Source organism: Sorex araneus, chromosome 2 (assembly GCF_027595985.1).
Source record: "Sorex araneus isolate mSorAra2 chromosome 2, mSorAra2.pri, whole genome shotgun sequence".
NCBI lineage: Eukaryota > Metazoa > Chordata > Mammalia > Eulipotyphla > Soricidae > Sorex > Sorex araneus.
In genome coordinates, this window is record NC_073303.1 from 262,655,216 (window position 1) to 262,722,665 (window position 67,450).

Below are 67,450 nucleotides of genomic sequence, written 5' to 3' on the forward strand. Positions count from 1 at the left end.
CAGGGCGCGGTGGCGGCTGGGACCCTCGTGGCTCCCCACACTCCCGATGGCCACCAGCAAGGCCAGGGGCACGGAGTCGGCTGACGGGGGCTCGGCGCCCCCACCACGCACCCCCACTGGCACTCCACAGGTGCTCGCCCGGGCCCTGACTCACCCCGAGGAGGGAAACTGCCACCCCGCGCCCACCCCGCCTCCTGCCCCCGTGCTCGTCCTCCGCACAGCACCCAGGTCAGCCCGGCCCGTCTGGCCTGCAGAGCCAGGGCAGGTCAGCACGGGCCCCGCTGCCCACGGAACCCCGACCTCAGCGGCCCACAGCCCCGTGCCACCTGCTCGGAACCCAGCCAGCGGCACAGAGGGCGCCTGCGGTGCAGACCCCAGTGACAGGGGGACCCCCACCGTGGGTCACAGGAACGTCCAGGGCAGCGGGAGGGGACCCCAGCGCAGTGGGACCCCACCGGGGTGGGGAAGGGACCACCTGTGATCCCGCCGGCATGCTCGGGCTCAGGGACGCTGCCCTGCCAGGTGGGTCCGAGATCCCGACCGCCACACCGGGGCTCTCGGGGACCGCCCCCCCCCCAGCCCCCAGCCCTGACGTCCCCAGCCTCCGCAGCCTGATTTCTCCCCCTTCCTTCACGGGGCTCGCACTGAGCTGTTACTTGAGCCAAAAAAAAGCAGCAGCCGCTGAAGTCTCCGGCGCGTCCTTCCCGGGTCCAGAAGATAAATTATGTGGGTTTTGCAGTGAGTGAATTGGGGCAGGACGAGGCAGAGCGGGAAGAGAATGTTCCGGCCGAGGGGACGCAAGGCAGCGCTGCCGCACCCTCCCCCGCTCGCCGCAGGACGCCCCCGCGCGCCCTAGGGCGCGGCCACCCACCCGCTACGGCCAGGGGGTCCGCCGAGCAGCACTGGCCCCGCACAGGGGCCGGAGCAGCAGCGCAGCGGGGTGGGGGGGGGGCGCTGGCCTCGCACACGGCAACCAGGTTAGGGCCCCGAGCACCGCCAGGAGAGAGCCTGGTGCAGGAGCAGGAGCAGCCCTGGGCACAGTCAGGTGTGACCAAGCTGAAGCCACACAGCAGCCGGCCCCCGGCCCAGCTGGCCCCGGGACAGGCAGCTGTCAGCACCCGGCGGGAGGGGCGTGCAGACCCCCGCCCGTGCCAGACCGTGGGCGCAGGCCCCAACACCCAGCAGGGGCGGCCCAGAGAGCAGCCGGGCAGGCACCCAGGGTCCTGCAGTCACGTGGGGCCCCGGCCGCAGGGAGGCAGGACGAGACGCCAAGGCCTGGCCCCCAGGAGGTGACCCCAGAGTCACAACCGCAGGCGGCCCAGACCGCCCCGCGTCCACCCGCAGCTCTGCCTGCCCAGCCTCCCCCCACGAGCCCGGGGCAGGGACCGAGGCCTTGGGGCTCCCACACGGGACTCAGGCGCGGAAAGGTCCATGAGCAAGGCCTGGGGTCAGCGTATGCAGCAGAAAGGCGAGTCGCATAGCCCCAGGGCCCTCTGTCCCCAGGCCATGTCCCGGGAGACCGGCCCCGAGTGGGCCTCCCCCCGGAAGCCCACCCTGCTGTCCTCCGGAGCCACCTGGCGCAGCTGCGTCCCAGCAGCCCTGAGCCCCCACACGGCTCCCACGCAAGCCCCCCAGAGCCAGGCCCACGGAGACCCCAGAGAGAGGTGCAGAGGGCTAATCCACCGCCCGGGCACCGTGGGGGCACGCAGACCCCCCACACACACACACCTGGGCCAGACCCACCACCTCAGCACTGGGCACCCATCCCAGTGGCAACACACTACAGCCGTCAGCCACCAGCTGCAGCCACAGCCCCGCACAAGGGCACCAACCCACTGTGGCACAACCAACACACTACAATACCACCCACCAACACGCCGCAACCACCACACTACTAGCATCACAACCGACCTGTACCCTACACTGTCACGCAACAAACCACTACCCTGTAACCACGGCGCAGCCACTCCCCACCCTGCCAGCACCACCGCCCTGCCAGCCCGGCGACAACTGTGTCACCAGCACACTACCACCGACGACACTCCACCTGACCGCCGGGCTACCACCAACCAACCACCAGGGACAACCACCAGGCTACAAGCAGTGACCAGTGGTGGCCAGCCACTATCCACATTCTCCACATCAGCCTCTACCACGTTCGAGACCTGAGAGCCCCTGGCTTTGGCCGCCAGGAGGAAACTCCCGGGGAGGGACCCGGGCAGCAGGGCCGCGGCAGAGGGAGGCCCGTGTCCAGCAGCAGGGCTGCGGCAGAGGGAGGCCCGTGGCCGGGCTCAGGGAGGCGGGCCAGGCCTTCTGCCCCACAGGCAGCGAAGGTTACAGTGGACGGTCCGGCAGGTGCCTGCCCCTGCCGAGGAGGGGTCTTGCCAGCCCCTCGGACAGGCTGGGAAACTGAGGCACACTGACGTCAGCAGGTGACCATGCGCCTGTCACGCTGGCCGCCGCCCACTGCGCATCCGGAGCCGCCGGCCCTGCTGTGGTCGTGTCCGGTCTGCAGCGGTGCCAGGGCTGCTGGGGGACGCTGACTCCTACCTGTGACCCTTACCTTTGACCCCCGCCTGCACTGCCACGCTGAGAGGGGCCGCCTGCGAAGGGCCACGGCCCAGCGGGCGCCAGGTGGGGCTCACAGCCAATCAGAACGCAGGCAGCCATTCCTTCCAGTCATGTGTCCACGCGGGGCGGTGGCCAGTTGGAGGGCACGAGACACACGGGCCTCCCCGCGCGTGCACGTGCAGGGGCGGGCCCACGGCGGCCGCCAATCAGGACGCAGGACGCAGCGCTTCCTTCCGGCCTGGCCTGCCAGCACGTGTGGGCTTGTGCTGGGCGGGGCGCCCGGGGGCAGGGGACTGCAGCTGCACCCAGCGGGTGCCCTCTGACCGCTGGGGTTGCAGCGGGACCTGGGCAGGGGCGCTCGGGCTGCGGGCGGTGCAGGGCAGCCCCCGCCAGGGCCCCTGCCCAGGCGCCAGGGCCTCCCCACAGCGGGGCGGGAACCCCCGGCCAGCGTGGTCTCGAGCTCGGAACCGAGGCTGGCTCCGGGTCAGCCAAGGGCTGGCAGGCCACTGGGCAGCGCGGGACCTGTGTTACACACACCTGCACCGGCACGCATGCACAGCGCGAGCCGGGGAGGCTCGGTCCCTGCTCCTGCTCCAGGAGTGATCCCTAAGCACAGAGCCAGGAGTAAGCCCTGAGCACCACCGTGTGGCCCCCAAACACATGCACAGGTCATACATAGGCACATATCTGTACCGCCATCCACAGATGTACACAAGCAAACACCACAAACCACAGCATGTGTGCATATGCCCATGAGCATATGCGTGGGGTTCCTACACACACACGCACACACACACACGCACACACACCCCAAGCTTGGACATGCACTTCCAGGGGGCTCTGTCCGGGTGATCCAGGTGGACTGTCCACAGTGGACCACCAGAAAGACTGGGGGGCCAGAGACACAGTATAAAGGCAGGGAGCTTGCCTTGCATGTGGCCAATCCAGGTCCGATCTCTGGCACCCCCTAGGGTCCCCCGAGCCCACCAGGAGTAGTTCTGAGCACAGAGCCAGTAATAACCCATGAGCACTGCCAGATGTGACCCCCCCCCTCAAAAAAAGAAGATAACAAGCTTTGGAGCCTCTATAGTCTTTCATACACAATACAACTTAAGGTGTTCAATGCAAAAAAAATTTTAAAAAAAAGCCACAAACCAGATTCCACAACCACCAAAACCCAATTTTAAAGTTCCAGGCGGTGGAGACAGAGCAATGGATAACCCACATTTCTTGAGTTCCGAGGCCACGTCTTCAGAAGTGCTGATAAATATGTTTTAGGAGATAGGGGAAGCTTTCTCCAGAGAACAGAGCCTATTTTTACAAGAAGAAACAGGAGCAAGTGGGAATACTAGGCTGAAAACCGATAGTCAGTCGGTCCGTGCGTACAGCAGAAAGGAGGCCGAGAGCTGCAGCCAGGGCGGACGCAGGACAGGTACGGCTCAGGCTCTGCACATGGCTGGGAGCGAGAGGCTGCAGGAGGAACCCAGGGAGAAGGACAGGCCAGGGACGTGTCTGAGGGACGGGCAGGAGAGAGACTGCGCAGCCAGGAACATTCCCGAAAGGACAGCCCAGGGCTCACGCGTGGGGAAGGAGTGGGGCAGTGCCAGCGGGACCCGGCGGGTGAGGGCCAGCCCCCAGGGTGGGTGCCAGTCTTCCCACCGGCCGTGCTGCAGTTCGGGAGGGACGTGCTCCCCTCCGAGGAGCCGGCTGACAGGAGAGAAGTGGAACAGGACGGTGGCAGATTGGACAGACGCTCTGAGAATCGCTCTCTGGGCGGCAGAAAGGGCAAAGGGCACGCTCGCTCCGTCCTGCAGGGTTGGATACGTCCCGGGTGACCCACACACACCCTCACATGGAGCTGCACTCGGGGAGGTTCAGGACAGACTCTCCTCTCTCCCGTCCTCTTTATAGCTACCAGAAACGCTGTCTGCTTGCTTAGGGAGACAAAAAAAAAAGCCTAAATATACCATTGAAAACTGATTTTTTTTTTTTTTTTTTTTTTTTTTTGCTTTTTGGGTCATACCCAGAGATGCTCAGGGGTTACTCCTGGCTTTGCACTCAGGAATTACTCCTGGCGGTGCTTGGGGGACCATATGGGATGCCGAAATCGAACCCAGGTTGGCCGAGTGCAAGGCAAATGCCTTACCCGCTGTGCTATCGCTCCGGCCCCGAAAACTGATTTTTAAAACCCAAATGTTTAGGAGCTGGAGCCACGGCACAGCGGGTAGGGCATTTGCCTTGCACGCGGCCAACCTGGGTTCGATTCCCAGCATCACATATGGTCCCCTGAGCACCATCAGGAGTGATTCCTGAGTCCAAAGCCAGGAGTAACCCCTGTGCAATGCTGGGTGTGACCCAAAAAGAAAAAATGTATAGAAGCTCCGGGGGCGCGGGGGTTGCATCACCTTGAAAGCAACCAAGTCCAGTCAGAAAGCTGACTTCTCCAGGGCTGGGGGCCACAGTCACTCACTCCCGAATGCCGCTGAGGACCAGAGACCAGGCACGGCCAGGCTGGGCATCTCAGGAACCCCAGCAAAGTCGGGGGTGTGAAGCACGAGAAAGAGAACCTGCTCTCCAGCGAGGGTGCAGAGGCCCAGCCCCGACACTACAGACAGTCTACGAGAAAGGAAAGCCCCGAGATCAATAACCAAAGCAGCCGTCTGGAGAAGCCAGGAGAAACGAACTGAAAGAACATACCCTGGGAGCATAATAAAATGAAACACACTTACATTACCCGAAAAAAAAGAAAGAAAACACACTTCATAAAGCCAGTCTTCTGAAATGACCCACAAAATGGGTTTTTCCCCCCGCGATAGAACCATCAAGAAAAAAGGAAGCACAAATTACAAACATGCCCCCAAGCCCCACATCAGGACAGATGCAGGGGAGGGGAGCGAGGGGCTTCAAGCCAACGCTGTGGTTTGTGTGATCACCCAGAAAAATGCAGAGGCTGTGGCGGAGGGGGGGGCGGGGGAACCTCCACAACAAGCACAGGAAGCGTCTCCCACTCACAGTTCTAGAAACCCACTGAATGAGCCCCCCAGAGGAGACCCCAACCCCACATGGACATCCCGACAGAGGGGGGAAAGGAAGAGGCCCCCAGATTGCACCTTGGACCCCTGTACCCTCTCCCCTCCCAGAGGGGAGTCCCAGGGAGACAGACAACCCCTCAACCCCTCGGCAGGGGTGAAGGGAACCTTCCATCAGAGCGACCCACCGGGGTGTTACAGCAGGAGGGGATGGGGCAGGCTGGCGGGCGCAGTCCACTCGGGGGGCCCCGGGGCACAGGTGCCACCATGCCTGACCCACGGTTAGTGACCTTCGCTCAAGGCGCCCCCAAGAAACCCCCAGCTCCGAACTCTGGCTGCGGCGCTTTCGGGAGCCTACGGTGGGTGTTGATGAGCACTGCACAAAGAGGGAGCGAGTTGTTGGGTGCCGCCAGCCTCGCCACCCCACACAGAGCCCAGTGCGCTGGGGTCTCCTGGCCGTGGCACGGAGGCTCTGCCTGTCCCCCCCCCAGCAGGGGCGTTGAGACACCCGGCTTGAGGGGGGACGTGGGTGGCCAAGACGAGGCTGCGGTGGGTGTGGGGGAGTGCCAGGAGACTGGACAGCCCCCCGGGACCCCCGCAGCCATGCACACTGGCACGGGGAGGGGGAGCGGAGGGGCCCTGTATGCTCCCGGGAGCCCTCCCCCCCCAGTGCTCGCCTGTGCCCACAGGGTCCCGAGAGCTGCCTGCCGCAGGTGCGTGCTCTGCCTCCAGACCACTGGCACCAGGGGCTCTGAGCCGCACCCCCGCCCCAGCCTGGGCCAGTGTTCTCACCTGTAAGTGTAAGTGGGGCAGGAGCCGAGTCCTGGAGTGCTCCCAGCTTGGCGGTGCTCCCTCCCCTCCCTGCACCTTTATGCCAAACACAGCAGCCGGCTAATCTCGTTAAAATGTTAAGTCACATCTTGTTACTCCTCAGCTCCAAGCCCTCCAGGATGGAGGGGGCCCTCCCCGAGACGCTCGGAGCGGGGGCCGGGGTGGGGGGGGGAATCCAGCTCCTGGCTACTGGCCGGCTGCCAAGCCCTTCAGTCCCTCCAGGCCGCTGCAGGCGCACGGGCAGGCACGGTCCTTCCGCCCCTCCCGGGCCTCTCTAGACCCTCAGACCGCAGCCCTGTGTGCCTCCCCCCACCCCTTCGCCGGTGGTCCCAGTGTCCCGGCTCTGTGGCCAGCCCACAGCCCTCACCGTCCCCCACTGTCCCAGCTGCTCCTCCACACCCTGTGGCTGCCCATCCATCACACACCCCCCGGGGCCGTGCTCTGCCCGCCAGGGGCACAGGACAGCACACAGCCCCAGCAGCTCTGACCCAGCCCAGGGGGCTTCCTGCAGGGCGGAGCAGCTGTGGCCAGCCTGTCTCCGGGAGTGAAGGGCCCCCAGGCCCCCAGCCCTACACAGGCCAGCCGTGGCCCCCTGCTGCTGTGCTCGCTCAGGGTGCGGGTGGATGAGGGGTCTGCGCTAGGACAGAGGCCCCCGGGTCACACATGCTCACACCCCCCCCACGGCCCACTGTGAGGAACCACACCCACCCGCACCGCAGCAACCCCCGGCCACAAAACGTCACCTCCCCAGCGACACAGGGGCCCGCACCCAGCCCAGGCCCCCTCAGCCCCCGCCCCGGTGAGGGCACGCCTCCGTGGACAAAGCAAGTCACACAGGAGGAGGCTGGTAAGTGGGGGAGATGGTGGGGTACGGCCGGAAAGGGTTTTGGGGAAAATGGTGGGAGACGGATGAGGCGTAGCGGGTGGATACACAATGATGGGTATCTGGTGGGGGGGGGCAGGGTGGATGGACAGGTGAGCGCTGGGTGGGCAGAAGGACACATAGAGGGAGAGAGGGGAGAGAGATGGAGGGAGAGGGGGAGAGAGAGAGAGAGAGGGAGGGAGAGAGAGAGAGGAAGAGATGGGTGATGTTTGTATCAGATCCGAATGAAGAGCCACTTCCAAGGCAAAATTCTTTTTCCCAGCTCTCCTCCAAACCTGACGGAAATTCTAAGCAGCCCGTCATTGTCTGCAGTGTGGGGACCGCGGGCGCGGGGACGGGGGCTCCAGCTTCCCTCTTCTCTGCTCGGGAGGACCCCGGGCCTTGGCGGAGCTAAGAGCGACTGGCAGCTAGGAACTCTTCCAAACACCCCAGGAGGGATTTCCAGAGCTGTGGGGCAGCAGGGCGGGGTCCCCGGCCCCCTAGGCTGGGGTCAGCTGGGGTCAGCAAGGCTGCGGCGAAAGACCCGGGGGGAGCTGGCCCCTGGCCCCCAGAGTCCAGTGAGTGGCTGGTGCGGGCCTGACCCCAGGAGCTCGGGACCCACAGGTCTCCCTGCCCGCCGGCTCAGGTGGGGGCTTCCCCAGTTTGGAGGCCCCGGGGTGGGGGTCGGTACGGGGTGGGGGCTCTCCCTTCCTCAACCAACGCTTCCTTCCCCGCTTCCTTCCCTCTCGCTCACTTCCCAGCTCCAGACAGTCGGGGTCTTGGTCGGCTCCTGTCTGGTTAAAAAAAAAATTTTTTTTTAATAAAGAGCCTTCAGGGCGCCCCTCGGCCCGCGCCGCCCCGCCCGGGCGGCCCTGCGCTGGGCGCTCGGGCCAGGGGCAGCGGCGGGCCGGCCGCAGAGCGGAGGGGAGCTGGGACCCGCGCGGAGAGCGCGGACCCCGGCGCGAGGCCAGCGCGCATTGGCTGGGCCGGGGACGGCGCCCGCGCTGGCCGCCGCAGGCCAATGAGCGCCGCAAGTGGGAGGGTTCGAAGCTCCCGAGGAGTTTTCCCCCGCGGTTCCCCCCTCTCCGCCCCCTCCCCCGGCCCGGGCCCGCATTCCCCGCCCCCTCCCCAGCCCTCCCCGCGCCGCCAGTTTGTTAAATTAATGCAGTAACAAAGTGTGGCGCGGGGCCGCGCCGGGCGCGCTGCGGGCGCGGGGCCCACCGCGCTGGGCAGCCCGGGACCCCCCGGCCCGGCCGCGGGCGCCTCCCCGCAGCGCCCATAACTTACTCGGCGGGGACGGGGAGGCGGGATCGCGCAGGCGGGGGACGCGCCCGGGGGCCGGGTCCCCACGCGCCAGCCTGACGGCCGCCCCGCGCAGCTCCCGCCGGCCCGCGCGCGGCTGCAGCGCTTGGCTCGCTCCGCGGCTGGCTCCGCGCGGCACGGGGCTGGGCGTCTCGGCAGAGGTGGGGGGCAGGTGGGAGCGGGGGGGGGCAGCGGAAGGACTGCCCGGCCGGACAGACGGACGTGCCTCCCCGCCCGGAGCGGGCGCCGGGCTCGGCCGCTCTCCGAGGTGCTGAAGCGCCGCGTCCAGCCCGCACGGACCCCGCGGTCGCTCTCCGAGGTGCTGAAGCGCCGCGTCCAGCCCCCTGCCCCGCGCCCGCCCACCCGGGAGCCCGCGGCTGGACCCCGAGCCCGGCGCGGCTGGACCCCGAGCCCTGCGCGGCTGGACTCCTGAGCCCGCCGCCGCTGGACCCTTGTGGATTTTCTTTGGGGGTTGTTTTTTTTTTTTGGAGGGGGTTTTGCTTTTCGCAATAGCTCTGGCTGGTTTTTCTAAGCGCCAACTTGAAACATTTCCGTCCCCCCCTAACTCGTGGACTACAAAGCACAAGGACCCGGGAAAATGTGCAGCTTTGATACTCTGCGCCTCTACCTCTGGAAGACCATTGTATTCTTCAGGTACGCCAGCACGCGGGAGCGGGGGCGGTGTGGCGGGGCGCGGGGGTGCGGGGGAGGGGTGCCAAGCGGCGCCCCTGGCCTGGCCGACAGCCGTCCCCGGCCGGCCCGCACCCCGCCCCGCAGACGTCTGGCTGGCTGGTGCGTGGAGGTCTGAGCCCAGGGCCGCTCTGGGGCCGCTGCGCTTGTCACTCGCTTGTCCTTTGGCCTCACGCCCCCAGCCCCAGCCCCCCTGGGCCCCCCCCCCACAGAGCAGCCCGTAGGGGGCCAGGCCGCAAGGGGGGCGACGGGAGTTACTTCGCTTAATTAGGCTGCATTCTCTCTAACCGCAGTGCCGAAACCTCTGCTCCCCTGTCTGGGAGCCAAATGACAACTAGCGGTGACGGGGGAGGTTGCAATCACCCACTGCCGCTCCGGACACGCACACTCGGGCTCTCTCTCCTGCTGCTGCTGACCACTGCCTTGGGGGACTGCGGGTGCCCCCGGGGTTGTGTGGACCCTGCCGTCTGAGCCCTTGCTTCACAGCGGGGCTGGGGTCTGCGGGGGCCTGCGGGGGGGGGGGGACTTGGCGGACAGCGGCTGTGTAAGGACAGACTGGGGAAGGATTTCCCTTCTCAAACTTTCATTCCCTCGCACCCCACTCACCTCCCCAAGCCTCACCCGGTGTCCTGCAGACCCTGGCCCTGTCATGCCTGATTTAAGTCTCCCCCGACTCAAGGGCTGCGTGCACCCCCCTTCTGTCCTCCTGCCCACAGCCCTCAAGCCCGGGTCGGCTGCGGGCAATGGTGAGAAACCCACACTTCCTGATGGGGAGGGGGCCCTCTGCAGTGGGCGAGGCATGCCCTTTCTAGAGGGGCTCCTGGCACATTCATCTATACATGGGAAATACTCCCCCCCACGCGTGCGTGCACGCATGCACACTCACACACACGCGCGCGCGCACGCGCGGCCTAAAGGAATCATTCCTTCCCTCCTCTCCGCCTTCCTGACAGTGGATTTACCAGGCCTTGGAAAATCCCACCCCTGGTCATTTCCAACAACTAAATCAACACCCAAAACAACAAATCCTCCCCCGCCCGCCCCCGCAACCGTGCAGGAGTGTGAGACTGTGTGGGGGACGGGGGCTTTTGTCTGCTCGTGCTGTGCAATTGGCAGGCCCGCATGCGAGCTGCTGACCAGGTCGGTCACGGGGGGCTCAGGTGAGCGCTCCCGCCCCGCCATTAAGGGCCCCTGGGGTGAGGCGGGGCCCCCTCGCCCCTGGCTGAGCAGCCCTGGCGTGAGCTCCCAACCCAGGGCTGACCTTGCCCTGCCCAGGCTCTGTCCCGGGCTCCCGGCGCACAGGCCAAGCAGTGCCAGCCCGCAGCACCTACGGGAGAGCGGAGTCCCCCCACGGTCACCACGGTGGACTGCAGCAAGCACGGGACGGGCTCGGAGGCCTCTATCTGCAACCCTGTCAGGCCACATGCCCGGGGGCACAGCAGAGCTGGGTGCAGGGGCCGGGCCCGCGCCAGGCCCCTCCTGCCCCCTCTGCCGCGGTGCCTCCTTGCCCTGCCTTCCACCACCGTCTCCCCAGGGCCCGCCCAGTGCCCTGGGCTCCCTCCCTGGGCACACGGTGGCCCCAGGCAGCCCCAGCCGCCATGTCTCAGGTCTGTGGCAGGTCAGGCTGACTCTGAGCACTCAGGGAACACCATGGCCACAGACACGGGCAGGGCTGGGGCCTCGGCAGCCTCTGAGGCACACAGGAGGTCTCCGAAGCACACACAGGCCGTGGGGACAGCAGGGACATGCGTCACACAGAAAGGGCCACGGGCGGCAGGGGCCTTTGTGCACGGGGCGCGTCTGCTCTCTGGCTCTTGGGGTCATAGGTGAGGGTGCAGCCGTGCTGGGATCTGGGCCTGGCCGCGTGCAGAAGCCGGAGTGGGCAGAGCTGGGCGGCGGGGGCCGGCTCCATGCAGACAGCCCCGACCCCGGGGACAGGTGCCGCGGGAGCCCCCAGCTCTCCGATGGCTGCGTGCGGCGGCGAGCGGGAGCAGGGGCGGGAAAGTCTCCGGGCCGCAGCCGCATACAGCAGCAAGACGCTAGCGTGGCACCGGGCGTGCGGGCCAGCACGGGGGACAGTGGCCCGCAGAGGGGGAGCCCCGCGGGGTCCCGGGCACTGCGCAGGCCAGGGACGGCTGGAGCAGACAAATCCTCATTTGTCTGTGCCTCCCCCCGGGGCTGGGGAGCAGAGCGTTGGCGCGGGGGCCGTGCACACCCGCTGGCGCCCGCAGGAGCCCCGGCCAGGAAGGGTTGACCCCGGGCTCTCTGGCTTCCTGAGTGCTGGACAACGCGGGCCGACGGCGTCCTGGGGTGGCGAAGAGCCCGGTCCCCGGCAGGCCCTCGGGGCCAGGTGCCGCAGCAACCGAGGTGCAGGGGTGTGGATGGAGGCTCGCTCCCTAGGGAGGCCAGGGCAGGGGACAAAGGTGAGGAGGGAACCCCGAGCCTGGGGGCTCCCCAGAGACCACCCCCTTCCCCGGGCCCCACAGACGCCGCCCGGCCCGGCCTGCAGGTCACCCAGACCTTGCAGCAGGGGCGTCCGTGCGAGCGGGGATGAGACTGTGCCCGCCAGCCGAGACAAGACCCTGCTCGAAGGCCGGGGCCGTGCCTGGGGGTCCCGTCACCTGCTGGCAGGACAGTGGGCTCTGACCCCCAGTCTTCCCTCTCCCCACGCCCCAGAGCCTGTCACGTGGGGCTTGACCTAGAGGAAGAGACAAGGGCGGCTGGTCCGTCCCCCGGGACACGCTCCCCTGAGGGGCTGCGCCTCCGGGCAAGGGACGGCAGGAGGGGTTTCGCCAGGGGTCCCTGGGGGGATGCAGAACAGCAGCCCCCACGAAGAGTGTCCCCGCAGCCCTGGCCTGGCCTTTCCCTCCAGGGACTCGTGTCAGCCTCAGCCGACCCCTCTGCCGCCACCTCACTTCGAAAAAGATGGAGCCACACCCGAGGGCGCAGGGGACGCCCGGCCTGCAGCCTCTGCTGCACTGCGTGACGGCCACTGTGACGTGTGCCCGGTGTCCTGATTCCCGGTGCCCATGTACCTGTGTCCTGTGCCTTACGCAGCATGTCCCTGTGCCCGTGTCCCTGTGCCTGCGTCTCTCTGTGCCCGAGGTGCTGTGGGGTCCCACGGGGCTGTGCCAGGAAAGCGAGAGGGCAGAGGCGCCCAGCAGAGGGGCGGCTGTTCCCTGAAAGGGGCGTCCAGGCCCTTCTCCTGCCCAGCTGCAGAGCTGTCCTCACGCAGGCGGGCCACGCCAGCATGCAGAGCCACAGCATCACCGATGACCGCCCTGGTCAGCGGGTAGAAGTGGGAGGCACTGGCCCTGGCGTCCATCTCTCCATCTGCGGCTCTGGGCAAAGAAACCTCGGCCCGGAGGGCAGGAAATGTGCAACCCTGACCCCAGCCGTGGCCCATGGGATGGGGTGTTGTTCTTGGCCTCAGTTTTCCTGGTTGTGGGTGCAGGGAGCCGCTGCAGTGCTCAAGGATGATGAGGAGCTGTACCCATCGCCCGCCGTCCACTGCAGCTGCCCAGCCCCCACGAGCCAGCCCTGATGCGGCTACCCAGGGCCTGAACCCCACAGCTGTCCCTGCAGGGCCCCGGCAGGGCCAAGGGCCGGAGGGGCCCCGGTGCCCCCGCTGACCCGCCTGTCTCTCTCCTCCACTGACAAAAGGCGCCTCTTCCATGCACAGCGTTTCCCACGGCCCATTCCCATGGGCCATCCATCACCGCTGACAAGGGATGCCGGGCACCGCGCGGCTGACCGAGATCCAGGGAGAGGGGACCAGCCCCGTGGGGTGGGCGGCGGGGAGCAGCCCTGTCCGCCCTCCCTGGCAGGCTGTGCGCGCCCAGGGGTGGTGCAGGGGTGCGGGCAGGGCTGAGGCTGCACCAAAGCAGCAGAAACCACAGCTGGGTCAGCCGTCTCCGCCTCGGCTCCCTGATGCTCAGAGGAGCACGGGGCCCCTGGGACGCGTGGGGCCCTGATCGGGGGTGGGGGACAATGTGTGTGCGACACAGCGCTGCAGAAGGGGGCTGGGAGACAGCGGGGAGAGAGGCGGGCAGGGTCATGCCCAGGCCCACACCCATCTCTCACCCGGAACACAGCCTCTGCCTTCGCACAAGGCCTGGCGGGAGGGCAGGGGCGACCCCCTGGGCCCCCCCAAGTCGGCACTGTGTCGGCCTCCCGGACTAGTGCTCGGCAATTCTGTGCCCCCCCTCCCCTGTGCCTCTCAGGGCTGTGCTCTGTCCTGTCAGGAGCTGAGGGCAGTCACACCCCGCCCAGGGTCAGCTCCCGTCCCCTCCCCCAGGGCTCCTGGAGTGTCCACAGAGCAGGAGAGGGCAGGGAGGACTCCTGGCCACTCTGGACCCGCCACTGAGGTGTGGCAGTGGGGCCTGGTCCCACCGTCCCCCAACTCCCAGGGGCCCCTGGTGGATGGCAGGGCACCTCAGAGGGGTGCCCTGGCTCCAGGTCAGCGCCTCCACACTCGGGGTGCAGGCACCCCAAGTCGGGAAGACACCGGTCCAGCCGTGCCTCCAGCTCTGCAGGCACCTGCCCTCAAGGTTAGACAGCGACGGGGCAGAGCACCCCAAACCCATGCAATGCCACAGAACCCCCACGTGCCCATCCTCCCCTCCCCTGCAGACAGGCGCCCCCTGGAGAGGGGTCCCTAGGGGAGAGAGCGACGGGTCTCGGGGACCTCAGTCCCCACCTTGTCCCAACATCCTTGCCGATGGCCCTCTTCTGCCCGTCCCAGCCCGTGCCTCCCCCCCATCCTCAGACCAGGCAGGGTGTGGGTGCCGCTGTGCCCCACCACTCAAGGCCACCACCACCACCAACTCCCCAGTCCTGGCAGAGCCCCTCGCCCCATGCTGGCTCCTCCAGCCCCTGGAGCAAGAGGATGAGACAGTACTCCCCACCCCCACCCCCGCCCAGAGGTCCACATGGGCCAGGGGGACAGGGCTGCACATGGGCACACATGCATGTGCCATGAGCACAGATGCAGGGGACAGTCTGCCTCTCACTGAGAAGGGAAGCAGCTGTGGGATCTGGACACAAAAGCAGAAGGTCCCCATCCTGGCCTCAGCGACACCGGACAGACCACGGCTGTCCTCCCGGCCCACGCAGTGTGAAACCGCCCCCCCTGCCAAGGGCCACACTGCAACCAGAGGTCCCACAGAGACTGACCGGGTCCAGCCGGCCTTCCTTCCTCAAAGTGCCCATACCTGCTGGACCATCTCAGCGCTGGGCCCCCTGCCCTGCCCTGCCCTGCAGACGCACCACTTGCATGGCCTGTCCTGGTCACATGGGACTCTGCCCTGCGTGGCGGAATCTGGTGGCCACACGGCAGCACTGGCCCTGGCCTCGCCCCCAGAATGGAGCAGCCTCCTCCCCCCCTGCGCACGCAGCGTCCCTCCCGGGGGAGCGAGCGGGCAGGGCCAGTGCAGCCCTGGGCGAGGGCGCAGGGAGCGAGAGGCTGCAGGAGCGGGAAGAAGCTGGCCATGCTCGCGACCAAGACGGGAGCCAGCGGGCTCGGCGTGACCACGCGCAGAAACGCGGGAGCAGGGAGGACTGCCCGCGGGACAGCGCCGTGGGCAGCGCCGACAGTCACCTGGCCCGCCGGCCCGCTCCCCGCCGCCCACTGCAGGGCCTGGGGCGCACGCAGGACGCCCGAGCCGCTCTCGCGCACCAGGACCCGCGGAGGGACAGTTTGAGGGGCGCGGGGTCTCGGCCACCAGCCGCACCACTGCGCCCCGCCTCCTACGCCCGAGAGAGAAGGAGACGGACTCACACCCCACAGCCAATCCGAGCTGAGTTCCATAGCTCACAGCCAATCCGAGCTGAGACCCAGAGGAACAGGGCTCCACCCACACCTCACAGCCAATCCGAGCTGAGCGCCACCATCTCACAGCCCATCGAAGCTAAGTGCCACCTTCCCACAGTCAACCCGAGCTAAGCCCCCACCCCCAGTTCCACCCACACCTCACAGCCTATCCGAGCTGAGCTCCGCCTCATAGCCAATCCGAGCTGAGCCCCCGTGGGAACAGGGCCTAGCCACACCCCACAGCCAATAGACGCTGGACTCCAGGTGACTAGGGCTCCGCCCATATCCCACAGCCAATCAGAAATGAACTCCCAGACGAACAGGGCTCCACGCACACCCTGCAGCCAATCGGCGCTGAGCCCCAATGGGAACAGAGCCCCACCTATAACTCAAAGCCAATCAGAGCCGAGTTCCCACGTGGGCCGGGCCCCCACCCATATCCAGTAACCAATCCGAGCTAAGGGCTCATGACCACAGGGTTTCGCCCACATCTCACAGCCAATCAGCGCTGAGCCCGTCGTCCGCTGCGCACCCCTCGTCAGACACAGGTGTAAGCAGACGTCGACAGCCACGCCCACATCAGGCCAGCGGTGACCTGGCCCACCCCCCAAGGTCCCGGACTGGGCGCCAGGTGCCCGCGGTACTGAGGGGCGGCTGGGGTGCAGGCCCGGCCCCAGGCCACTCCTCGCCCTGCAGGCGCCCACTGCCCGGGCTGTGAGGGGTCCCGGGTGCAACCCCCCAGGCAGCCCCAAGCCTCCTGGGTAGAACGTGGGGTGCAGGGGGCGCGCGGAGACCCCCACCAGCCTCTGCCTTGACTGAGGGAACCGCTTTTACTTTCCTTTTGGGGGTCCACCGGGCATTCAGAAGGAGGCCCCAGAAGTGGTGACGTCAAGCCTGGGTGGGGTGGGGGACCCAAGGGCGGCACCTCGCCCCCCAGCCCTGCCCCAGCCCGGGAATGCGTTGAGAGGTGTGGGAGGGCTGGCCGGCCGGGGAGGGGACCGTCCATGGGAGCCTGTCGTGACTGCCTCGGCCACGCCCGTAAATCCAGAACAACACCTGCGCGGGGGCTGAGAGGCCCCCCCGAAACAGCTGCACAGCCACGTGTATGCCCCCCACGCTGAAGCCGACCCCCAGCTCCCACGGGCGCCCCCCACCTCTTCTTCCCCGTTGGAAGAAGAGCAATGGCAGACGCACCTACAGGGGAGGGGGGCACAAGGGGGAAGCGAGCCCCTGGGCAAAGGCTGCTGGGGGTGGGGGGGGTGGGGCGTTGGGGGGCGGGGCACAGGCTCTGCGTCCTTGGGGCTGGTGGTCCTGGAGGCCTGCAGCCCGGCTTGGTGGGCACAGGTCTGCGGCCACGGGGAGTGAGCCCAGCCCCTGGTCTCCTCAGCAGGGTGGGCAGGGGGGCGGCTCCCAGGGGCTCCAGCAGGTGGACAGGGGGATTAACCCAATGTGGGCTCAGCCTAAGCCTGTCTGCAATCAAATCAAACGCAGCCCACAGCTGCCGGGGAGCCAGCTGTTGGCCTCACTGCCCACCTGACCCCACCCCTCCCCGGCCATCTGCACCCGGTTCCCAGGTGACTGCAGTTGAGGTCAGACGTGGGACGCAGAGGCTGAAGGAGTCAAGTTCAGCTCATCCCTCCACCCCGCGCCGTCAGCAGGGCGCCCTCGGCAGCCCTGGAGACCTGAGCGGGCCCCTCCCTCCCGCACTCCCCCGGCGGACCCTCCCGTCTTAGCCCAGACCCCTCCTCCAGGCCCTCTGGGCCAAGCCACGCTGCCCTCCTCCTGCGCTCAGAAGCAAAGGTCACGAAGGGACAGGTGGCTGGGTGTGCGGGAGGCCCCTGGCCAGCACCAGGACAGGCCTCCCGGCGCGGGTGCGGGGAGCGGACAGAGCCCCAGCGGCTGCCCTGCCGAGTCCTGTCCACCCCGGGGGGAGCCCCAGGGCCTGTGGTGCCAGCCCCCCTTCCTGGGTCCAGCTGAGCACTGCTCAAGGGTGACAAGAGGGACTGCTGAACCGGCCAGCCCCGTCCCCCCGCCTGGGGGCTGGCCAGGACCTGTCCACTCAGGGCCGGAGAGACTGGGCTGGCTCTGGGGCTCGTGGACACCGGCACTCACCCCACCGCCCGGTGACCCCAACTCCGAGGGTGAGGCTCTCTGCCGGCAGCGAGATGGTGGGGCGCGGCCCAGACAGACGTCGGCACCCAGGGACGCACGGCCGGCCCCGGAGAGCAGCACGGCGCCTTGCTCCGGGGGGCAGGAGACCCCAGAGCTCGGCTGCTGTGAGCGAGCCCCACGGTGCCCAGACTGCCGGCAGCCTGTCCCGGCACCAGCCCCGGCAGACGGAGGGGGCAGGCGTGGGCAGGGGGCCTGTGTGCACACACATGTGCTCCCGGGGACACTGTGGGGACAGCAGCCGAGGGAGCAGCCAGCCCTGGTCAGACAGAGGAGCCCCAGGCCACTTCCCTCCCCGTCTCTCAGACACACTCAAGACTCACACACTGGCACTCTCACACTGACCCATTCACATTCACACACACACACCCTCACAGATATAGACACAATACTCACACTGACCCATTTCTCTCATACACACACTGACCATTCTCACACCCTCACAGACACGCCTGACACTCACACTGGCCCATTCACACAGACACTGAACCATTAACACACATTTCTTCACAGACACACGACACTCTTACACTGACCCACTCTCACACACACAGACACACTGACCCACTCACACTCAGATCCTCACAACACATTGACCCACTCGCTCACACTCAGATCCTCACACACACACACACACTCACATAGACCCACTTTCACACTGACCCACTGTCACACACTCAGATTCTCACAAACACACTCTCACACGGACCCACTTCCACACACACTCTGATGACTCCCCTGTTACACACACATTCACTGGTGTTCACACTGAGCCACTCTCACACTCAGATCCTTATACACACACTGACTCACTCTCATACGTTCACACACACTGAAACAGTGACCCACTCACACTCTCACACACTGACCCACTCTCACACTCAGATCCTCACATGCTCATACTCTCACACTGACTCACTTTCACACACTCACACTCAGAGCCACACACACACTGACCCACTCGTACACACAGACCCACACACTGACCCACTCACATACACAGAAACACACTAACCCACTCACACACACATACACTGACACACTCACAACACAGTGGCCCACTCACACACACAGACACACACACTAACCCACTTACACGCACTAACCCACCCACACACTGACACACAACACAGTGGCCCACTCACACACACAGACCCACACACTGACCCACTCACATACACAGAAACACACTAACCCACTCACACACACATACACTGACACACTCACAACACAGTGGCCCACTCACACACACAGACACACACACTAACCCACTTACACGCACTAACCCACCCACACACTGACACACAACACAGTGGCCCACTCACACACACAGACCCACACACTGACCCACTCACATACACAGAAACACACTAACCCACTCACACACACATACACTGACACACTCACAACACAGTGGCCCACTCACACACACAGACACACACACTAACCCACTTACACGCACTAACCCACCCACACACACACTGACACACAACACAGTGGCCCACTCACACACACAGACACACACACTAACCCACTCACACACACTGACCCACTCACACACACACTGACACCAACCACACAGGTGCTCTCATGCGCACACGACACATATCCCTTCACGTGCTCTCATGCACTCACTGGTCACACTCCCGCCCCCACACATGCACACACTCACGCACACTCGGCTGATGTGCCACACCATGCCCCCCACACCATGCCTCCCACACCAGCACACACCACACGGTGCCCCGTCCTCACCCAGGGCACCCCCGGCCGCAGCCAGCCCTGCTCTCTCCAAGCTGCACCCGTGGGTAGCCGCAGCCTGGGCCAGCTGCAGTGCCCAGGAACGGGGTCGGTGAGACAGAGCCGGGGCTGCCCATCCCCCACCGTGCCCGGCTCTGACAGGTGCCTTGGCCGGGGCAGGGCTGAGGAGAAGTGCTGTTGCAGTGGCTTGAGCCTGCTGCTGCGCCACGGCATGCCTCGGTTTCCCCGTGGCAGCGGCAGAGGCAGTTGAGCGAGCCATTCGCCTCAGCACCTCCCAGCTGTTCTCCCTGGGGACCCGAGGGAGGAGCCAGAGGGGCCGCTCTGGGCACGATCGTCTGGGCCCAGCCTTGGGGACAAGAAAGCAGGGTGGGCACGGCTCCCACCGCCCTCCTCCCCACAGCCTGGCGGCCTCCATAGAGGCGGACGCCGCGCGCTCGACGCCCAAGGCCATGTCGCCCTCGGACTTCCTGGACAAGCTCATGGGACGGACGTCGGGGTATGATGCCCGGATCAGGCCCAACTTTAAAGGTAGGGCTGGGGCCGGGGCGGTAGCACAGCGGGCAGGGGGCGTCTGCCTTGCACTCGGCCAGCCCGGGTTCCATCCCTGGCGCCCCGTATGGGAGGAGCCCAGAGGGAGCCCTGGGCACCACCGGGGGGCCGAGAACTAAGCACAGGCGAGAGAGCGCGGGGCCAGGCACCGGCACAGCCCCCGGCCAGCCTTCCCTGCCCCTGCGTCCAGCCCGCTGCTCCCTGGCCAGCTCGGGCAAAGCCCGGGGCTGACCTCTCCATCCCTCACTGCCCTGTGACCTCCCCCGGCCATGACCTCGCTCACCCAAGCCTACCTGATGCTCCACTGGGCAAGGAGCAAACCTGGACTCGGCGGCCCCTGCCCAGACACGGGGCCACGGTTAGGGGCCCCTCATCCCTCAGCCAAGGAGCTGTGTGCAGTGGCGGCCCAGATGGACAGACAGACAGACAGACAGATGGGGCAGTGTGCACGCCCCTGAGCTCTGGCTCTGAGGGCCCTGGCAAGGAGAGGGCAGGCTTGACCGCCAGGCCCGGGAGGTGCCCACCAGCACCCGCACCCAGTCCCTCCGCCCCAGGCCCGAGCTGCGCTGTGGTTCCCAGGCTGGCCCCAAGTGGGGCGGCTGAGGGCCCGTCAGCTGCGGGCGGCCGGGCCGGGCACGGTGGGCTGCAGCTAAGCGAGCGTCTCCCCTGCAGGGCCCCCCGTGAACGTCAGCTGCAACATCTTCATCAACAGTTTTGGCTCCATCGCCGAGACCACCATGGTGAGTGCCCCCCGCCCCTCTGCTGCCCCAGGGCCGCAAGGGACCCCCCTGTCCCGGTCAGTGTCGGGAACAGGGAGAGGCGCAGGGGCTCAGGTGCTGCCAGGCACACACCCACCCCCAGGGGGCCCCCAAGAGCCAGACGGGCCCCAGGGCTCCGTCACTGGCTGACAGTTCCAGTCACAAGCTCAGGCACAGGCCCCGGAGAGGAGTGGGGCTGGCGCTCGCCCCGTGGACAGGGCGCAGAGAGGGATTAGGGCCCCACCCGCCTCTCAGGGCTCCTCCTCCGCCCCCTTTCTGCGAGGAGCAGGTGCGGCACCAGCGCTTCTGCCGGACGCTGGGCACTTCACTGCCCGGTTCCGCAGCCCTTACCTGACAGCAAGTGCCCCGAGGTGCGGTGCGGAGGGGAGCCCGCTGGGGGGGGGGGCGGGGCCGCCAGCCCACCTTCATCTCACGCAGCAGGGGGCCGTGCCACCCTGCACCCTACCCGCACAGAACACGCCCCCTTCATGCCGGGCCTGCAGCTTCCCAGGCTGGACTCAAAGCATCAGCTCGGAAAACGGCGAGTGCCCCGCGGGCTGCTCAGGAACCGCGTCAGGGCGGCAGCGGGCACGGGAGGGCCAGGGCAGGGCGCCTGGGGTCTGAGGCCGCCAGCATCCCCCACCTGTGCGTGCACTCGTGTGAGCTGTGGCTGTGTGTGCAGACGCGAGGCCTGCAGGAGGAGGCGAGCACGCGTGTTTCTGTGGTTGCAGGTGCCGTGTGCCGTGAGCGAGTGTGGCTGTGTGCGCGCAGCTGCGTGGCACGGACGCACGTGGCACCGCAGAGCGAGTGCGCTGTGTCGTGGGCGAGGTAAGTGTGGGAGGTGTGTGCCTGGCCGGGAAGGGCCAGCTGTGTGTGCCCGCGCTGCGGCCATCGAGGATGCGTGGCAACTCCTGAGCAACAGAGTGTGCGGGTGTGTCTGACAGTCGCGTGTCTGTGAGTCTGCGAGTCTGTGTGTGTCTGTGAGTCTGTGTGTGTCTGTGAGTCTGTGTGTGTCTGTGAGTCTGGGTGTCTGTGAGTCTGGGTGTGTGTGTGTGTCTGTAAGTGTGTGTGTCTGTGTGTGAGTCCAGGTGTCTGAGTCTGTGTGTATCTGTGAGTCTGTGTCTATGAGTCTGTGCATCTGTGTCTGAGTCCATCGAGGATGCGCGGCAACTCCTGAGCGACAGAGTATGTGGGTGTGTCTGACAGTCGCTTGTCTGTGAACCTGTGTGTGTCTGTGAGTCTGCGTGTGTCTGTGAGTCTGTGTGTGTCTGTGAGTCTGGGTGTCTGTGAGTCTGCGTGTGTCTGAGACTGTGTGTGTGTCTGTAAGTGTGTGTGTCTGTGTGTGAGTCCATGTGTCTGAGTCTGTGTGTATCTGTGAGTCTGTGTCTGTGAGTCTGTGCATCTGTGTCTGAGTCTCTATGAGTCTCTGTGAGTCGTGTGTGTCTGAATATGTGTGTATGAATCTGTGTGCATCTGTGTTTGTGTATGTGTAACGGTGAGTCTGTGTGTCTGTGTCTGTGTGTTTCTGTGTCTTGTCTGTGTCTCTGTCTGTGAGTCTGTGCGTGTGTCCATGTGAGTGTGTGTGCATCTGTGTGTGTGTATGCGGTAACCTGGGCCGGCGCACAGAGGACCCACGTCCCTCAAGACCATGTTCTCACAGGTCCTGAGGAGTCAGATGTCCCTGTGGGGCCCGAACCCACAGCACGGCAGGGAAAAAAGTCACACAGGGACAGGAACAGGACCCGGTTCAGAGGGGCTGTGTCTCCTCAGCCAAGCTCCTGCTGCACAGCCGCGATCCAGGGGATGACACGGAGCTCAGGGTCCACGCTGAGAAGAACCCACTTTACCCCTCACACAGTCGTGGATACAGAGCAGAGCTGGGGATGTACCAGAACCCCAGTCCCCAGACACCCCTCACAGACACCCTGCCCCTCACAGACACCCTTATCCTCACAGACACCCTGCCCCTCACAGACACCCTGATCCTCACAGACACTCCACCCCTCACAGACACCCTGCCCCTCACAGACACCCCTCACAGACACCCTGATCCTCACAGACACCCTCCCCTCACAGACACCCTCCCCTCACAGACACCCCTCACAGACACCCTGCCCCTCACAGACACCCTGATCCTCACAGACACCCTGCCCCTCACAGACACCCCTCACAGACACCCTGCCCCTCACAGACACCCCTCACAGACACCCTGCCCCTCACAGACACCCTTATCCTCACAGACACCCTGCCCCTCACAGACACCCTGATCCTCACAGACACTCCACCCCTCACAGACACCCTGCCCCTCACAGACACCCCTCACAGACACCCTGATCCTCACAGACACCCTCCCCTCACAGACACCCTCCCCTCACAGACACCCCTCACAGACACCCTGCCCCTCACAGACACCCTGATCCTCACAGACACCCTGCCCCTCACAGACACCCCTCACAGACACCCTGCCCCTCACAGACACCCCTCACAGACACCCTGCCCCTCACAGACACCCTGATCCTCACAGACACTCCACCCCTCACAGACACCCCGCCCCTCACAGACACCCCTCACAGATACCCTGATCCTCACAGATACTCCACCCCTTACAGATACCCCTCACAGACACCCTACCCCTCACAGACACCCTGCCCCTCACAGACACCCCTCAGAGACACCCTGCCCCTCACAGACACTCCACCCCTCACAGACACCCCTCACAGACACCCCTCAGAGACACCCTGTCCCTCACAGACACCTTGCCCCTCACAGACCACCCTTCCCCTCAGAGACACCCTGCCCCTCAGACACCTCGTCACAGACACCCCTCACAGACCCCTGCCCCTACATAGATCCCCCTCATACACACACACACACACACACACACGCCTCACAGGTACCCCAGCCCTTCAGCCCCTTATGTCTCCCCACCTGCCCCTTATTCTAAGGCACGTGGTCATGGGGAAGGGTCCCCTGGCCCGAAGCCTGTGCTCAGCCCTGGGCTTGCCCTGTGGCCATGGTGGCCCAGAGGGCAGAGACTGAGAGGGGGACACAGGCCTCAGTGCCTCAGCTGTCCCTCATCTCCCAGCTGAGCCCGCATGGACATCAGAGACACCCCGATGGGGGCTGGTCCCCGAGGCCAGGGCTCTCCGGGGTGAGCCCCCCTCCCTGGCGGAAGCTGAGTTACCTGGAGACCAGCCCCTGCTCCCCGGCTCCCACAGGCCCCCTCAGGGCTGCACAGCAGGATCCGCTGCTCCCACCCCGCTCCCCGCCCTCAGACCAGGCAGGACGGGAGCCCCCGGCCCCCAGATGGAACCGCCACCCCCAGCCCCTGGCCCCTGGCCCAGGCTGTGGGGCCACAGACAGCAGCGCCCCCAGCTGACAGGGGCCCGGCCTGTCTGACAGACCCAACTTGCGTGCTTGGCTCAGTCAGCAAACGCCGCACTGCTCGCGGCTGCTCCATCGACCCGTGCGGGCGACGGCTCCCCCACTGTCCCCGACCCAGGCTCGTCCCCCACAGCCCAGCAGCAAAGCGGGTCTCGGCCCGACCCCCGAGCCCAGACAGGGACACCCTTGAGGCACCTGAGAGGAAGCCTGGGGGGGCCCAGGCGCACACTAGGGGGGCGCAGACGCAGACGGCAGCCCTGAGCTGGCCTGAGCTGCAGCCCCGTGGCCCAGCGTCTGGGGAGCCCGCCTGAGCCCGCGCAGAAGGGGTCCCCACAGTGGGGAGGGCATTGGCCCTGCGTGTGGCTGACCCGGGTTCCGTCCTGGTCACACCCACAGGCTCCCCAGGGCCCCGCCAGGGTGATCCCTGAGCACAGCCAGAGGCGGGACTGAGGGGCTGGAGCGATAGCACAGCGGGTAGGGCGTTTGCCTTGCACGCAGCCGACCCGGGTTCGATTCCCAGCATCCTCTGAGCACTGTCAGGGGTAATTCCTGAGTGCAGAGCCAGGAGTGACCCCTGTGCATCGCCAGGTGTGACCCAAAAAGCAGAAGTGGGACTGAGGGAGGAGGGAGGCAGGAGGAGGAAAAGCGAAAGGGAAGGAGGAGCCCAAGAGCTACTGCAGCGCGTTGGGTGTCTGCCTTGTGCGGCCAACCAGGGCTCGATCCCCGGCATCCCATAGGGTCCCCCCAAGCACAGCCAGGAGTGACGCCTGAGTGCAGAGCCAGGAGTAACCCGGCCACAAGATAAAGTCAAAACAAGGAGAGAGAGAAAGCGAGAAAGAGAGACTGTTGAGAGAGATGACAGTGGAGAGGGGACAGTTGGGAGAGGGGACAGTTGGGAGAGGGGACAGTTGAGGGAGGGGACAGTTGGGAGAGGTGACAGTTGGGAGAGGGGACAGTTGGGAGAGGGGACAGTTGGGAGAGGGGACAGTTGAGGGAGGTGACAGTTGAGAGAGGGGACAGTTGGGAGAGGGGACAGTTGAGGGAGGTGACAGTTGAGAGAGGGGACAGTTGGGAGAGGTGACAGTTGGGAGAGGGGACAGTTGAGGGAGGTGACAGTTGAGAGAGGGGACAGTTGGGAGAGGGGACAGTTGAGGGAGGTGACAGTGGAGAGAGGGGACAGTTGGGAGAGGGGACAGTTGAGGGAGGTGACAGTGGAGAGAGGGGACAGTTGGGAGAGGTGACAGTTGGGAGAGGGGACAGTGGAGAGAGGGGACAGTTGGGATAGGGGACAGTTGGGAGAGGGGACAGTTGAGGGGACAGTTGAGGGAGGGGACAGAAGATCCTGGAGCAGCACAAATTCGGGCCCAGGAATAAACCGATTTCAGAATGGCTCAGCTCCCTCCACTTCACGTCTGCAGGAGCGTCCACACGCATGTGCACACACCAGCAGGACAACCGTACCCCGGCCAGACTCACGCCTCCTCTCCTGGGGGCACGCTTGGACCCTCCTCCTGGCCCACTCCACCCTGCCAGGCCAGCCCCTGCCCTGCCCTCGGCTGGACGCTGCCACTAGCCCAGAGGCTGCGGGCGTCCCTGCCTGGTGCAGCAGTGGGCAGGGCAGGACGGGCACTGCCCGGGGCCGGAGACCGGGGGGCTGCTCGAGCCGGCACGGCCCCCCGACGCGGCGCTGTGTCCCCAGGACTACAGGGTGAACATCTTCCTGCGGCAGCAGTGGAACGACCCCCGGCTGGCCTACAACGAGTACCCCGACGACTCGCTGGACCTGGACCCCTCCATGCTGGACTCCATCTGGAAGCCTGACCTGTTCTTCGCCAACGAGAAGGGGGCGCACTTCCATGAGATCACCACCGACAACAAGCTGCTGCGCATCTCGCGCAACGGGAACGTGCTCTACAGCATCCGGTGGGCGGGCGGGCTGGACGTGCCCACAGTGTCCGGCGGGCGGGCAGGGCTGGATGCGCCTACAGTGTCTGGCAAGCGGGTAGGGCTAGACGCGCCTACAGTGTCCAGTGCGCGGGCAGGCTGGACGCGCCCACGGCGACCGGTGGGTGGACGGGCAAGGCTGGACGCGCCAAGTGTCCGGCGGGCGGGCAGGGCTGGACATGCCTACAGTGTCCGGCAGGTGGACAGGGCTGGACGTGCCCACGGCGACCGGTGGGTGGATGGGCAGGGCTGGACTCGCCCACAGTGTCCGGCGGGCAGTCAGGGCTGGACGCGCTCCATGGCATCGGTGAGCGCCGCTGTGCCCGCGGCTCCTGGCACGAGTGGCCGGGCCTGCCAGCAGCAGGGTGGCCAGAGCGCTTGCCGACCGACCGTGCCTCACTTGCAGAATCACACTGACGCTGGCCTGCCCCATGGACCTGAAGAACTTCCCCATGGACGTGCAGACGTGCATCATGCAGCTCGAGAGCTGTGAGTCCCTGACCCCCGCCAAGGGGGCCGCGCGGGGGTGTCAGGGCAGGTCCGGGGGCAGGGGGCGGGGCGGGCTGGCCGAGTGGGCCGTGTGGAGGCCGGCACTGATGCCCCCGCCCCCGCAGTCGGCTACACCATGAACGACCTGATCTTCGAGTGGCAGGAGCAGGGGGCCGTGCAGGTGGCCGACGGGCTCACGCTGCCCCAGTTCATCCTCAAGGAGGAGAAGGACCTGCGCTACTGCACCAAGCACTACAACACGGGTGGGTCCCGCAGTGGGCGGTCCCGGGGCGGGCGGCCGGGAGGGGGCACCGTGTCCCCGCAGCCCTAAGCCCGGCCGCCCTGCAGGGAAGTTCACGTGCATCGAGGCGCGCTTCCACCTGGAGCGGCAGATGGGCTACTACCTGATCCAGATGTACATCCCCAGCCTGCTCATCGTCATCCTCTCCTGGATCTCCTTCTGGATCAACATGGACGCCGCACCCGCGCGCGTGGGGCTGGGCATCACCACCGTGCTCACCATGACCACGCAGAGCTCTGGCTCCCGCGCCTCCCTGCCCAAGGTAGCCCTGGCTCGGCCGGGGGGGCGGGCGGTGTGGGGCCTGAGAGATGGGGTGGGGGCAGGCCTGGCGGGAGGAGGGAGGGGGCGTGGGGTCCAGGGGGGCGTGGGGCCCGGGAGGGGGCCCGGGAGGAGCCGAGCCCCACCCAGCATGCTGCGGCCTGCCCCCAGGTGTCCTACGTGAAGGCCATCGACATCTGGATGGCCGTGTGTCTGCTCTTCGTCTTCTCGGCCCTGCTCGAGTACGCGGCCGTCAACTTCGTGTCCCGACAGCACAAGGAACTGCTGCGTTTCCGGAGGAAGAGGAGGCACCACAAGGTCCAGGGGAGGGGCCTGGCGGGGAAGGGCCGGGGAGGGCCGCCCAGTAGGGGGAGCGGGCGGGGGCAGGGCTGGGGGCGGGGGCACCCCTCTCTCCGGGGCTGCAGGCTCTGCAGATCACGGCTGGGGGTCCCAGCGGCCAGCACCCCCGGCCACACCAGGTTCGGGCTCGGTCCCCAGCACCGACTGTCCCCCTGGGCACTGCCGGGTGAAGCCCCAAGCCAGAGCCAAACCAGGGGCCAGGGCTGAGCTCGGTGCTCGCGGTGCCCCCGGTGCCCAGGCTGGGCCTCTCCTCAGCCGGCAAAGTCCTGGCACCCCCAGGCCCTCTGGAGGCGCCAGCCTGGCCATGCCCTGCCGCCTGCTGGGGAGAAGGGGAACTGCAGGTCCTGCTGTCAGTGCACATCACACATGCACGCACACACGCATGCACATGCACACACATGAACACACGCACACATGCACATACACATGCACACATGTGCGCACACATGTGCGCATACATTCCCACATACACACATGCACACACGCACACACATCATGCACATACACACATGTGCACGCACACATTCCCACATACGCACACATGCACACACACACGCACGCGCACCCCCACCCCCGCTTCTGACTGCCCCGAAGCCTCCCAGAGCCCAGGGCAGGCTGTGGCAGGAGGGCCTGTGTCCGGGGCGGGGGCGGCCCAGCCCTGCAGAGCCACTGCCCCAAAAGGGGGCGGGGCAGGAGGGAGCTGGGCCAGCTGGGGACATGCCCAGCGCGCGGGCACACACGCGGTGCTGTGTTGCAGGAGGAGGAGGCCGGGGAGGGCCGCTTCCACTTCTCGGCCTACGGGATGGGCCCCGCGTGCCTGCAGGCCAAGGACGGCATCTCGGTGAAGGGCCCCAACAGCAGCTCCGCCAACCCGCCGGCCCCCTCCAAGACCCCCGAGGAGATGCGCAAGCTCTTCATCCAGCGGGCCAAGAAGATCGACAAGGTGTCGCGCATCGGCTTCCCCATGGCCTTCCTCATCTTCAACATGTTCTACTGGATCATCTACAAGATCGTGCGCCGGGAGGACGTGCACAACCAGTGACAGGCGCGGCGCGGGGGCTGGGCGCACCCACCTGCTTGGCCCCGCCCCGCCCGGGCCCCCGCCCACCCGAGCTTGCTTGGCTGCGGCGTCACCCGCTTCCGACCCCACCCGACGCGCGCCTCCACGTCCCCTTGGTGGGCACGGGCAAGGGCGGGGGCCGGGCAGCAGGGGAGGGGGTGGGGTCCGTGCCCGGGCCCTCCCACCGAGTGCCCACGCAGCTGCTTGCACCGCCCCCCCCCCAGGTCCTCACGATGACGGGCGATATGCAATCTTTTTTACGGTCAGGAGAAGTAATAACCAGACAATATGCAGGTAGAGTATACACGGATGCACTTTTTCAAATGTCTATTTTTTGGAGAATTTCTTAGAACTGCAAGGGGGAGTGTTCGAGAGGTGGCAGGAGACGTGCCCAGGGTGCAAGTGACGCATCGCTCAGAGGGAGGGGACAGGGCAGGAAGAGAGACAGCAGCAGAGATAGGCAGAGACAGGCAAAGACAGCCGACAGAGACAGGCAGTCGGGCAGAGACGGGCAGAGACGGACAGAGAGACAGAGAGACAGAGAGACAGCAGGCAGAGACAGGGGCAGGCAGAGAGGTAGCAGGTAGAGGCAGGCAGCAGTGGAGTGAGTGCTGGCCAGGCGTCATGTCCAAGGGCAGGAGAGAGGGGAGCTGGGGGTGGGGACGAGGTTCTGGAAGGTTCTCCCAGCCCACCGCTCTCCCCAGATGCCCTCGGGAGGGAGCCGTGCCACAGCGTGCAAGCCGTGGTTCCCTCCTCCCGCGGGTCATCAGAGCGAGCCCGCGGGCAGGAAAGAGCATGGCGGGGCCCACAGGCAGGAGGGCCCCGGGAGGGGTGACCTGCAGCACTGGGAGCACGCGGCCGCCCTCTCCCTGGAGGCTGCCCCGTCCCGAGCGAGGGGGCACAGCCGGGGACACGGGGACGCCCGAGCCGCCCGCCAGCCCCCCGAGCAGCAGGAGACAGACCCGCGGCCCACCAGTGACCGCCCTCCACTGCGGCCGAGCCAGCATGCGCCCGACCGCCTGCTGGGAAGCCAGGGGCCACAGGCTGGGGGCTGCTGCTGCCCCCAGCCCCCGACCAGTGGGAGGCGACTCCCACCGTCCCACCAGGCTGCTTCCTCCTCTGAGCCCCGAGACAAGCAGCCACGTCCGTCCTCACGCTGTGCCAGCAGGCGCAGGCCCAGGGGGCGGCCACGGCTGAGCCAGCAGCAGAGCCCTGCATGTGCGGCACCTCCTGGGGACCCGCTGCCCCCTGCTCTCCGCCCCCGCCTCCCCGACCATCACGTGCATCGCCACGTGGACTCGGGTCCGCAGGTCCTCTTGGGGCCGGCCCAGCTCACCTCCGCCGAGGCTCCGCCCCGGCCTCCAGCTTCCGGCCAGGCTGCCCTCCGCGAAGCACCGGCTCCTCCCCTGCCCCCACCGGACGCCGCTCTGGCCCCGCCCAGCACCCCCACACTCGCCCACCGCCGGCCGGCCGGAGCCCACAAAGTGTCCCTGGCCCCCAGCTCCCCAAGTGGACTCTCCAGTGCTCAGCACCTCACCAGGCACCTGGACGCCAGGGTGGGCCTGCAGCCGGACACACCAGCTGCCCCAACTGCAAATGTCCAGAGGGCCCCTGCCCGCTCCCGCCCAGCCGCACCATCGCCTGCGCCCGACGGCTCCAGGGGCCCCTCCAGCAGCCCCCGCTGCCCTGCAGGAGCCGCCTCTGAGCCCCGAGGGGTCCTGTCCGGCCAGTGCTGGACGTCGGGACCGAGAGCCAGTGCCTGTCCCTCGGGCCTTCCACAGCTGCCCAGGGACTTCTGGGATCTGTGGGTCTGACACACGTGGCTGGTTCTAACCCCGGAGCTGCGAGGCGCAGACAGACAGAGAGACGCCCTGTCCCTCCCACCACCGCTGGGGCATCTGGCTCAGTTGTGCTGGGACGAAGCTGCTGCCAAGGGGCCCAGACACAGGGGCCACGTCTGACTGAGCTGCGGGAGCTCCGACCCCCCATGCAGGCTCAGGGGCGCGACGGCCCAGACCCCAGGCCCGGCAGGAAGTCCAGTCGGTCCCCCAGAACCTGCCGCCGCTGCCCCCGGGCCTGCCCCGGGCTGGCCCACGCTGGGCTCTGAGCCGGGCCCCCGGGGTCAGCGCGGGGACCTGCCACAGGCAGCTGGGGGCATGTGGCGTGAGCGAGTCCGGCAGGCCCTGGGCGGCCACCCTGTGGGGCTGGGCGGGGGTGCTGACGGCCGCCCACCACAGCAGATGGCCAAAGGACCAAGGGCGGGACGAGCCGGCCGCCTCAGGGACACGGGGGCTACCTCGAGCTCGGCTTCCCACGAGGACGGCCAGCCCACCTCCCTGCAGCCGGGTCCCCTGCGCCCCCTCTCGGACAGGCGAGGGCGAGTGACCGTCCCCTCCCAGCCCAAGTCTCTGCAGTGGGACCAGGACAGTCCCGTGGGCTGAGAACCAAGACCACCGTGTCCCCGAGGGCCGCGCCCCCGACAGCCCCGACCCTGACACTGGTGCTCACGAGCCGCCCATCTCGCCCGCTCCCACTCGGCCTGAGTCTACCTCAGGGGCGTCCCCGCATGATCCTGGCCCTGCCACGCCACATGCCCCCCGCCCCGGCCTCGTCCGTGCGCAGGTGCCCATGTCCCGCGGCCCAGCCAGGACACCAGATGGCGTGGCCAGAGCCGCGGGGTACAGAGCTGCCTGGGAGACGCGGCCACTCGAAGCCAGAGCACAGCCCGGACAGTGGCAGGGCCGGCCCAGACCTCGGCAGCACTGGCCCCTGGGGACGCCCCCTGTGCTGACGCCGAAGTTCAAACACGTCCTGTTGGAAACATGCTGCTGCGCTTGCTGAGGTCTGTGAAGCCACATCTGGATACACGCCAGCCGTGGCACGTGCCAACTGTGCTACACACCAACTGTGGCACACGCCAGCCATGTACGCACCAACCATGGTACACGCCAGCCGTGGCACGTGCCAACTGTGGCACACACCAACTGTGGCACACGCCAGCCATGTACGCACCAACCATGGCACACGCCAGCCATGGTACGCACCAACTATGGCACATGCTAGCCGTGGTACGCACCAACCATGGCACGCGCCAGCCGTGGTATGTGCCAGCTGTGGTATGCACCAGCCATGGTACGTGCCAGCTGTGGTACATGCCAACCGTGGTACGTGCCAGCTGTGGTACACGCCAACCGTGGCATGTACCAGCTGCATTGCCAGCCACCCATGGTATGCACTGTGCCAACATGCTCCTCTTGGGAGGCACCCGCAGCGTGTGCCCGCAGGCCTAGGGCCAGCAGGGGGTCAGCCCTCAACACCGATGCTGTCCACGGGGCGGGGTGGGGGGTTGCAGAGGGGAGGCTGAGGCAGGAAGGCAAGCCCCACACTGATCCCGCCTCCCCTTCCTTCTGGGACATGTGTGCCGACTCCTGTGCTCGGGGCAGGGGGTGGCTCCGGGGCCTCCGCAGACCCGGGACCCGTCACTCGTCCAACCCCAAGTCGTGGGCACCTCGAGAGCCTGCCCGCAACGCCCCAGGTGGGAAGGCCGCGCGCTGGGCCAGGGAGCCGAGGCCAGCCCTGTCCTCCGGAAACGTCCACACGACACTCATGCGAAGGCTGAAGGCCGTCTGCCCCTCACGGGTCCCCTCCTCTCACCATCGCCCTGGGCCTCCCTCGACCCCTTTTTTGCATGGAGCCAAAGTTATGGCAGTTATTTTTGGCTTGTAAAAAAAAAAATCTATTTCTGCAGTTTGAAGACGGAATGTAAAATTTCTGTGACACATGTATATAAAGATATATTTATTGAACCACCCATATACGAACTGATTCCGTGCTGGTCCGCGGGCGGGGCGGGCGGTTTCCGGGCCCTTCCTGGGGTTGCCCCAACCTGACCCCGTCCGAGGGAACTGAAGGGCTGCCACTGCTCCCGGAAGTCTACCCGAGACAGAGAAATCTGCCGTCGGGGAGACCCCAGCCAACCCCAGCAAGAGGGCTGCACACTGCGGCCTGATCCCGGGCGTGGCCAGAGCACCGGGGCCAAGGCGGGGCTAGCCTGGCGCTACACCGAGCTCCTAAGTGCCCCCAACAATGCCTGAACAGAGCTTCCAGAGAGGCCAGTGCAGCTGAGACGGGTTCGCATAGCCCACGGCCGAGCTGCAGGGGACCCCAGGGCTGGGGGAGGGTGGAGGTGCGCAGGGGAGCGGAGGGAGGGGCGGAGGGAAACCCAAGCTGGCACCTACAGGGAAACCGAGGGCCTGCATGTCCCTGCAGGAGAGGCTGGGCCCTGCCCCTTGACCCCTGCACTGTGCCTCTGCAGCTGTCCGGGGCTCCAGAGGGCCCGAGCAGCTCCGTGGGTACATCTGGCACACGCCCGGCTGGTGAGGCGAGGACGTCGGAGCCAGGGGCAATGCCAAGGAACTCGAGTCTCACTTGCGACTCTGGCCACACCCCCCAGAGGGCTGCTCGGCCCTGGCCCTGCACGCCTCAGCAGAACAAGCTCTGGCCGGCGCGTGGGCGGACCAAGGGCACGCGGGTGGGCAGACGGACGCTTCTGCCCGCAGCAGTCCCACTCGGCCCCGCAGAGGCCAGGGCCCCGCTGCCCACCGGGCCCAGCGCAGGGCAGGCACCTCCCGATTGGCCACCTCCAGGCTGCTTCCTGCCAGCGGCTTTGAATACACGGAAAGAGCCCTGAGCGCGTTGCTGCCAACAGCCCTCGTGCTGCCGCGAGGAGCAGCAGGAGGGGGAGGGTGGGAGGGGCGGGGGCAGCTGGGTTTGCTCCCAGGGCGGCCGCACCCCTCTGAGGCCCCAAGCGGCTGAGCTCTGAGAAACACGCACACAGGCAGTGAGAATGAGGCTGTCCGGCTGAGTGCCGACACGCAGTGACCGGCTTTTCCCCTGCAGGGTCAGGGTCCCGCCCCCGCCACTGCCAGCCCAAGCCCCTACTCGAGCAAACACGCCGCGGAAGAGGCACCAAGGGCCCCAGGCGTGGCCCTCCTGGGGGCTGGCCAGTGCCCCTGGCTGACCCAGGCTCTTTTTAGCCGCGGGCCCGGGAGCTGCAAGGGCCCAAGCGTCCAGACTCAGCTGAGCTCGAAGGCTGTCCCGCCCCTGCCCCCGGGTCTGTCCCCAGCGTCCCAGACAGACGCTGCCCCCGGGAAAGGCACCCAACCATCCCGCCCTCTTGGGGGCTACTCTGCAGCCAGCGCCTGTCTGATGCCCAGGGGCACCCAAACACGTGTGCAGGCTGTGGCTGGGCTGAGCGGAGGTCCGCGCGGCTCTGAAACCCACTTCCCGGGACTCCTGCCCCCCCACGCGGCCCGTGTGGCCCCTGCCCCCCCACACTGCCCCAAGCCGAGCCCCACCGGGCCCCGGAACACAAACCGCCTTCCTGGTGCCACAGGAGGGTCAGTCTACACGGGCAGACCAAACGTTCTTCCAGAAACAATTTAATAAAAACTGGCCACTTGCAAGAAACACCCACCGCATGCCCACCAACCCGAGGGAACTATGACAAAATAGAAAATTCACCACGTGGTGATGGTTCACGGGCAGAATCTCGCACACGCAGCCCTGCTAGTGCTGGACACGGGCGTCCCGCAGGCACTGCCCGGCCGGCCCCAGGGGCAGAGGAGGAAGAGGAGTCGGCGGCATTCCCAGCACAGGCTAAGCCTCAGACAAATCTAGGTACTTTTTATTTCCTTTCACCGACTGCCAGGGCTGGAACCAGATAAATAGAAGGCACAACAGTTTTGCTCTGGGTTTGTGTTATTTGGATCAGGGTTGTTTTTTTTTGTTTTGTTTTTGTTTTTTTACAAATACAAACTAAACATGGAAAAACTACCAACAGGACCTAAGCGTTCAGAGAAAGCACGTCCCTCGTTCTCAGACACGCGAGCAGTCCGACAACCGGGCCCCCGTGGCGGACGGGCTGTCCAACGTCCTGTGGTCAGGAGCAGAGAGGCCCGGGGTGCCCCGTCCAGCTCTCCGCCCCCCGCAGAGAGCACCGGAGGCTGGGCTGGTGGCGTCTCCACCCCACAGATGGCCACGGCTTGCAAAGAAACAAATTGGGTTATTCCTGCCTTCAACAACGCTGACCAAATCCTGCCCTCCTCACAGGCTTTGAAAATGCAGAAAACGAGAAATATTCCAACGAATGAAGGTGGGGCGCCGGGGTCTCAGGGCGCGGCACGAAGCGGGACTCGCTCTTGTTCTCTTCTGAAAAGTCCGTTTCCCTAAAAGACGTTCTGTGAGATCAAAGTGAGGGCTCGGGGCGGAGGGTGGGCGGCTCGGCCTCGCCGCTCACTGCCGGGGGGCCAGGCCCCTGCCCACCCCGAAGCCGGGCTTGGGCACCAGGCCCCCCCGGGGCGGCCCTCGCAGGCCGGCGCCCAGCCCCCCGCGGGGGCCCCCGGGGCCGCGCAGGCGGCTGTCACGCCGGTCCCCCTCGCGCGCGGCACGCGTCTTCTTCTCCTCCACGTTCAGGCGCACCTCCCCGCGGAACATGATGGGCTGCAAGAGGCAAGGGGGCGTCACCGGGGCAGGCGGCCACCGCCCCCGCACCGCTGAGACGTGCCCCCCGCAGCAAACAGGCAGGGCCAAGCCTGGGCCGTGCCCGGGCACTGCCCACAGCACAGTCTACCTGGCACACAGGCAGGCCCAGGCGAGTCGGGCCCAGGAGGGTGGGGGCAGCCAGACAGGCCCCCGGCTGCTTCTGCCCTGGGGCTGCCGCCAGCACAGGGGCCCACAGGGTGACCCGCAGGAAACCCTGCCATCCCCTAAGTGCCGTAGGTGGGTCACTCATCGAGGGAGGGTCCAGACATTCCCAGACTCAGGCCCCAGTGCTCCTTTCCCCGAAATGACAAACGTCTTGCACGCACACTCATGCACACGGGAGCACCTGCACGCGAATGGCTCCTCAGTCTCCTAGGCGCGAGCCCCAGAGAGGGGCTCAGGCCAGAGTGCTCAGTGCATGCATATGCCCTGGGCTAGCCCTGGGGGTCTGTTCCCTCAAGACGCCCAGGACCGAGGGACTCCGACCTGGTGGCCCTGGCCTTCTCTGGCACAGGAGGGCACGGCAGGAAGGGGGACTGGTCACTGCACTGTCCAGGCCTGAGGACAGCCCCGCTGGGGTGTGGCCACAGCAGGGCTACGGAGGACAGAAGAGCCAGGGAGGCAGCGGCGGGGCGGTGCAGGGCAGGGGCTCACCCGGTTGCTAAGGACCTTCTGGACGGGCTCGGCGTCATCGAACACCACGAAGCCGAAGTTGGGCAGCTTGCCACCGCTGTTGATGCGCAGCTCCAGGACCGTGCCGTAGGCTGCGGGGGGCGCGGGGGCGGTGAGGGCGCGCGGGGGCGGGGTGAGGGGTGGGGCGGTGAGGGCAGGGCCGGGGGCGGGGCGGGCACCCACTCTGGAAGAAGTCCTTGAGCTCCGACTTGTCCACCTCGTGGGGCAGGTTCCCGATGAAGAGCTGGTGGCTGTCCGGGTGCCGCACCATCCGCCGGGGCTCTGCGTCCCCCGGCTCCGCGGGCTCGCGCACTGCGGCACAGGTGGCACTGAGACGCTGGGACCCTCCCCCTCCCGCTGCGACCCTCTCACCCCTCCCCGCACCCCACTCACCGGGCCGGGGTCCCCGCTGCGGCGGTGGGTTGAGCCGCGGCTCCCGCGCCCGCTGGTCCCGCTGGGGCCTCTGCACCGGGGCCTGCGACTCGGGCTTCGACTCGGGGCGCGGCTGCAAGACAGAGAGTGAGGGCCGTGCGCGCGCCGCGGGCGGGACCCCCGCTGGGCAGCCCCCGACCCCGCGTACCTGGGGCGCCGGCACCCGCACCACGTGCGGCGGGATGCCCGTCACCGGCACGGCGCCGCTGGGACGCAGGTTCTTGCTGGTCACGGAGGCCCAGGAGAAGGTCTGCAAACAGGCCACGTGAGCCGCCCACGCCCCCACAGCCTGCCGGGACTCCCGCCGCTGCCCCGCCCCGCGCCCTGCTCAGGCGCCGCCGGGCAGCGGACACCCTTCCGGGACATGCTGCTGGCGCCCCGTGGACAGGCACTGTCCCGAGCTGAAGGAGGGGCCCGCGAGTCCTGGGGCAGCCCCTGGGAGCAGCATCTCTGCTGGCCAAACTGACCAGCTCGGGGTCCAGCGGAGGGACAGGCCCCACCCTGGCCAGACACGGCCACCCACCCGCAGGTCCTCCTGGGCAGCGGGGCCCAGGTCCGCGGGGGCCGGCGAGGGGCTCTTCTGGGCGTCGTCGGGCGTGGCCTCTTCCAGGACAGCCTCCGGCTTCTCCTCGTGGGGCTCGGGCACAGACTCCGGCTCCACCTCGGGCTCGGGGTCCGGCTCGGGCTCCGCTCCAGGCCCCTCTAAGTGCCCCTCCAGGTCGTTGCTGTCAAAGGGCAAGTCACAGCGTCTGGCCAGGCCCACGCCAGCGCCCCCCCCCCTCCCCCGCGGGAACGCCCGGGCCACCGGGTCAGCCAACGCCCCCTCCAGATCACACACGTGGAGGTGAGACCAGGCCAGTTCCTGGAGCACGCGGGACCCCGGCCACCGGCAGCACCCAGGGCCGAGACTCCCCCACCAATCCCAGGAGTGTGCCCCGAGCACTGCCAGGAGTGAGCCCTGAGCACTGCCCGGAGAGCCCCGTGCCCACCTAGGAGGAAGGGAGGTGGCAGCAGTGGCAGGACTGTTGACACCAACTGCTGAAACAAAGCGTCGGGACGGACTCTGCCCCCACAGCATACATAAGGGGGCAGGGGATCCCGGGGGGCAGACCAGCCCCGCAGACCGGCCCAGGGCCAAGGAGCCAGCAGGCGTTCCTGCGGGCGGGCCACAGTGACCCTTCTCTGAGGAACTCGGGGACGACGGCAACTGTTGCCGTCGGTAACAATGACCAGCCCCAGCCTCCGCGGAGAGGACGGAAAGGACAAGGTCCCTACCCGACAGCCTGGTCGTAGAACGTTCCGGCATCATCGGGGACAGCTTCGGGCGTCTGCTGTCTCTCCTCAGGCTCCTCCACCTCCTCCTCGGATTCTGAACAAGAAATTCAACCGAGCTGAGCCACACCGCACCTGACCTGCCCGCGAGGCGAAGGCCCTGGGGCCACCCGGGGCACTTGTGCTTCCTCCACACCCGGCGGCGCCCGCCCCGCACACCCGAGCCACCCCGCACACCCAAGCCGACCCGCACACCCACGCTGCCTTGCACACCCAAGCCGGGCTCAGGCCCAGCACGTCTCCTACGGCCCCCAAGCAGAGTCGGGCGCGAGCCCTGAGCAAGGCTGGGTGCCCAGTCAGGCAGGGGTCTCCTCCCCAGGCTGCCTGCCACGTGCTCCAGACAAGACCCCCGTCCTGGAGAGCCGAGCCCCCCGCGTGCCCGAACTCACCCTCCTGCGGCTCCGTGACAAAGCCCCCGAAGACCTCGTCCTGGTACCTGAAGATGTCGTTGTGGACGTAGAACTTGTTGGCCACGGAGCCCTGCAACGCGACAGACGTCTGGAGCTGGGGACGTGCCGCGGACAGACACGTCCCCTCCCGGCTCGGCATGGGACACTCAGGCACTGGGTGGGTGAGGGGCCAGCACACAGGGTCGCCCGCGTCGCCCTCATGGGGAAAAGTGGCTCTAGGACACGTGGAGTCACCTAGAGCCCTGCAAGTGACCAGCGGCCACTCGCCCCCAACCCTGGGACAGTGAGGGCCGGGGCAGCCCCTCCTGCTGGGCAACCTCGAGCCTGTCCACGGGCGCTGCCCCTCAGCCTGAGCCTCTCGGCGCCGGACCCTCCGGGGGAACCGTGGCCTTGGCACGCTCCATCTGGCAGCACGAGGTCCCGGGCACAGCACGGCCGGACGGCGCCGGGCGACCCCTCCCTGTGGCCCGATCCTGGGAAGACCGCAGCTACCACATGAGGCCACGGGAGCCGCAGTGACCCGGCAGACTCGTCCAACAGGACACAGCAAGCATCATGGTGCTACTGTGGCCCCCCAACAGGAGGCGGGGACCATAAGGCCAATCCGGGCACTGCCAGGAGTCAGCCCCGCGGACGCAGACAGGCCCTTCCGAGGGACCGGCCAGACCTGCGCCACCCCAGCCGCGGGCCCAGAGCCACGTCAGCTCACGGCCCAGCCGGTGCCTGAGCGACCGCTTGCATCTGCCCGGGAGCCGCCGTGCCAGGGCGAAGCCCCAGGTGCCAGCCCCGAGGGAACCTGAGCACCAGCAGAACCACCGTCAGAAAGGACACAGGGAAGGTTCATTTTCTGCAGGTGACGCGCAGTCACACAGCTCTGTGCCCGGGTGCCGGCCCCGCCCCTGCCGCCGCGCCCACCTACCTCGGGTGCCAGCACAAAGGTCTGCATGAAGCGGCGCAGCGCCTGGTTGTTGTTGGACAGCAGCCCCATCACCTGCACCACCACGCCGTCGTTCAGCGTGGCGTGCGCGTCCACGTGGCGGATCTTCGTGTGGCAGTTAGTGAAGTTCTGGGACATCACCTTCCTATGGATCTCCTGGGGGCGGCCCAGCCGGAGTGACCACCTCGCCAACACCACCGCGCCCGCAGCCCGGCCCGCAGAGCCCCCGCCCACACCCTACCTTCTGGCCGTAGACGGCGTCCGCGGGCTTCCCGTTGGAGTCCAGGCCCCCGTGGACATAGGAGGAGTTCTTCCCGTAGAACCTGGCGGAGACGGCGGTGTCACGGCCCCTCCCCTGCCACCCCCCTCCGGTGCAGATGCGTCAGCACAGGAAGGCAGCGCTGGCACCGCCGGGAGCCCCTCGGGGCAGTGCCCACGGCAGCGGGCCCCAGAGCCCGGCAGTCAGGACCCCCAGAGCGGAATTCCCCGCAGCCTTAACTCATCAGCTGCCTGACTGCTCCGTTCCAGGACAGGCTGCGTCAGGACTCGGACCCTGAAGTGCGTGTCGGCCATGAGGGTCCTCCTGCCCCGCCCGGGCAAGGCACTCCACTGCCTGACGCCTCCCCGGGCCGGGACCATCAGCCGCACCTGCTTGTCCAGGCTGCACGGCCGCCCAGACCCCTCAGAGCTGAGGCGAGCAGGCCAGGCAGGACGCGTGCGTCAGTCAGCCCTGGCCGGCTCCGAGCAGCAACTCCACAGGCTGAGGAGCCGAGCCGTGCTGGACCCTCAGCAACCACACGACTAGAACAAGCAGAACTTTAACCCTGAGCATCCAAACTTCCAAAATGGGGGCTGGAGCGATAGCACAGCGGGTAGGGCGTTTGCCTTGCACGCGGCCGACCCGGGTTTGATTCCCAGCATCCCATATGGTCCCCTGAGCACCGCCAGGGGTAATTCCTGAGTCCAGAGCCAGGAGTGACCCCTGTGCATCGTCGGGTGTGACCCCCCCCCAAAAAAAGCAAAAAACCAAACTTCCAAAATGATGTTCCTCGGGCCGAGAGACAGCACAGCAGCGAGGGCGTTGCCTTGCGCGCGGCCAACCTGGGTTCAACCCCCAGCATCCCACATGGCCCCCCGCGCACTGCTGGGTGTGACCCACGTAAATGACTCCAGGGCCCGAGAAATAGCGCAGGGGGCACTTGCCCTGAGTGTGGTCAACACGAGTTCATACCCTGTGGTTTCCAGAGCACAGCCAGGAGGGTCGAGGGCCGGCCCTGGAAGCCCCAGGCATGGCCAGCTGTGCCCCGCCCGGATCAGCAGGGCGGTCCACGGGAAGGGCCGCCCAGGTCAGCACAATGCCGCCACGCCCTCACCCAAGGGCCCACAGACAACAGCACTGTGTGTGAGAAGGGGTGGGCGGGCAGAGACCACCCGACACCCCGCACGGTCCCCCGCCCGGAGCCAGGGCCCCACCAAGCCCAGGAGCAGCGGCCAGAGCGCGCCCAGGGGCCACCTGCCCCCTGTGGCAGGAGGGAGGCTCCAGCTCTGCTGCCCAGCCCCCCACGGTGCTGCCACAGCCACAGCCACAGCCCCGCGGGCACTGACCCTCTCCATCACAGGGCCCCGCTTACCGGTGCAGCATGTCGGGGGCCTGGTTGAGCAGCGTGTAGTACTGCCGCACGAACTCCCGCCCGACCAGCAGGGGGCTCGGCTTCTCCATCACCATCGCTTTGACGAAGTCGACCTGGGGAGAGGTCACAGGTCAGCATCAGGAGGCACGAGCCCACCGCCTGCCACCACCCACGAGCACTGTGCCAGGAGCAGCCAGACAAACGTGGCCCAAAACCAGGAAGCAAACTCAAGGAGACCAGGCAGGACTGGAGCCTTTGCCTCTCCGCCGGAGACGGCCCCAGGGCCCTCAGCTGAGTGGGCTCCGGCCCGGCCCGCACAGTGCACACCTGGGCAGTGCACACCGGGAGCTGCGCCCTGCGTCAGGATGACCGGGACTGCCGGGGCTCGGGGGAGGGGTCTGCACACGGATGACACCGGGTCCAGCCTTGGGAGCACCTCCGGGGCACCCCTGCGAGCCCCACCCACAAGCACGCCCAGTCGCCAGCCCCTGGGAGGGCATCGCCAGAAGGAAAGCCCGTCTGAGGCCCAAAGCCTGACCACGGGACACACTGGGCCCGGGGGGAGGCGGGCGGGGAGCAGGGGGGAGGCGGGCCAGGTGGTGCAAGCAAACCCAAAGGGCGTGAGGAGGAAGCGGCTTCTGTGCTGCCCGGGGGGGGCCGTCGGGGTGGGGGCACCTGGACACTCCCGAGTGGCCCCGAGCGAGCGGACGGTAACAGTCAAACGACGTCCCTGATGCTGGGGAGGCCCCGCGCCCGGGCCCTGCCCCGACCAGTGACAGGCCCAGCACTGCCCGCAGGACTCGGGCCCTTTCCCGGCAGCGACCCCCCCGCAGCCTCGGGCGCCCAGGACCCTCGCACCCACACGCAGCGGGCGGCGACGGGTCTGACGTCTGGGAGCAAGATGGCGCCCACGCTCCACTCACACCCGGCTTGGCGGACAGAGCGGGCGGCCCAGGGAACTGCCGGGCCTCTGGGAAGGGGGGCCGTGCAGGGGCACCCACGCCACACGCCCGCCAACGGCGCTGGGCCCTGCCAGCTGGGGCGGGGCTGCACAGACCCACCCATGGGTGCCCCGTCCAGAAGGCCGGGGCCTGCCAGGAGACCAGTGCCACTCCTCAGAGGGGACCACAGAAGGGGCAGTCAAGAAATTAGGGGCAGGCTGGAGTGACAGCACAGCAGGTAGGGCGTTTGCCTTGCACGCGGCCGACCCGGGTTCAATGCCCAGCATCCCATATGGTCCCCTGAGCACGGCCAGGGGTAATTCCTGAGTGCAGAGCCAGGAGTGACCCCTGTGTATCGCCAGGTGTAACCCAAAAAGCAAAAAATAATAATAATAATAAAATAAAATAAAATACAGGGGGGTGGGCTGGCAAGACGGCACGGTGGCGAGGCCCTTGCCCTGGCTCAGTCGCTTGCTCCCCTGAGCCCGCCCGGGGCAGAGCCAGGAGGAAGCCCCGAGCACTGCCAGGTGTGGCCCAAACAACAAAGATGCCAAACAGAGAGCGTTGGTGCCAACCCTAGCGTCAGCACGTAACTGGACCGGAGACATGGGACAGGAGGGCACCCCCAGCCCGCCAGGAGGGGCCGGGGCACCCCCAAGTGGACCCAAAAAAAAAGACCTTTACGTAAAGAACGCTGCAAGGCTGCAGAGACAGCAGGGCGGGAGGGAGTTTGCCACCGCACGCGGGGGACCCAGTTCCACCCCGACCCCGGCACGGTCCCCGACCCCCGGCAGAGTCCCCAACCCCAGGGCTCGCCAGCCAACTGCCCACACGCTGGGCGCTCTCGGGCCGGGCCGAGGAGCAGGCCTCGCCCCAGGCAAGGGTGCAAGTGGCACCCGCCCTCAGCAGTGACCCGGGACCCAAGCCCGAGGGAAACTGATGACGCTCCACACCTCACCCTCATCTTGGCAAAAATGCAAAATCAGTCAAAAACACTTGAATTCCTATTAGCACAGCATCCATTTTCGATGGGATTCTGTGTCCAGTGACTCCCGCTGGCCAGTCCCTCCCCCCTCCCTGTGCGCTCACCCCAACACTCTCGGGGCAGGTCCCAGCTGGGCTTTCACTCCAGCAGGGCACCTCTGGGCCCAAGTCACAACCTCCCAGACAGGCCTGGGCCGGGTGGGGGCTAGCCCTCGCGCTCGGGCACTCAGGCCGTGGCTGTGAACAAGGCCTATTCCGCCATGCGTGAGTCAGAGACGGCCAGAGGGTCTCAGCAAGGGAGACGCTCACTGAAGGCCCCCAGCTAGGGCCCCGACCTGCCAGCAAAGGGCCGGGGCAAGTCCATCTGGGAGAGGTCAGCTTCCCTAGTGCCGTGGACGCCAGAAGGCGTGGCAAAGCCGAGGGGGAAACCGAGCCCAGGGCTGAGCCCCCGGATGGCGGCAGGGACCACCAGCAGCCGGAGGGCCACCCCACTGTCGCCAGGCGGGCAGGACCAGCACTGGGGCCGCACCTGACCGCCAGGGCGGGCCCGAGCACTCAACACCACGAAATAGGATTTCTACGAAATGACTTATCGATCCAGTTTCTGATAATCCCATTTGCCATTCCGTTGAAACAAGCAATATAAAGTGACTTGTTTTCTGCCTGCGGGTGGGGGGCAGGGGGCAGGCTGGGGGGCAGGGGGCACACCAGGGACATGGCGAAGCCAAGGTCACACTGGTGGGGGGTTGGCACGGGGACCCCAATGCCGAAACAACCGAATCCGACAACTCTGAGCCCCGCGTGATGAAACAGAAAACACTGACAGTCAGAGACGACCCGGTGGGTCCAGACCACCGGCAGGCGGCCGGGGGGGGGGGGGTGGGGGGGTGGGGGGCGTGGTCCTGAGCAGCGCCAGGAGCAGGCCCGAGCACATGCTCCACATGGCCCCAAACCAAGCAAGGGAGACCCTACGCACACGGGAGATGCACACGGGAGATGAATACAGGGACAGGAGGCCCTGACGGAGGGCGGACGGACAGACAGACGCCCGAGTGGGTGCTTCGGGCCCCGCCGGACAGCGTCTGACAGACCTGCGTCCCCGTCATCAGGGCCCAGACCCACGGGGCTCACCAGTGCTCACTTCCACTGTTCAAACTCAATCTGCCGGAGGGACAGGACAGCAGGGGGAGACGCTGGCCTTGAACTCGGCCATCCCGGGTTTGTTCCCCACACCCCAGGGTCCCCCGAGTCCCGCCAGGAGTGATCCCCGAGCACCGGGAGGTGTGCCCCCTCCAAACATTCTTTGGAAAGGGCCAGACAGGCGTGCTCTGGAGCGTGTCTGAGAGAAAACCTCTACGCAGGAGAGACAGCAGAGCGGAGGGCACTTGCCTTGCACGTGGCCAACCCGGGCTCGAACCCGGCATCCCATATGGTCCTCCACGCACTGCCAGGGGTGATTCCTGGGTGCAGAGCCAAGAGTCAGCCCTGAGCATCGCTGGGTGTGACCCAAAAACTTGAGAGAAAAAAAAGGAAGCCCACCCCCAGAAGCCAGAGCGCCCTCCGCACGGACCACTGGCCCTCGGAGCCCTGCCCCACATCAGGAGCTGCAGACAAGCAAACCTCCACCAACAGGTGCAGGGCCATGCCAACCGCGGTCAGCTCAGAGCCCATCAGCAGGGCACAGTGGACAGCGCCAGGGGCCTGCCAGGAGGGATTCCCAGGAGCCAGCCCCGGGCTTGGCCCAAACACCAGACCTGCACGCCACGCCCTGGCCAGCGCGGGCTCTGCCGTGGGGGAGTGTGGGGGGACGGGGTGCCAGGGGGAGAGGCCGGGCCAGGCTCTGCCAAATGTCCTCCTGCCACCTCTAGGGATAGACAGGCAGGGACAAGCAGGCCACAGGGAGACGGGCGGTCTGGGGGCACCTCGAGGGCACGACCGAGCGACCTGGCCATCAATAAGCCCAAAGCCAAGCCAGGAGAGGCAGCACGGCCCCGGGAGCAGAGCTCAGAGCTGCCCGCACCCGGCTAGGTGTGGCCCCAACCCAGCCTGCAGCCCGGCGGGCAGATGGCCAGCTCGCGCCGGACAGCACGTGTGCCAGCGCAGGACGCGGAAAGAGCGAGCAGCCTGACTCGGCACAAGTTTCTCAACCTGGTTTACTTAAAAGGAAACGGGGCCAGAGAGACAGCAGAGAGGGGAGGGAACCTGCCCGCACGAAGCACCCGGCACCCCCCGAGCTTCCAGTGACCCAAGCACAGACCCAGAAGGAACTTGGGCATCGCGGGGTTCCCCCCACCCCCTAAAAGAGACAAACCTTCCTGAGAAACCTTGAATGAGGAAACAGGCAACAGTCACCCCGGCCAAGCCAGGAGCAAGCACGGGCTGACCGAGAGGGCCACCACCAGGAGGCCCCAGCAGCCCAGGCTCCGTGACCTGGGGCTGGAGGCCTAGCAAGTCCACCCAGCCATGGTGGCAGTGAGTCATCCCACTGGACACCGGACAGACATGGCTGGGCTCCAGGGGGAAGGTCAGGTGCCCCGACCTGTGGGAAAGCTAAGGAAACACCCAAAGGCCAATCGCTTCATCACCTTCTGATCAGGGTCAGCTGCTGTGCGTCCATCCATCCCCCTGCCCACATCACTAGTCAACCCTGGACAGCCAGGGCAAGCTGTCCAGCCCCCCAGGTGGGGCCCCCGAACAAAAGGGAGAAAGCTGGCGGAAGGTCAGTGGACAGTCACCTCTCACCTCGAGAGGGCTTCCAGAGCAGAAGGAAACCGAGTCGCCAGCTCGTCTGGGATCCTCGGGTCCCTCCAGCTGGGCTTCTCACTCAGGGCCGGGGCAGGGCAGAGCCAGGAGCAGCCCTGAGCGCCTCCAGGTGTGGCCCAGCAGCCCCGGGTACCAAAGGCGGGAACCACCTCACAGGTCATCAGAGAAGCTCACAGGACACATACCCAAGGACCAAACTGCTCCGAGGCTTGTCCCTGAGCCGGAGCACCTACTGGCCTGTGCGGGGCGCGCCAGGGCCACTCCTGGCCAGGCCTGGGGGACCTCCCGGGTGCGCCCGAGGCAGGGGCTGACTGCTGCACCATCTCCCTGGCCGCCAGCCTTTCTGTTCTCAACCTACTTAAAATTTCCCCCTTTGTCAGCTCTGACTTCGTCCCAGACGAGAACACAAAATCAAATCAACACATAAGGCATATCGGAACGCTGAAATACTTTGAAACCACCTAAATAAAATGTGGAAAATCAAGTGGGCAATTTTACTTAACACTTAAGGAAAAGAGTGGCATTTTATCTTTAGATGCTGCCTCACCCGTACGCCTGTGGACTCCCCCACCATCCCCCAAACACACACACGGGGGGCTCTGCCCAGGTTTCCTATACAAAGCAATGAACCGCTTAGAAAGACCCAGTACTGGAAGTGTCTGTCGCTGGCCGGTGGGGATTTCCTCAGTGTTGCCGAGAGCGGAGTGGACCGCACCACGGTGGTGCGCACTGCACGCTGTCCAGGTCGGGATAGGGGCTGGAAGGACGGAGAGCAAAGGAACCTTGGTGGGCCCTGGTTCAGGGCCTACCAAGCAACAGGGGCTCCCTGGTCGGCAGACTCCGTCCAGAGAAGGCAAGCACACAGGCACATACCTATATACCTGCACACGTGCACACACCCCCACGCACCCTCACGTCCTGCCACGTGCTGTTTGCCGGAGGCCCAAGCCAGGCTTTGGATCTTCTCAACAGTGGCCGAGAAAACGACCCCAAATTTTTTTCCAATTAACACGAAAGGTTAATTTCGTTGCCTGGGCTGTCCTTCAAGGATATAAAAAAACCCGAACTCAAACCTTCGACTGGAAGTTTAAATGCGGGTTATAGGAGCCCGGACACGTGACCAATTCGAAAGCTAAGCCCGGAGGGGCCGGCGCGGGTCACCCGGTGAGTAAGGATGTCACCGCCGCCGCGGTACTTTGTTTAGCCCGGCCCGCCCCGGGGCGACGGAAACGCGGGCGGCCCGGCCGGACTCGCTGGCCGGGGGCCGGTCACGCGTCCCGCTAGGCCCAAGGCAGCCCGGGGGCCCGGCCCTAGCAAGCGCCGGTCAGTGCGGGAATAAAGGCCGGGCGTGCGGGCAGCTGCAGCGAGCGGGGCGCGAGGCGCGCGCCAAGCAGGGGACACGAGGGGCGCGGGCTCCGGCGCGCGCCGGGCAGGGGACATGGGGTGGGGGACACAGGACGGGGGCTCCGGCGTGCACGGGTGGGGGGCAAAGGGGAAGCTCCGGCGTGCATGGGAGAGCACAGAAGGCTTCCGTGTGCACGGCTGGGGGGCACGGGGAAGCTCCGGCGTGCACGAGTGGGGTCACGGGGGGAGCTCCAGCGCGCACGGGTAGGGGGCACGGGGGAGTTCCGGCGTGCACGGGTGGAGGGCACGGGGGGAGCTCCGGCGTGCGCGGGTGGGGGGCACGGGGGGAGTTCCAGCGTGCACAGGTGGGGGGCACGGGGGGAGCTCCAGCGTGCACCGTGGAGGGTCGAGAACAGCCCCGGCGCTGCAAGGGGGCTGCCGCGCGCCCCCGGCCCGCACAAAGGCCGCGCACCTGTCGGCCGCGCCGGGCCCCCCGGCCGAGTCCCCGCGCGGGCTCCGCTCCCGTCCGCGCCCTCGGTCCCGGCCCCCGGCCTGCGCCCCAGCCCCGGCGGCCGCGGCGGGCGCGTGGGCGCGGCCCCGGCCCGCGTGGCCGTTGGGCGCGCGCGGGAGGAAGCGGCCACGCGCGGGCCTGCGCCTGCGCCCGCGCCCGGCCGTTGAGGCCCGCGCCCGCCCCGCGCCCGGTCCGCGCCCCCGCGCGCCCGCCCGCCCACCGCCCGCGGCCCACCTGCGCGGCTGAACGGGGCAGCGACGAGCGAGGCTCCGGGCGCGGGAACGCGGAATGCCCTCACGCAGCGGCGTCCGCACACACGCGTGCTCCGGCGCCGGCCTATATATGCGCGCGCAGCCCAACCTGCTGCGGCCGGGGCGGGCACCCGCCCGCCAATCCCCGGCGCGCCCTCCGCGCCCCTCGAACTGCCATTGGTCGTGCGGCCGGGATGGAGGTGGGGCTCTTGATTGGCTTCGGCTCGCGCCTATAGACCAAGAGGGCTCTCCGTTCCCTAGTAACGGACTGGCAGGCACAGGCACCAATGATTTACGGGCACGGGGAAGGAGGGGCGGGGAACTCGCTTGAGTGATACTCGTCGCAGCCAATAAACGCGTAGGGCTGCTCCGATTGGCTCAAGCACCTTCCCCGGGCGGAGATCCGCTCTCCGTACAGGAGCGGTTGCTCCACAAGGTGGGGCCCGTGTACTTTGGGGAAGTAAACCCCAAGTAAGCAGGGGGTGGGCGCGGGAAGGCCGCGGCTGGCCAGCCAATGGCGGCGCGGAGCGGAGCTGATTGACGGGCGGCCGCGGCCGCCGGGCCCCGCGCGCCGGCCCGGCGCCCCAGCTGTCACCCGCTTGCAGCGGCGCAGCCACGTGCGGGCCGAGGGCCGCGCTGACCACCCGGGACGCCCGGGCCCGCTTCCGCAGCGACCCCCGGGTGGGCACTCTTTGTCTTCTCGCTCCGATTGGGGCTGGAGGCCCTAAGACGCCTGCGCGCCCCCCCAGGGCGGGGAGAGGGCGAGCGGGATGGGTTTGCCTGGAGTCCCCCAGCACCCCTGCGGGTGGCGGGTTCCAGGGGAAGGGCTCCAGCCCGGCTCTGGGCTCGCGTAGGGGGGCCTGAGTCGGGGCCCGCACCGGGCTGGGCATTTACACAGGCTCTGCTTTATGGGTTTACATTCTGGAAGGCTCCGCCAGCGGCCCGGACTTGGCTGTGGTGCCCGGAGCCTCGGACCCCAGCACCCTCTGCCGCTGTCCAGCCCGCGGACAGGCACGGTCCAGGCCCCCATGGTCAGGCCCCACAGTCGCTCTCAGCGGGAAGGAGCGCCGAGAAGGGCCGGTCCACGGGGGTCCCTGTGGCTAGGAGCCCGGGCAGAGCATCATCAAGCCCGTGTAGGGCAGAGCCCCTCCCCACCCCCACCCGCCCGGGGAGGAAGGAAGGGCCCCTCCGAGTATTTCCCCAAAGGCCATGGAAGCTCTGACCTAGTAGGTCTCCTGACCTCTCACCTCCCACCTCTGCACAAGGCCTGGGGCTGCCCACAGGAAAAGGAGGTGCCTGAGGCAAGGGAAGGAGAGATGGGTGTTCCCAGTTAGGAAAGACAATAAAGGGGTCCCACAGCCCCGGGCCAGGAGGACTGGTCCACAGATGGAAGCTTGCCAAGTCGGGGAGGTGTGTGTGTGGGGGGGGGAGGCAGTTAGGACCGAGGAGGGAGGATTATGACTGATAGAAATGGTCACGCTGAGGGCTGAGGGCTGATTGCAAACTACAGTGCTCGGAAGGAAGGGGAGAAAGAAGAAAAGCATCTGCCAGAGAGGAAAACTGGGGGTGTGGGGGGAGAGAAGCTGGGGACGTTGGTGGTGGGGAATGCACAGTGCTGACAGGAAGGGTGTTGGAACATTGTATAACTGAAACTGAATGAACAACTTTGTAACTGTATCTCACAGTGATTCAGTTTCAAAAAAGAAAAAAAAAAAGGAAAAGAAAGTGGTCCCAAGGGGAGGGTGGACCAGGGATGGTTCAATGGCTGATGCCAGGCTGACTGCATGCTAGAGCCCAGGTTGGAGCCCTAGCACTGCGTGGAGTGAGCACTGCACCTGGGGTACCAGCCGAGAACAATCCCCCCCTCCCACCCCCGTGCCAACATTCTTCCTTCAGGTAGAGCTTTGGAAAAGGGGCTAGTGAGCGCACAGCCAGTAGGGCACTTGTTGCGCATGCAGCCAGTGGGGCTCAATCCCCAGCACCCCTATTGGTCCCGAAGCACTACCAGGAGTGATTCCCAAGTGCAGATAAGCTCTGAGCACTGCAGAGGGGCCCCGCCCCCTCAAAAAAAGTTTTAAAAGACTTCCGAGTTCTGATCTACCCTCCTCCTGACCTACAGCCATCCCAGGTGCCGCTGAAGTGTTTGTCTGTTTGGGGCGGTCTGTTGTTTGGGACCGACCCAGCAGCTCCGGACAGCAGCCTCAGTGCTAAATCCTACTCAGGCTCGGCCCTCTCAGCTGCCTGACACAGCCAGGAGGCAAAGGCTCCCGGAATTTATGACACTGCAGGTCCTAGCAGATGGGAAACTAAGGCAAAAGAAGCTCGGGGCTGGAGAAATAGCACAGCTGGTAGGGCGTTTGCCTTGCACGCGGCCGACCCGGGTTTGAATCCCAGCATCCCATATGGTCCCCTGAGCACGGCTAGGGGTAATTCCTGAGTGCAAAGCCAGGAGAAACCCCTGTGCATCGCCAGGTGTGACCCCCCCCCAAAAAAAAAAGCAAAAAAAAAAAAGAAGAAGCTCAATAGCTAGGGATGGTTCATAAGGAAAATGACGGGGGAGGTGTAGAAGGGCGATTAACTGTTCATTTTACATCCAGTCAAGGCAGAAAAAGAGATGCTGGGGGGGGGAGATAGGGGCAGATGTTCCGCTATTGTGGGGTGCACAGCATTCAATGCTCAGGGGTGTTGCTCAGTGCTGGGATCAAACCCAGGGCCTCAAACATTCGAGGCAGGGGCTCTGCCACTTGTACTTTTTGTTCGGGGGCCACAACTGGGAGTGCTCAGGGCTTCCTCCTGGCTCTGTGCTCAGGAATCACTCCTGAATAGACTGGGGGGCCATGTGCGGTGCTGAAGTTTGAACCCGAGCCGGCCACGTGCAAGGCAAGTGCCTTTCCCGCATCCTCTGGGCCCGGTTCTGCCGCCTACGCCCCATCCTGGCAGTGCCACAGTTGGTTTATTTTGGGGTGAGGTACGGGAAGAGGGTTGGCCATATCCTGCAGTGCTCAGGGGCTATTCCTGTCTGTGTTCAGTTGACCTCCTGGAAGTGCTCAGGGGACAGTATGTGGTGTCAGGGGCAAAACCAAGATCAGCCGCATGAAAGGTGCGCCTCAAAGCCGTGCTCTCTGCCCAGCCCTGAGTGGTGGTTATAAAGACTGAGAAAGTGCGTATATGTAATGTACATGCGTGTTGAGGTATTTCTATGCAGCGATACACTTTTAAGTACATATTTAAATATTACACCTACGTGACCTAAATTTCCAGAGTATTTTATCATTTTGAGGGGGGGATTCTTTTTCGGTTTTTATTTTTAGGTTTTCGAGTCACACTCATCCAAAGATCCGCCGCCGGCCAGCTGCTCAGGGGCTTGCTGCTGGCAGGGCTGAGGGGGCCACGCGGCGGTGGGGACTGACCCCAGGCCCCGGGCCTCCCGCGTGGGCCCCGGGCACCCCTGGGAGAGAAGCTGGGGGTGTAGCCCAGCGCGGCCGTGCGTGGCACCCAAGCCCCCGGAACCTGGGCAAGGAGCGCCTCCTGCAAACCACGTGCTGCTGGAATGTCCCCTGCGCTCCGGTCCCCAGGGCGGACGCGGCCCCGCAGACCCCGGCGCGCTGCGCGGGACCCACTGAGCCGCGCGGGTTGTGGAGGGGCCCGGCCGGAAGGCCGCGGCCGGGCGGGCGGGGCCTGAGGGGCGGGGTCTGCGGGCGCGGCGCCGATTGGGCGGGCCCGGCGGGGGCGGGCCTGCGGGCGCGACGCCTATTGGGCAGACCCGGCGGTGGGCGGGGCCCGGGCGCGCACTCCCGGAAGCGCCGCCCCCGGCCCGAGCCCCAGCCCAAAGCGCTGCCGTCATGCCGGTAAGTGGCCGGTGTGGCCCCGCCGGGTCGGGCCGCGGTTGTGTCCAGGGCCACTGGAGGGGACAGACCGAGGGAGGCCCCAGCGCGCGTGACCCCAGCCGGGTCGGCGCTGGACACCCCGCTGGGCACAAGAGGCCCGCGGGGCCAGCCCGGGAGAGGGTCCTCGGGGGGCAGCTCGGGAGAGGGTCCGCGGGGGACAGCCCCGAGCCGGGTCCGCGCGGCCAGCCGCGGAGAGGATCCGCGGGGCCAGCAGGAGCTGCAGAGCTCAGCCAGGTGGACAGGCCCCCAGGAGCCGAGCCAGCGTCCTCACCTGCAGGCTCCCCCATACCCGACCCCACCAGCGTGCTGGGCCGGAGTGGTCACGGCCGCCAGCGGTCCAGCCCGAGCCTTCTGGGCCGCCGGGGCCCAGCCCTGCCCCTCCCCGCAGCCCCGTGACCTAGCACCAGCCTTTGGGGAGCCCCAGGTGAGTCCTGGCTCAGGTAACCTTTCCCATGGGCTGCGAGGTGCCTGGAGACAGGTCAGACCACACGCCCAGGCCTGCCCTGCTGTGGGGCCCCAGGAGACGCCCGCTGTCCACACTTGTTTGCTTCTGAGCCTGTTGTGCGGCCAGGCCCTGAGGGCAGGGCAGTGCGGCCCGGCCACCCTGCCAATCCGTGTCTCAATTTCCGGCCACGCCATGAGGGTCCCCAGGAAGGAGGCGCGGCCGCAAAGACAAAGCCAGGGTGTCCGCTGCAGACCCTTGTTTTGAGAGCGGCAGACCCCTGGCCCCCAGACTCTGGCCAGCAACTCAGCCCGGAGTGGAAACCGGGTGTGTGGGCGACCGTCCCCCACCAGGGGTGGGACATGGGCTGGAGGTGCCCCAGCAGCTCTCCCTGCCAGGTCCTGCTCCCCGCAAGCCCTGCCCGGTGGGGAGTGGGTAAGGCCACGGGGATCTCTGCAGTCCCCAGCAGGACTGGTCACGCCTGAGCCCTGATCAGTAGGAGGTGCGGGCAGGGAAGGGGCAGGCGGCCGCTCATCCTCACTCCCCCCCGCTGGCCCCCAGCCCTCCCCGCACCAGAACTGAGGCCCCCGGCCACCAGTTCCGGAGAGGGTGGACACCAGTACCCGAGGCCTCAGCCTGGACGGGCTGTCCCCGCCCCCTGGAGGCCCCTGCCCTGCACAGCCACACCAGGCAGGCAGCTTGAGGCTCCAGGCTGCCCGCCCCCCCCCCCCCCACTGCAGCCCACGCCCTCTGTTCCAGAGGCACGAGTTCTCCGTGGACATGACCTGCGAAGGCTGCTCCAGCGCCGTCATGCGCGTGCTCAACAAGCTGGGAGGTGAGCACGCCGGGCCCAGCGCCAGGCCCTCCCCACGCAGCCCCTCCCCCAGGGGTGCTCCCTGTCCCCCCTGCAGGGGTGCTCCCTCCTCCCCCGCCCCTGTCCCCCTGCAGGGGTGCAGTTCGACATTGACCTGGCCAACAAGAAGGTGAGCATCGACTCAGAGCACGGCGTGGACAAGCTGCTGGAGACCCTGGGCAAGACGGGCAAGGCTGTGTCCTACCTGGGGCCCAAGTAGGGGCCAGGCCGAGCAGGTGGGTGCGGGAGCCCAGCCAGCCCCAACAGCAGGACGGGCCCTGGGGGGGGGCCGTTTTTCTGCCGTGTGATCTGCTCCTCCTCGTCTCTGGGCTGTGCGCTCCCCCCCGAGCCTGGCCAGCCCTGCCCCTGGGGTGCCCTGGACTGCCCCCCACCCCCACGGCCTCTGCCCACAGACAGGTGGGTTAGCCGCAGGCCCAGGGCTGGCTGCACCTCTGGGCACAGTGGCCAAGCACTGCAGCCCAGCCCTGCCCCCACCCTGAGTCCCCCCCCCTCAGTCCCCTGCCCACAGCTCTGCATCCGTCCACTTGGTCAGCAGGACAGTGATCCCTGCTCCCTGGCCCTCACTCCATACCCTTGAGTCCCCGGCTTCCAGCGGCAGGTGGCTCAGGGTGACAGCCACCAGCGCCCTACCAGAGCCTGTGCCCGCCTGAGGCCAGCTTTAGACCGCGTCTGGGGACCAGTGTCCCCACTGGCCACCCTGCAGTGCAGACCAGCGCCCGGCCCCTGCAGTACCAGGCAGCAGGCAGCAGGTGGCGCCCCTGCCCACCACCTCTGTTTTCCAGGAATGCTGGCCCTTGCCCCCCTGCTCGCTGGACCCTTGGACCCCAGGAACAGCAGATGTTTTTCCTGCAGAGATGTGCCCCGCACCCCCCTGGGCTCCCTGCAATAAAGTCCAGCTGCCCTGCCCGGAAGTGCATCTAAGTCGTGCTGTCTCACATGAGGGCCTGGGTCGGGTTGTGGGATGCCCAAGCCCCCAGGACAGCCCCTCTGTTCTTGTCCCAGGAGTCACAGTGGACAGCATTGAGTGCAGGGGGGGGGGTGTGAGTGTGTGCTTGGATTGGGAGGCACAGGGTGTGTGTGTGGGGGTACAGAGTTTGGGTATGGGGTGGGGTGTGTGCATATGTGTGTATTAGTGGGTGTGGATACGGGGCAGTGGGTGTGCATGCGTGTGTATCTGTAGGTATGGGGGTGTGTATCTGTGAGCAGGGGCAGTGTGTGTGCATGCGTGTGTAGGTATGGGGTATGGGCGTGCATGCCTGTCTGTGTAGGTACAGGGTGTGTGTGTGTATGTGTGTGTGTAGGTACAGGTATGGGCTTGGATGCATGTGCATGTGTGTAGGTACGGGGTGTGGGCATGCGTGTGTGTGTGTGTAGGTACGGCGTGTGGGCGTACATGCGTTTCTCTGTGTGTGTGTGTGTATAGGTACGGGGTGTGGGCGTACATGCGTGGGCGTACATGCGTTTCTGTGTGTGTGTGTGTGTGTGTGTATAGGTACGGGGTGTGGGCGTACATGCATTTCTGTGTGTGTGTGTGTGTGTGTGTGTATAGGTACGGGGTGTGGGCGTACATGCGTTTCTGTGTGTCTGTATCTGTGTGGGTAAGGGTGGGTGTGTGGCCGGCCCTGGCCGCTTCTGAGGGTCAGCACCTCTGAAGTGTCCCAAGCTGACCGCCTCGCCCTCGGGTGGGGGGTCCGTGTGTGAGGCGGGACAGTCTGGATTCCATCTGACCCTCCCTCATTCTTGCCTCAGGGTCCAAAGTGAGATCTTCCCCGGCAGAGGAAGCCCCCATGCCACTCCCCGGCGGGCCCTGGAACAAAGCAGAGCCCCCAAACGCCACTGACCACTGGCTGCCCTTCTGGGTGTCAGCCGGGCGACTGGCCGGCCAGGAGGGGGCTCACACTCTCCCCCGGCCTTAGCAGTCAGGCCTTGCGGGCAGGGGCACAGGGCTGGCCCCTAGGGAGGGACCCAAGCGGGGACCGGCCCCTTGCCCGGGCCTTTCCCCTCCTGCCCTCTAGGTGGCGCCCCTGCACCTCTGCAGGGAGGAGGCGGGGGCGTGGCGCCTGGCCCTAGGGGTGCTTCCTGGCCGGCCCCTTCTGGCAGGAGCCCTCTGAGACCCAGCAGTGCCTGTCCCCTCTGCCTTCTCCGCCAGCCCACACCCACCCGAGTTCTCGTCTCTTGGGGATCCGGGCACCAGGAGGGAGCCTGAGGTGGGCGGGTGGGGGGGCTTTCCCCACGGGGTGGGCCCTGCCAGCAGCCGACCAGTGAACGCGGCTGGGCCACGCCGGGCTGGGGTCTCTGCAGAGGGTCTCAGGGCTGGAGGGCAGGGTGGGGGTCACACCGCACCAGGCTAGGGTCCCAACAGGGGGTCTCAGGGCCCCTCCCCAGCTCTGGGAGGCTGGGGGCGCTCGGGCAGGCCCGGTGGACACCCGGTACGGGCACCGCCACCCCGATACAGCACAGCTGAGAGGAGGTGGGGTGGGGGTGGACAGTGGAGCCAGGACAGCAAGAGGCAGGGGTCATGCGGCTCCCTCAGGCCTCTGCCGTGGGCCTGCAGCACCCCCGGGCTGGAGGCCCCTCAAGGACAAACCCGCTTTCAGGGCCCCGGGGCACAGTTACTGCCCAGGGCCTCCTGTGGGGCGGGGCGCCCTGGACCCAGCCAGCCGGGATGCACGTTCCAGAACGTTCCATGGGGCAGCCCCCTCCCAGGGCCTGCAGGGATGGGAGCTGCAGGGAGCCCTGGGACCTGTGAGCCGCGTGACTGGCCCCCCACCCAGGCCGGGCAAGGGGACGGGGAGCGCCTGGCCACTGGGCACACTGCCCACCGGACATACCAATGCCGGGTGCAGCGAGACCGCGTGAGGCCGGGCGGGGCGGACGGGTGGGTGGACAGACAGGCGGACAGATGCAGCGGGGAGCGAGGGTGGCCTTCCCGGGACAGACGAGGCCAGCCAAGCCCACCCACCTGGGCCGAGACAGGGGCACCCTCGGGCTCATCCACACGTTTCCTCCGTCTCTGCTGCCCGGCGCTGGCAGGGCCTCGGCCCCCGTACATGGGTCTCGGCCCCTCTGCACGCCATCCCCGGCGCGTGCGCCCTCCTTCGGGGGTCCCTGGAGCCCCCCGACAGGCACCACAGCCCGTGTCCTGGTCACCTGTGTCCTGGGGAGACCGGGCGGCAGGCAGGCGGGGGCCCTACTGGCCCCCCTGTCCCTGACTCGGGGTCGGGCCACGGGCCAACCCGCCGGCCGGGGACGCCCCCGCGGGGCCTGTCCCCGATGCAGCGTCCGCATAATGAGGTGTTTGGAAACACGGTTTTCCTGTGCGGACGGAGCCTCCCAGCCAGGCGGGCACTGGGGCCTCTCAGTCGCCCGCGTCCAGCCAGCCGGGTGTCGGCCAGGGCTGGGAAGGGAGCCCGGGCGGGGGAGCGTGGGCCACAAAGGCCAGCTCTGTGATCCCCGGCGGGGTGTTTGCCGAGTGCCCCCGGAGCCCCCACACCGGGCAGGTGAGGCCACAGCCCGCGGCTCCCCCCCGAGCCCCTCGGCCTCTCGCCCGCAGGCGCCGGTACTTTTCCAGCAGCCCGGCCGGGGGAAGTCGGGGCGTCGGGCTGGGCCCCTCAGCCCGGTCGGTCTCCTCTCCCAGCCCCCCTGCCGAGAGACCGGGGCCGCCCCAACAACACGTCGGCGAAGAAAATCCACGCAAGGCCAGCGTGGTCGAGCTCGAGTCCCTCCCAGCACCCCACGTCCCCTCCGCACCCCCGGGTCTGCCGGCGGCCCCCCAACACAACAGTCCCGTTTGTTGACACTGGTGCTAAATTCAGGCTTGCTTTCCCTTCCGGGGGTCTTCGAGACCCTCAGTAGACTCTGGGCCCTTATCCAAGACGAGGGAGTCGGGGGCAGGCGCCTCCGTCCAAACATGCAGCCCGCGCGCACACACACACACACACACACACATACAGCCCGTCCACACACACACACACACATACAGCCCGTCCATACATACACACACACACATACAGCCCGTCCACACACACAGCCCGTCCACATACACACACATACAGCCCGTCCACACACACACACAGCCCATCCACACACACACAGCTCATACACACACACAGCCTGTACACACACACACACAGAGCCCGTTTGCAGATAGGGGGTGGCTTCTCGGGTGTCACCGGACAGGAGCAGGGAGGCTGAGGCGGGCTGGCCACCGGCGTCCAGGGGTCACTGCCTGCAGCAGGTCCCCATGGGGGAAACCGGGATCTGGCTTGTGAGAGGTCACAGGTCACGGGCGGGGGTGCCGAGCCACAGCAGGGCGACCAGGGCCCACTCCCACTCCCACAGGGGTCCCCCAGCCCACCTGGTGCGGCCCCCAAACACCAACCCCACCACAGGGAGGGCCCTCGACAGCTGGCCCTAGGGTGTGGCCAACGACGGGAGGGCAGGGGTGTCAGCACAGAGTGGGGCAACGGCCTCTCCCTGCGGGGCCTCGGGTTCATTCCTGGGGGCGGCTCTGGCTCGGTGCCGGGAAGGGCCTGGGCCTGCCCTGGGTCAGGCCTCTGCGCGGGTTCCGGCCACGAGGGCCCAGGCCGGCAGCTGTCGGCCAGGCCGCGCTCACCCCACCCCCCGGGCTGGCAGGCTCGGGCCTGGCCTCAGAGGCGCCCACAGTGCCGCCACGTGTGGCACAGACCGGGCGTGTCGGGGCGCAGCCGGGAGACACAGGGAGGCCTCTGGGGGCCGTGGAGTCGCACCCGGGGCTCGGGGCTGAGCTGCGTGCCGCCCACCCCGCCCGTGGGCTCTGCAGAGACGCTGGGCCTTGTCGTCCAGGCCGGTCTTGCCGGGCCGTGCCGGGGCGTGTGGAGCCAGGTCTGAGGCCCGGGCAGGTAGCGGAGGCGGCAGGCGGGTGTGGCCGGGCAGGAACCCAGGCGGCCCCAGGCACCCTTGCCGTTTCTCCAGAACCTGGTTCTAGAAAGTCCGGAGCCGAGCTGGGCGGGCGGCTGGCAGGGGGGCAGGGGCAGGGCCCCCCGGGGACAGGGACCCCCTGCCGCAGGGTGGGCAGCCCAGAGGGAGGGCGGGTGGTGGGGCAGCATGGGACTGTCCCCAGAGAGGCCTTCTCCACGGGGGTCCTCCGACCCTCCCTGGGCCCAGCCCCCCACCCGTGCCTGTCCAGCCTTTGCCCCAACCCCAGAGCAGCAGGCCCAAGGCGCTCAGGGCTGATTCCCGGTCCTGTGCTCGGGGGTGACTCCTGGAGTGGCCCTGGGAACCCTGTCCATACTGGGGAAGGCGGCTGGCACCTCAGGCCTTCAAGTTCCTTTCCAGAACTGGGCTGGGACCCTGAGAGAGTCACGGGGGCGGAGAGTGGGGACGTGGCTGGCGGGTGGGGCGGGCGGGTGGTGGGGGCAGGGCACTGGAGCAGCCCCAATGGCCGCGTGGCAGGGGGCTGCGCCTAGGCTGGAGCTGACCTCAGCCCTCAGGAATGTCTGCGGAGGCAGCTGGAGGGAGGAGGGGCGGGGGCTGGGGCGGGGGCTGGGGCCGGGCCAGGTGGGCGCAGGCTGCCTCTGTGGCCTTGGCCGGGGCTTTCGGGAAGGAAACAGCCCCCCCAGCACACACACAGGGAGCCCCAAGGGGGGCCACGCTGAGACAGAGGACAGGGCCAGGCCAGCAGGCCGCAGCAGAGAACTGACCAGCACCAGGGGAGGCCTGGGGCGGGGGCTGGCGCCTGGTCTGGCAGCCCCCCCAGGTGCTGCTGGACTGCCCCCACCCCCAGGCGAGCACGTGCAGACCCCAGTCCCTGGGGGATGGCGGGGCGGGGCTCTGCACTCAGGAGGAACCGGGGGTTCAGGGGCCAGACGGGGGCTGAGGAGCCTTCAGCCTGGGCCCAGGCCGCACCATGACTCCCCGAGGGGTCCCGGGCCCCGGGTCTGGCTGCCGAGTCCCTGTGAGGCCCTGTCAGCCCCCAGCCCCCGCACCCCAGCCTGTCCCAGGGCCGGAGGGGGAGGCCGCTTGGAGGGAGGGCTGAGTCACCCCATGCCGGAGCCCTGCCCCTGCCCCGGGGGCTCCCTGGGAGACACTTCCCCAGCTGGGTCCCCACCTGCACCCACCCTGGAAGCCACCCCTTTCCTGACAGGGGGGCCAGGGTGGGGCTCAGCTCCCCCCTCACATCTGTGGGCACCTCTGGGCAGCCGAGTCTAGAGCAGGGAAAGTGATTTCTAGGGGAAGGAGCCTGGGTCAGCCACGAGCAAGGCAGGCGCTCACCCAAGGAAGCACTGATCCCTGCTCCTCCCTGCATCGGGATGGTGTTCCCTGCACCATTATGGTGCTCCCTGCATCAGGATGGTGCTCCCTGCACCAGTATGCTGCTCCCTGCATCGGGACGGTGCTCCCTGCATCGGGACGGTACTCCCTGCACCAGTATGCTGCTCCCTGCACCAGTATGCTGCTCCCTGCTCCCTGCACCAGTATGCTGCTCCCTGCTCCCTGCACCAGTATGGTGCTCCCTGCATCGGGATGGTGTTCCCTGCTCTCTGCACCGGGGTGATGCTTCCTGCATCCGGATGGTGCTCCCTGAAGCGGGGTGGTGCTCCCTGCTCTCCGCATCAGGATGTCCCCAGATGCTGCCTCGGCGGCTGGGCTGGACCCGCTTCCCCTGTGATGGTCCTTCCTTGGTTTGAGTGTTTGGTCTGGGGGCTGTGTGCGGGGCTGGACACCACATGGGCTCTCCGGACAGCCCCTTTCCTGTGGAACCTGCTTTGGGACTCGAGCACTGGGCTCTCCCGGAGAGGGGACACGGCCCCGGGCGTGGCCCGTGGGCACACAGGCAGAGGCACAAACAGACGGGCAGACGGACAGGGCAGAACCAACCGCGCCAGGAGCGTGTCCACGGAGCCCTGGGGGCTGGAGCGGCCTTGTGTCCACTGCACCTGGGCACTTCCCAGGAAACAGTGGCCGCTGCCCTGCCCTGGCCCTGCGCCAGACAGGGGCCCGGCCCCCGCGGGGGCGGACAAAGGCGCCCCTGAGCCCCACAGAGGCGCCTCTCAGTGCCAACACCTGATCCGGGCCCGGCGGGCTCCCGGGGCCGGTCCTGGAGCCTGTTCGGGGGGTCCTGGGCGGGGTCTCTGGGCTCGCTAAGACCAGGTGACGCGCGGAGCTGTGAGGGGCTAGGGGCGGGCAGGGGTGTCTCGGGGTGGCTGTGCCCCTCCTCGGACCCTGCGGTCAGGGTCCTCCACTCCCGAGAGAGCAAGGCCGGCCAGCCCAGCGCCTCGCCCTCGCTGACCGCTGGGGCAGCCGGGGCCTGGGCTCAGGGCTCCTGGCCTGCTCCTCTCCCTCTTCTGGGGCAGCGGCTCCCATCCCCGGGTTCTGGGCCCAGAGCAGTGGTGACAGGTGCCGGGGCTGAGACAGAGGCCCTGGTCTGGGGAGCCACGTGGCCCTGGTGTGGCCCCTAGGAAGAGCAGAAGCAGGTGGAAGACGGGAGGGAGGCCCATGGTGCAGGGCCAAAGCCGTGCCAGGGCCCTGGGGTCACTGCAGGGCTGTAGGGCTTAAGGGGACTGGGGACGGGGATGGGGGAGGTGTGGGTGGGTGGCCGTGGATCCTGAGAAAGCTCCCTGACCCCCAGCTTCTGCAAGGCCCTCGGGGCACACAGCAGCTGCAGGATGAGCCTGGGGGCTGGGGGTGCTGGGCTGCGGGTGGGCCATGGCCAGTGGGGTCCCTGAGCTGGGACTGACTGCCCTGACCCCTCCCGCACCCGGTGCCGGCGGGCTGGGGACGCCTGCCGGGCCCAGAACAAGGAGGGGACTGTTCCAGGGGCCGACGCTGGCCAGGCTGGGGGTGTGGGCAGGAGGGGTCGGGACGCCAGCCTGGAGGGAGGAAGGAAAGGGAGCCGCCGGCCGGCAGCGGAGGGAGACGGGGAGGGGCTTCAGGGGCCCGCCCGCCCCCCGGTTTCCGGCGCTGCTCCTTCTAAAGCCCTCACATTCCAGGAGACTCCAGCCCAGCCCAGCCCAGCCCGGCACAGCACAGCTCGGCCCAGCCCAGCACAGCACAGCACAGCCTGCCGCCGCCCGAGGTACGTCGTCCCGCCCGGTGCCCGCCCGGTGCCGCTCCTCCACCCGCCACGCGCCCCCCGCCCGGCCCACACGCCATGCGCCCCCAGCCCAGCACCGTTAGTTCTGCAAAAGTGTGGCTGCGGGCGGGGGAGGTGCCTCCAGCTCCCCTCCCCCGGGAGCCCGCCCAGGGCGCAGGACCCTCCGCTCCCTGGGCGGGCGGGGGGCACTGGGGGGGGCACTCAGCAGTGGGGCAGGCGGGGAGGCCGAGTCCTCGGAACACTCTGGGCCCCGGGCATTGTTGGACAGACACAGGCCGATAAGGCAGGAGGCTGGGGAGGGGGCGGGGCAGACTCACACCCTTGGGGGGCTGCTGCTTCTGAGACCCCCTCCCATGGGCTCCCCGCGTGCTCCCCGAGTGCTCCCTCAGCACTTCCCCCAGGCTTGGGACACAAGAAAGGGCCCCCGAGCGGTCAGGAGCACCCGCGGGCAGCCCAGGACACGTGGACTGGGCCTCAGGGTGACCCTCTCTCTGACTCAGTTTCCCCTGTCAGGCTGAAGGATCCGGTGCCAACCAGGCAGTCAGAGCAGGTCCCTCAGCCCAGCTCGCACCTGCGCTGTGGCCTGCATGACGTGCATCTGTGTGTGGACGTGTGTGCTGTGCTGGTGTGTGCTATGGCGTGTGCGTGTGCGTGTGTGTGCTGTGCTGTGTGTGTGCTGTGCTGGTGTGTGCTGTGGCGTGTGCATGTGTGTGTGCTGTGCTGGTATGTGCTGTGGCGTGTGTGTGTGTGTGTGTGTGCTGCGGTGTGTGATGTGTGTGTGCTGTGCTGGTATGTGCTGTGGCGTGTGTGTGTGTGTGTGTGTGCTGCGGTGTGTGATGTGTCATGTGTGTGCTCTGGTGTGTGATGTGTGTGTACTGTGCTGGTATGTGCTGTGGCGTGTGCATGTGCGTGTGTGTGATGTGCTGTGTGTGTTCTGTGCTGGTATGTGCTGTGGTGTGTGCTTGTGCACACATGTGCTGTGGCGTGTGTGCTGTGCTGTGTTATGTGTGGGTGCTGTGTGTTGTGTGACATGTGTGCCTGTGTATGTGGGGGGAGGGGCGGGAGAGAGGGCTCAGGGAGGGGGCCTTGGCCTGGAGGGACCCGCCAGCGCCAGCGGGGCTGCCACATCGACAGAGGGCGGGGCGGGCGGGTGCAGGCAGGCGGAGCCCGGCCCCGCCCTCAGGGCTGGGGAGGGGGAGCCCATCCCTGGCAGCTGCATCCAGGCGGGAGGGGCCTGGGGCCTCCCCGACTGCAGGGCCCTGTGGCGCCTCCGCTCCCTGCTGCTGCGGCTGCGGGGCACAGAGGGACGCCCGGCATGGTGCCAGCCCAGCCAGGCACTGCTGCCCTCTCAGCTTCAGCGCGAGGACAGCCGCGTCCCCACAGGGGAGGCCCCAGGGTGGGGTGGCCACACCCGCGGTCAGTTGGGGTTTGTCCTGCTCGCCCTGTGTGCCCTCCCAGAAGGCTGGCGCCCGGCCTGGGTCCCGTTGGGGCGCAGGGCCGTGCCCGGGGCCGGACCTGCTGCGGGTCCTGGGTGACATGCCCCAGGGCTGAGATGGGGGAGCGGGACAAGACCCTGCTCTGGGACCTCAGTTTCCCCCCCGGGGTATCAGGGTCCCTGCAGCCACACACACACGTGCCGATGCACACACATGCACACGCACACACAGGGGCCCCGATACGCACACGCATGCACACATGCACACCCGCCCACTCAGGTTCCTGCCCTCCTCACCCCGCTGTGTGCACCCGAGCAGGGGGGTGGGGGGCAGAGTGCTGGACAGTAGGGGGAGCGCATGCCTTGTGCACACTGATCTGGGTTCTCTTTTTTTTGTTCTGTTTTTTGGGTCAGGTTTCTCCTGCCCTCAGGAGTCACTCCTGGCGGTGCTCGGGGAGCCCTATGGGATGCCGGGGATTAAACCCGGGTCGGCTGCGTGCGAGGCAAACGCCCCCCCCCCACTGTACTTGGATCCCTGATCTGCATTCTGTCCCCGGCACCCCATTTGGTCCCCCGAACGTACCTGGAGGGGCCCCTGAGCACTGAGCCAGGAGTCAACCCTGAGCAGCACTGGGTGTGGCCCAAACCCAAAAGAAAAAAAGAGTGGTGCTCCCTGCCAGCCTGTCCGTCCCTCACCGCCCACACCACATGGTCAGTGGGGCCCGCTCCCACCCACCCTGGCCTTCTTGGGGGACACTGAGGCCCAGTGCAGGGCAGGTCGCATCCCCTGTGCGCTGGAAAGTGCCTCAGTGGGGCAGTTGTGCAGAAATCAGGCGGCCAGGGGCTGGAGCGATAGCACAGTGGGTAGGGCGTTTGCCTTGCACGCAGCTGACCTGGGTTCGATTCCCAGCATCCCGTATGGTCCCCTGAGCACCGCCAGGAGTGATTCCTGAGTGTAGAGCCAGGAGTAACCCCTGTGCATCGCCAGGTGTGACTCAAAAAGCAAAAAAAAAAAAAGAAAAGAAAAGAAATCAGGTGGCCACAAGGCCACCCGCTCGGGCCACTGAGGAGGGGCTGAAGCGGGGCCCCGCCCACGGCCCCCTCCAGGCTCCTCCCTCTAGCAGGGCCGGCGTCTTTGTCCTCGACAGAGACGCAGCTGCCCGCGTGCTCACTGGGCGCCGCGAGGTGGCTCAAGGGACTCGGTTCACGGGGCCTCTGCAGGTCCCCGAGCACCCCTGGGTGAGGCCCTGAGCAGAAGCCAGTCACTGGGGCGTCAGGGTCAAAGGCCAGAGGCCATGGAACACGCGGGGGAGGGGTGACTCCAGGGCGCCCGCTGCCCACGTGCCTGGCAGGTCTGAGCCCCCCGCCCCCTGCACACACACTGCGCCAGCCGCTAGAAGGTTCTAGAAGGCGCTCTCCTGACACGGCTGCTCCCTGCAGGGTCTCAGCACCATGAGGGCCTGGATCCTGCTCCTCGTCTGCCTGGCCGGGAGGGCCCTGGCCGCGCCGGTAAGGCCGGGGGCGGAGCCGGGGTCGCCCGCCACGGGGCCCCGCCCCTGTTCCCGCCCCCTGACCCGCCCCCTGACCCGCTCCCCCCAGCAGCAAGAGGCGCTGCCCGATGAGACGGAGGTGATGCTGGAAGACGCAGCGCCTGCTGAGGAGGCCGAGGTAGGGGGGTGGTGCGGGGGGCGCCGCTGGGGGGACCTGTGCGCGCCTGGGGAGCACTGCTGGGGAGGACTGTGCGTGGGGGAGCACTGCTGGGGGGCCTGTGTATGTGGGAGCGCACGGCTGGGGAGGACTCTGCGTGGGTGGGGGGACAGGGTCCCACATGCATGGGGGGTCACCACTGTCTCCCCGTGCCCTCTGCCCGCCCCTCCCCCTCACTGCCCGCCCGCAGGTGCCTGTGGGAGCCAACCCCGTGCAGGTGGAGGTGGGCGAGTTCGAGGATGGCGCTGAGGAGATGGCCCCCGAGGAGCTGGTGGCAGAGAGTAGGTGCTGGGGGTCTGCAGGGACACGGGGGCCTACCCGCTTTCACGCTGGGCTCGCCTCTGGATGCCCCTGGGACCCTGCTCAGCCACAGGCCCCACAGTCCCCCAACACCCGGTCAGCCCTGGCCCCTGCCCACCCGCCGCCTCGCCCCTGCCCTGCCTCCAGACCCCTGCCAGAACCACCACTGCAAGCACGGCAAGGTGTGCGAACTGGACGAGAGCAACACCCCCATGTGCGTGTGCCAGGACCCCACCAGCTGCCCCGCGCCTGTCGGCGAGTTTGAGAAGGTGAGGGGGGGGTGGGGGTGGCGGGGGTGTCGTCGGGGCCAGGGGTGCTGGGGGGCCCGGCGGGACCAGGGGCCAGGTGGCTCGAGCGGCTGTAGACGAGCTGCGGGTGTGTGCAGGTGTGCAGCAACGACAACAAGACCTTCGACTCGTCCTGCCACTTCTTCGCCACCAAGTGTACCCTGGAGGGCACCAAGAAGGGCCACAAACTGCACCTGGACTACATCGGGCCATGCAAATGTGAGCCCGGGCGGGCGGGGCTGGGGCGGGGCCAGACCCACAGGGGCGGGGCTACAAGGGGCGGGGCCAGGAGTGCAGCAATGGCCTATGGGGCGGGGCCACATCCACAGGGCGGGACACTAAGGGGCGTGGCCATGTCCGCGGGGCGGGGCGGGGTAAGGCCTGAGGGGGCGGGGCTACAGGCTACAGGCTGTGAGCGCCAGGAGGGGCGCAGGGTGGGCTCTCCAGGCTGACCTCTGGCGGCCGTGGCGGGCCGCCTCCATCAGACTCTGGCTCCCGGTGTGGCCCCCGCCGGCCCCCGCTGGCCCCCGCTGACCCCGCGTCCCCCCAGACATCCCGCCGTGCCTGGACTCGGAGCTGGGCGAGTTCCCCCTGCGCATGCGGGACTGGCTGAAGAACGTGCTGGTCACCCTGTACGAGCGCGACGAGGACAACAGCCTCCTGACCGAGAAGCAGAAGCTGCGGGTGAGCGGCCGCCCGCCCGGCCGCGCGGGGCGGGGGACCCCGGCTCTGGCCCCCTGACCGGACCGTGTGTGCAGGTGAAGAAGATCCACGAGGACGAGAAGCGCCTGGGGGCCGGGGAGCACCCCGTGGAGCTGCTGGCGCGAGACTTCGAGAAGAACTACAACATGTACATCTTTCCCGTGCACTGGCAGTTTGGGCAGCTGGACCAGCACCCCGTGGACGGGTGAGCGGACGCAAGTGCACGCGCATGTTTACACACATTCGTAAGGGCATGAATACGGGTGAGTGTGCATGTTTGCATGTGTACACGCATATACACGCATGTACGTGTGTGTGCTCTGCTGCCAGCCACCAGCCGGGTCTCCCAGCCCCTCTCTGGCCGCGCAGGGCTGTCCAGCTGTGTCCTGCAGCCGTGAGAAAGTCCCCTCTGTGTGTCTCTGACGCTTTCCCCAGGCGCTGTGGGCAGCCGCTGGTCCTCAGCTGCACTGTGTGTTCCCAGGGGGCGCTGTGGGGGATGGGGCGGGCGGAAGTGGACCCGGGAGTCGCCACCCCGCCCCCCGCGAGGGGTAGCAGGCTGAGCTGCGTCTCTGTAGGTACCTGTCCCACACGGAGCTGGCGCCCCTGCGTGCGCCCCTCATCCCCATGGAGCACTGCACCACGCGCTTCTTCGAGACCTGTGACCTGGACCACGACAAGTACATCGCCCTGGACGAGTGGGCAGGCTGTTTCGGCATCCGGGCCGGTGAGCGCCCCCGCGGGCACGGGAAGGGACCCTCCTCCTGGCCCTCGCCGGCCCGACTTCCCCTTCCTGCCCTCACATCCGCTCTCTGTGCTGTTCCCGGACGGAGCAGCCCCAGGGGAGGGGGGTGCAGGAGCTGGGGGGCGTGGGGGCGGGGGGAGGGTGGGGGACGCTGACAGCCCCCTCCCTCGCAGAGGACATCAACAAGGACCTGGTGATCTGAGGCGCGGGGCCGGCTCCCGGACCTCCCCAGACGCTTGGAAGGCTGTGCCCGAGAAGGTGCTAATCTAACGAGAACGTCCTTGGTGCTAACCCCGCCCCAGACGCCCCCCCACCCCTGCTCACGCACGGCCCCACTCCGAGCCAGGAGGGGCAGGCGCCCGGGAAAGGGAGAGGGAGAAGCTGGCAGGTGCTCGGGCGGTGGCTGGCGAGGGTCTCCCTTGGGGCTCCCGCTCCAAGGTGGGAGCTGGAAGCAGCAGCTGCCAAAACTGCCCGCCTTGGGTGCCCACCGCACCCCTGCGCTGGACACGTCGTGGGCAGAGGAAGTAGATGGATGAGAGGCTGGCGTGTGGGCTGCTCGGCCGTGTTCCCTTCACGCTCTGTTGCGAGAGTCTCTCCCTCCAGCTCTCGCATGCCCCCCACCCTAATCACGAGAACCTTCAGTGTCTCCCGGCTGACTCAGGCCTCCAAGCCTTTCATGGAAAAGCTGCTTCCGATGAGTCGTGCCAACTCCACAGGGCTGGAGTTTACCCAAATAAAGTCATGACTTAGGAGCCGCCTCCACCTGCTCTGCCGCCCGGTGCCAGGGTCCTGCCGCACGCGAGTGACCTCGCCGGCCCACCCGCCCGCCCGCCCGTCCGCTCATCCACCCAGCCGGCCCCCAGCGGCCACCTCCATCCTGCCGCGCACACACCCACCCACCTGTTCATCCCTGGGCCGATCTGCTCCCCCAACCCACCCACCCCTCCACCCTTTGTTCACTCAGCCGAGCACCTCATCCATGACCATCTGCCCGTGTCTTGTCCATCTGGCCATCGCCCCACTCACCCAGCCACCCGGCCGTTAGCATGTGTGTGCACATGTCCATCCGTGCATATGTCTGCCCATGTATAAATTCATGTGGTCAGCATTGTCCACCCAGCCAGCCACCATCCCACCTTTCCACTGATCTACCCACCCGCCCATCCTTCCCCCGCCCACCTGCCCTTGCACCATCTGCCCCGCAATCCTGGGGGTGCCTGTGCCCCACGGCCCACTGGACACAAGCAGCTGTCTGAAGACCGGACGGTCAGAAGCGAACGGGATGACTGGCCAGTGCTCAGTCAGAAAACCCGCCCCTCACTGACCTGGCTGTCCCTGTGGGCGATGCCTCTGCCCCGTGAAGGGTGCAGACCCTCTGAGACCCTCGGGGTCCCGGCTCAGGTGGGCATATGCCCTCCTGCTGGCAGGCCAGGCCACCCTCTCACTCAGCCGCCCTGAAGCTGGCCTCGCTCCCTCAGTGGTGACCCCACGGGGGAGGTGCAGACGAGGGGTCTGCCAGGGGCCGCTGCTGACCCGTCTGAGCTTCCGGTGGGCCTGGCCACTGCTGGTGTCCGGCGCATTGGCTGCGGGACGGGCAGCATCTGGCTTCCATCCTGGACCCCGCCAGAAGTGCTCCCTGAGCACCGAGCCAGGAGTCGGTCCTGAGCACCAGCGTGTGGCCCCAAACGAGGGCTGAATCGGCACACGGGCCGGGAAGCAGGAAGTGACGAGCGGCCTGTGGCAGGGCCACCGGCCGGGGAGCCCCACCAGCTCGCCCCACGGAGGTCGGGGGGCCTGCCCGGCGAGGGAGGTTCCCGCAGGCGCCTCCTGCCCTAGCTGAAGCCCCTCATTCTCCACGTGGGGAAACAGGCGTGGGGGTCTCCTGGGCACAGGAGGGGCTGGGGTAGATGCAGGACCCCAGGTAAGCACGCATGTCGAACACAATGGCCGTGCACACGTGTTAGCATGTGGATGGCAGACACGCACACACACACTAGTTGGTCCGACACAGCTAACATGTGTTAGTGCATGTCCTGTACTAGTGAACACAGACATGCTGGAACATGCACACATGTACTGGCATGTTGTCAGCAGGGAACATGGACATGTTCGTGTGTCA

At 67.0% G+C, this 67,450-nt stretch overlaps 4 protein-coding genes across 5 annotated transcripts; 3 read left to right on the plus strand and 1 right to left on the minus strand.

Annotated features, from left to right (window-relative positions):
* The first annotated feature begins 8,482 nt into the window (after positions 1-8,482).
* Positions 8,483-31,941, plus strand: GLRA1 (glycine receptor alpha 1). The gene is made up of 9 exons (XM_004611494.2): positions 8,483-9,249; positions 19,428-19,555; positions 20,249-20,316; positions 25,418-25,641; positions 26,069-26,151; positions 26,277-26,414; positions 26,500-26,714; positions 26,882-27,028; positions 27,828-31,941. The coding sequence occupies exons 1-9, from the start codon at positions 9,194-9,196 to the stop codon at positions 28,110-28,112; spliced, it is 1,344 nt and encodes a 447-aa protein (XP_004611551.1). The 5' UTR covers positions 8,483-9,193; the 3' UTR covers positions 28,113-31,941.
* A 1,614-nt stretch (positions 31,942-33,555) lies between these two features.
* Positions 33,556-47,002, minus strand: G3BP1 (G3BP stress granule assembly factor 1). The gene is made up of 12 exons (XM_055128992.1): positions 46,865-47,002; positions 40,088-40,200; positions 38,698-38,779; positions 38,439-38,612; positions 37,499-37,589; positions 37,053-37,146; positions 36,301-36,502; positions 35,926-36,027; positions 35,739-35,850; positions 35,529-35,657; positions 35,328-35,437; positions 33,556-34,631 (listed from the first exon to the last, which is right to left on the minus strand). The coding sequence occupies exons 2-12, from the start codon at positions 40,180-40,182 to the stop codon at positions 34,425-34,427; spliced, it is 1,398 nt and encodes a 465-aa protein (XP_054984967.1). The 5' UTR covers positions 40,183-40,200; positions 46,865-47,002; the 3' UTR covers positions 33,556-34,424.
* A 3,648-nt stretch (positions 47,003-50,650) lies between these two features.
* ATOX1 (antioxidant 1 copper chaperone) lies at positions 50,651-53,000 on the plus strand. Its single transcript, XM_055127630.1, has 4 exons — positions 50,651-50,729; positions 51,970-52,045; positions 52,159-52,299; positions 52,867-53,000. Exons 1-3 carry the CDS (start codon positions 50,724-50,726, stop codon positions 52,281-52,283), a joined length of 207 nt encoding a protein of 68 aa, XP_054983605.1. The 5' UTR covers positions 50,651-50,723; the 3' UTR covers positions 52,284-52,299; positions 52,867-53,000.
* A 6,998-nt stretch (positions 53,001-59,998) lies between these two features.
* Positions 59,999-66,081, plus strand: SPARC (secreted protein acidic and cysteine rich). Of its 2 annotated transcripts, none has more exons than XM_055127206.1 (10): positions 59,999-60,140; positions 63,034-63,102; positions 63,196-63,261; positions 63,491-63,581; positions 63,748-63,869; positions 63,986-64,106; positions 64,438-64,571; positions 64,646-64,794; positions 65,165-65,313; positions 65,505-66,081. In XM_055127206.1, exons 2-10 carry the CDS (start codon positions 63,046-63,048, stop codon positions 65,531-65,533), a joined length of 918 nt encoding a protein of 305 aa, XP_054983181.1. In that variant the 5' UTR covers positions 59,999-60,140; positions 63,034-63,045; the 3' UTR covers positions 65,534-66,081. The 2 variants fall into 2 exon arrangements, with proteins under 2 accessions (XP_054983181.1, XP_054983180.1); XM_055127205.1 differs by having other exon boundaries at positions 60,000-60,140; positions 63,193-63,261.
* The last annotated feature ends 1,369 nt before the right edge of the window (positions 66,082-67,450 follow it).

Bases quoted from the DNA above. Each gene is read 5' to 3' on its own strand.
- GLRA1 (XM_004611494.2), top strand. From the start codon at position 9,194: ATGTGCAGCTTTGATACTCTGCGCCTCTACCTCTGGAAGACCATTGTA. The intron at 9,250-19,427 runs GTACGCCAGCAC...TCCTCCCCACAG, and splicing joins AAGACCATTGTATTCTTCAG to CCTGGCGGCCTCCATAGAGG. The intron at 27,029-27,827 runs GTCCAGGGGAGG...GCTGTGTTGCAG, and splicing joins GGAAGAGGAGGCACCACAAG to GAGGAGGAGGCCGGGGAGGG.
- G3BP1 (XM_055128992.1), bottom strand. From the start codon at position 40,182: ATGGTGATGGAGAAGCCGAGCCCCCTGCTGGTCGGGCGGGAGTTCGTG. The intron at 35,851-35,925 runs GTACGCGGGGTC...TCTGTCTTGCAG, and splicing joins TGCGGGTGCCGGCGCCCCAG to CCGCGCCCCGAGTCGAAGCC. The intron at 35,658-35,738 runs GTGAGTGGGGTG...CCTGTGCCGCAG, and splicing joins GCAGCGGGGACCCCGGCCCG to TGCGCGAGCCCGCGGAGCCG.
- ATOX1 (XM_055127630.1), top strand. The intron at 52,046-52,158 runs GTGAGCACGCCG...GTCCCCCTGCAG, and splicing joins CGTGCTCAACAAGCTGGGAG to GGGTGCAGTTCGACATTGAC.
- SPARC (XM_055127205.1), top strand. From the start codon at position 63,046: ATGAGGGCCTGGATCCTGCTCCTCGTCTGCCTGGCCGGGAGGGCCCTG. The intron at 63,103-63,192 runs GTAAGGCCGGGG...CGCTCCCCCCAG, and splicing joins GGAGGGCCCTGGCCGCGCCG to CAGCAAGAGGCGCTGCCCGA. The intron at 64,795-65,164 runs GTGAGCGGACGC...GCGTCTCTGTAG, and splicing joins GACCAGCACCCCGTGGACGG to GTACCTGTCCCACACGGAGC.